General features: G+C 30.0%; 5 protein-coding genes and 1 long non-coding RNA gene across 7 annotated transcripts; 2 read left to right on the forward strand and 4 right to left on the reverse strand.

The window, feature by feature from the left end:
- Positions 1-1,022: 1,022 nt before the first annotated feature.
- On the reverse strand, positions 1,023-3,509 carry LOC137810071 (probable indole-3-acetic acid-amido synthetase GH3.1). The gene is made up of 3 exons (XM_068611194.1): positions 3,106-3,509; positions 2,870-2,971; positions 1,023-2,724 (listed from the first exon to the last, which is right to left on the reverse strand). The coding sequence occupies exons 1-3, from the start codon at positions 3,414-3,416 to the stop codon at positions 1,347-1,349; spliced, it is 1,791 nt and encodes a 596-aa protein (XP_068467295.1). The 5' UTR covers positions 3,417-3,509; the 3' UTR covers positions 1,023-1,346.
- Positions 3,510-19,833: 16,324 nt separating this feature from the next.
- Positions 19,834-21,284, reverse strand: LOC137810073 (uncharacterized). Its single transcript, XR_011080835.1, has 4 exons — positions 21,144-21,284; positions 20,940-21,058; positions 20,448-20,715; positions 19,834-20,207 (listed from the first exon to the last, which is right to left on the reverse strand). It is a non-coding gene; the product is annotated as an uncharacterized lncRNA (long non-coding RNA).
- A 1,425-nt stretch (positions 21,285-22,709) lies between these two features.
- Positions 22,710-32,992, reverse strand: LOC137810074 (WD40 repeat-containing protein HOS15-like). 2 transcript variants are annotated; one of them, XM_068611195.1, is made up of 15 exons: positions 32,830-32,992; positions 32,674-32,763; positions 31,045-31,190; positions 30,619-30,928; positions 29,676-29,770; positions 29,520-29,566; positions 28,065-28,215; positions 27,585-27,648; positions 26,977-27,135; positions 26,729-26,850; positions 25,953-26,027; positions 25,718-25,771; positions 25,542-25,615; positions 24,780-24,854; positions 22,710-23,164 (listed from the first exon to the last, which is right to left on the reverse strand). In XM_068611195.1, exons 2-15 carry the CDS (start codon positions 32,732-32,734, stop codon positions 22,945-22,947), a joined length of 1,653 nt encoding a protein of 550 aa, XP_068467296.1. In that variant the 5' UTR covers positions 32,735-32,763; positions 32,830-32,992; the 3' UTR covers positions 22,710-22,944. The 2 variants fall into 2 exon arrangements, with proteins under 2 accessions (XP_068467296.1, XP_068467297.1); XM_068611196.1 differs by lacking the exons at positions 32,674-32,763; positions 32,830-32,992 and having other exon boundaries at positions 30,619-30,958; positions 31,045-31,181.
- Positions 32,993-37,892: 4,900 nt separating this feature from the next.
- On the forward strand, positions 37,893-39,682 carry LOC137810075 (cytochrome P450 81E8-like). Its single transcript, XM_068611197.1, has 2 exons — positions 37,893-38,818; positions 38,911-39,682. Exons 1-2 carry the CDS (start codon positions 37,940-37,942, stop codon positions 39,514-39,516), a joined length of 1,485 nt encoding a protein of 494 aa, XP_068467298.1. The 5' UTR covers positions 37,893-37,939; the 3' UTR covers positions 39,517-39,682.
- A 2,221-nt stretch (positions 39,683-41,903) lies between these two features.
- LOC137810076 (cytochrome P450 81E8-like) lies at positions 41,904-48,779 on the forward strand. Its single transcript, XM_068611199.1, has 3 exons — positions 41,904-42,041; positions 47,014-47,938; positions 48,007-48,779. The coding sequence occupies exons 1-3, from the start codon at positions 41,944-41,946 to the stop codon at positions 48,610-48,612; spliced, it is 1,629 nt and encodes a 542-aa protein (XP_068467300.1). The 5' UTR covers positions 41,904-41,943; the 3' UTR covers positions 48,613-48,779.
- A 39-nt stretch (positions 48,780-48,818) lies between these two features.
- On the reverse strand, positions 48,819-52,562 carry LOC137810077 (uncharacterized). The gene is made up of 4 exons (XM_068611200.1): positions 52,129-52,562; positions 51,911-52,009; positions 51,605-51,769; positions 48,819-49,042 (listed from the first exon to the last, which is right to left on the reverse strand). The coding sequence occupies exons 1-4, from the start codon at positions 52,357-52,359 to the stop codon at positions 49,001-49,003; spliced, it is 537 nt and encodes a 178-aa protein (XP_068467301.1). The 5' UTR covers positions 52,360-52,562; the 3' UTR covers positions 48,819-49,000.
- Between the last annotated feature and the right edge of the window lie 3,319 nt (positions 52,563-55,881).

Here is a 55,881-nt window from a genome sequence, read left to right on the forward strand (position 1 = left end):
TAATGTTAACGTTACAGTATAAAGAATGCTGCAGTGTGATCTCATGCATCACATTTTCCACTATTTTGGTTCTAGTTTCTTCTGACTTGAATCGACGAGTCTTGTACCCCTCTCTACAGTCAGAATTATTTCTCAAATAATTTAATCTCCACTCAAAAGATTTCAATATTTAAATATAGTTATTCTTTTATGCCCTCTTCTTTAATGCGCATTCATTGAAGTACAACATTGAATCATATAACTGCCACTTTGGAAGCAATATTGACAGTAATACAAGTTGCTAACAAGTCAAATACGTTAAGGACGGTCAAATATGTTAACAACCATCGAAAGGCAAAAACAACTTTATGAGGAATTTTATATTCTTGTTTTCATTTTTTTAAAGCATAGATATTCCATTTGCAATTGGAGAAATTCAAATTCCACAGAGTGCAGAAAATGATCCTGCAGTGCGTTCCAGCTTCCTTTGTTTACCCTCTTTGAATGAGGTGAGATGGGGAAAAGATAGTCAAAGATGTTAGTTAGAAAAGGCTACTGAATTTAATCTAAAAGTAATTGAATATGAATTGAAAAATATAGAATATTTAAGGCTGTCGATTGTGACAGACAGTAATAAGGTCTCACGCAGCCACGCACTAAACCGCTCGAATCAGTGCATCAGTGCGGTATAAAGGGTCCAGTGATGCTTCCAAGAACATAATGCCTCAATTAGACATTTTTATTTGATTTATTTAATAAAAGCGTAAAGCCGAAACCACGGTTCGCACTCGACACATTTCACAATCTACCTGCGAATTATAAACCAACCTAGTGTCGCGGACAGAATATGTAGCACGTGCACAAAAGTACATCCGCATAGTGCCTATTGAAAGAGATAAGTTCAAGCTACTTGGATCACTCACTCATCACATCACAAGCTCAATTCTTACCAAATCAACCTACCCTAAACAAAAATGAACTGTTTCCATCACTGAGCTTTCCACGTCTTTTCAAATCGTCAAAATACAGGGTGAAACACATGGTTTCCACACTGGGATAAAACAAGCATTAATTTCTTTACAAAATTAATTACATGGCTCACCCATTTCAAATTTATCCTATATTTCACAGACAGGAAAAGTTAAAAAGCGCATCACTGTTTAACAAAGCCACGGCCAAAAAGAAAACAAGAGAAAAACAAGCACTTTGGAAATATCAAATCAACAAATACAGACAGTTTTGGGTTTGGCAGTGACAACAACAACGATAACAACCCTTTTCTGTCATCCATCTTGTTCTCTCTTTTTTTTCTTCTCCTTATTAAAGATCTTGTGCATGACGACTGCATGCTACGTTATACAATTGCATTAACTACGACGTTCTGGGGTCCAGTGCGGTGCAGCAGGGCTAAAATGAAAAGAGACCACCCTGGAATCGAGTAGTTCCATTATGGGCGCGAAGTTCACGCATCTTGGCACTTTGTACTGGTTAATCGACGCTCCACGCGAGATGGCGTAGTCCATCAACTCCTCAAACGTTCCATTCTCCACCACACGTATCTCCAACGGCCCAATGGAGTTATCCGCAACCCTCCCTTGTCTGTACACTGAATTCAGCGACTCTTCCATCACCAGGCAGCACTGGTTCAGCACATCGCTCGTGGGAGAGTGAGATGTGTCTTTCATCAACAGCTCCCAGTAAATCACGTAATGCCCCGGAATGGATTTGGTGTCAGCGAAGCTCGTGTACTCCACCACGCTGGTCTTGAACTCCTTCAACAGCTCCGAGGCATTCTCAATGGCCTTCTGCAGCTCCGCTTCGTCTGTTTTGTCGGAGTCAATGCTCAACAAAACGTTCTTACGCCTCACGAAGCGGAATTGTGGGTCCGAATTGTGGAAGCCGGTTACTTGAAGTATGTCACCCACTCTGTAACGGTAAAGACCTGAATAGGTGGTGATAATGAGTTCATAGAACTTACCAAGTTCCACGTCTGCTAGATCCACCAGGCGAGGAGGTGAGTCCCTGGAGAGAGTAACATGAGAGTCATCATCATGGGGTAAGAACTCGAAGTAACCCATGTTTGGCAGTATGGTGTAAGAGACATCAGAGGGTTCGGACATGGGTTTAAGGTTAAGGCCGAAAAAACACTCGGAGGAAGCGTACATGGTACAAGGTTTGGGTAGGCCTCCACTGTAGTAATCGAGAGTTGGAATGTACTGAGCCATGGCACCCGTGACTATAACCTCAAGATACTTTGTGTTGGGCCAAATCCTCACGATTATACGTTCCCAGTTTTCTCCGGAGCATTCATTTTTTATGAAAGTGGCGAGTTCAGGGTCGGGTTTTAAAATCTTGGACATGCATTCCCTGATGGAAGGGTCAGTGACCTTGGGGTTTAGGGTTCCGGTGTGGATATCCTGGGCCAATTGATCCCAATTGAGCTGCAGGAATCTTATGGCTCGGAGAAGGCCAGAGGCGAAAACAGCTCCTACACGGAGAACCTCATGGCGCATGATAAGGCCACACAGCATCTGAGTGTACATGCTCTGGAAGGAATCAGGGCAAAGGATGGCCTCGTTGGGGCTGGTAAGGACGTTGTAAGGGTCAAATGGTCTTTTCTTGAATTGCTGGCTGTTGTAGTAGCTGGTCAGCACTGGACGCGCCAGTAACCCGCCGGGTGTCTTGCTCTCCGCTTTCACGAACAGAAAGTGAAGCGCCTTGCCTTTGTCCAAATCGGAAACGAATCTTCAACAAAAAAACAAACCAAATTAATTATTCAATAAATTAAGAGTATCGGTAGCAGTAATTACCATAGCTGCAATGCAACGAATATGTCACATAGCAATTAATGAAGAAAATACGTTAGCATTAACGTTAACAGTTAACATACTGATTCATCACTGGCATCTGCATGCTGTACAGGAACTGACGACGATCCATGTCTTCATCAATGGTCGGCATCAACTTTCTCTCGCCAGCAGACGTTCCAGAACTGTATCATTCAACGCCATGTCAGTGTGTATTCATCAAAGCACGATCCGTAAAATCAAACCATGAATAACGTTCTTATACGATAAATATAAATGCATCCTTGAATTACGAAGAGAGAGAGAGATTGGCGTGTACCTTGTGAGAAACTCAGAGATGGGGTGAGCGCACAAGATGGGAGAGCGGTCACCGTTGGCAATGCGTTCGATATCAGGCCGCAGATCTTCGTAGGTGACGACAGGAACCTTGGACTTGAACGTGTGGCGGTCGGTGGCAGCGTTGAGTCCGAAGCGTTTGAGGTACTCTGAGTTGGCGTTTTGGGTAAGAATCTTGCAAAGGATTTCCTCCTGGTAAGCGTCAGTGTTCATGGTTAAGTCCTCGATGAGGTGAAGAGGGTCTTGGCCCTTCTGGTCACGAGGTAGGGAGAGGGAATCGGATTGAACGGTCATGGTGAGTTTTTGAGGACTCTAACAAAGACGGAGAGAGATAAAGAGAAAAGGTTTTTGATAAGGTGAAGGTGAGAGACGGTGGAGGGAAAGGAGAAGGGAGGGTATTTATAGGGGGCTTGAGTGCGTCATGATTCAGGTAAGGGGGGTGCCACGTAAGCAAGGAGGGCCAAATAGTAGTGTAGGAGGGACGGTTGAGGGGACAAACATGAAACCAACTTTTGTTGTACACCTGGCTGGTGGACATGTGGGCCAGGGAACACGTAGGAATGAGGGCATCATGGCCGACATGTATCGCCACGTCAGCATAAAAAGTTAGGCTAGCTTACGCGTCAGCCAAACCACGCGGGCATTTCCTTGCAGGGTTTGTTGGCCTCCGAAAGCGATGGGTGCCGGCTTCAACCCTCTCTTCTAGCCCATTTCTTTCACTAAGAGACACCCCCTTCTTATTTACCTTACACACCTCTTCAACCACAATTTCATCACACTAAATTACACTTTACAACTACTATTTTAAACCCACTCACCTTTCTTTCATCACAATAATATTATAATGGTTGATTATATTTTAACATATTAATATTTATAATAAAAAAATTTAAAAATAAAAAAAATACTTTAATTGAAATATTAGACAAAATATAAAATATTAAAATAATTTTTAAAATTAAAAAAATTAAAAATAATTAAAATATTAATATTTAGTAAGGTATAAAGTGGAGCAAATGATGTGAAACCATCATTTTCCTATTATATTTCTATCGGAATTCGGATAGTCATGAAACATTAACTTAGACTGCATAGTTTTAATAATGTTCCTTTGGAGGAATGTTTATTCATTTATACAACTATGAATTCTAATCACATACTCTACTAAACAGGATCAAATATTGCCCCATACTCTAATCGATTAGAATTAACCACCACGATATAGTTATTTAAAAGTCAAATAATTAGATATGATGGACGGGGAGATCCCCATCTATATGAAAATTTCAAAAATAATGATTTTTTTTTAGCAAAAGTATGTATCTACCCTTAACAATAGCAGGATACATTCTTAGCTTGTTGTAACGTTTATAATAGTCGAACTTTTAATGATATAATCAAGTAATGATGACTTTCATATAATACCAAACGGCTGATTAATAATCATAAAGGAATTAATCATCACAACGCTCTTTTAAACATTTCATAATAAATGATAAGTATATATATAATTTATTTTATTATCATACTTAACCATTCACATTTTTTTACTCACATATAATAAATATTTTAGCATACCTACATTGAAATTTTTAAAATAGTACAATTGTAGATTTGTTCATTGAATTTTTTACGAGTGGAAGACGTCTTTATAAGCAAATCATTATATAGAAACCAAATTTGTAGAGAACATAATAATTAGTTGCAATAATAACAAAATTAGAGATATTTTAGAAACTGAACAAAATGATGTTTCTAAATTAATTTTTATTATTATTAAATAGTTTCTAAATTAGTATCTAATTAGCAATCAATGTTTTAACTACCAATTATTTAAATTTTAAATTTGGTAGCAAAAACCTTGGTCACTAATTAGATATCAATTTATAAACCATCTAATAATAATAAAAATAAATTTAAAAACTAAAAATTTATTTAATCCTTAAAATGGTCTCTAATTTAGTTATTATTGTAACTAATTATTTTTTTTTCTAAAATTAGTTTCTATTTCATGATTTTACTTGTAAAATCACATTTATCAAACAATTATGATGAAACAATTTAGTAGAGCTCGGTCCACAAGAAATCATCTTTTTTTTCATCTCGACATTTTTTTCAATTCATTAAAGAACACATTAAGCAACCCATATCCTTCTTGTTTAAAAATATTAAACGTGTTATTATAAATATCAAAGGATTGAACAATTTCTTTATTTGTAATTTCAACGGTTTAAGTTTCGGACTCGATTAGGTTGGGTAGGAGTGAGCATGGTTGCACAAAAGCTTTAGGATTCTTTCGATAACGACGTAAACAATATTAGATTGCCTTCATTTTATATCCATACTCATTATAACATATAAGTCATATATAATACTATGATAATTATTAATTAATGATTCCTCAAAGATGGCGAAGAGAACAACGTCATCACGTGTCATGATATTGAAATGGTATTGAAAAAGGGAAATAATCCAAACTATTCACCTAACCTCTGTTTGAACATGCCATATCAATATATAAATCTTGTCTCATAATTGAGTTATAAATAATTAAATCTTTATCATTTTTAAAACAAATTGTTCACTGTTATTACAAACAAGTTGACAACACCGACTTCTCCAATTAATCTTTCGGTTTTGAATTTTCGTCTACTCTCCTTATTGAGCTTTAGATTACTCTCTTAATTGGGCTTTCGGTTTCTCTCCTCACAGATGGGTGTGTACCTATCTGCAAGGCGCTCCGATACCAAAATCAGAAATAGTTTTACTTTCATCAGATATAAATTTATGTTAGAAAATTATATAAAATAATAATAACAATATAATTTCAATAAAATATTAATAATAAAATTAACAACTTTTTTAACAAAGTGTACCACTAAGTTTTAAGTTTTTATATTTTTTATATTTTTTACATTTTGTTTATATGATTAGAGAACACTTAATACTTCAATATTATACAAAAATTTTTTTTATCAGTATTCATTTAGAACTCTTGAAAATAAAAATAAGACATGGTATATAAAAAAAAATTTATAACTTTTAATATTAGAGAATAACAGGTTGGGAATAAATTAGAGAATATTGTTCTCATAATCAATATTAGTCGTTGAGAACTATATATTTACTTCATTACTTATTAAAATTTTTAATTACGGATTGCACTAGTGTTGAATCCATATTTTTATTATGCAATTTAATGAGCCACGTGAGTAAGGTAATATTAATGTATTGTGCAAAAAAAATTGTTTTTAATTGGTGAGACACAAATTGAAAGTTCAGATTCTTTGTTTTTTCATCAACGTTGCCATTTTAAAATTGTGATTCCAATTTTAAAAATATTTTCAAATGCCTTTCTTTAAGATTTGAAGTTGAATACAAATTTCCAATCCCAATTATTTGCTACACCCAGTGCATATTATAACAAACAATTGTGGTAACGGAAAGATGAATTGACAATCAATTAATGGTTAAACGTTCCAAATATCCAAATAATCTCTAAACAATGAAGATTATTTTTTCAATTATTATTTTTGTACCTTTTTACTTATTTCACTCTTCATATTATTCTTTTTGTAATTTTTTTTTGTTTTCTTAATATATATATATATAAAACCATCTACATAAGTAACGACAAGTACTTTTTATCATATAATTTAATAATTAATAATATATTAGTTTTATAATTGTTTATATATATAAATTATTACAATTTTATCTTTTTATGCTTTGGTCACTATTTTTATAATTATAATTAAATCATTTTCTTAATTATATTTATTTATCACAAATGTGGACACAGACCTTTGTGTTTTGACAGTTTTTTTATCCTTGTGTTATTTGACTGGTCATGAATAATGTTTTCACCAATAATAAGTAATGTTGGTTAATGAAGTATTTAACTTAGTTATTTTTCTTTAATAAGTAATGTTGGTTAATGAAGTGTTTCACTTAGTTATTTTTCTTTATTTAAAAAAAAAACAGTTTTCTTTATATGCTATAAGATGCTGTGTGATTTAAATTTAGTTGGTAATATAATATATTTTGGAATTATCTTTGGGTAGATAATGAACAGGTTATGAACTTTTTTTTTAGATTAAGATACTCTTTCTCACTTAATATTTATTTATTATTGTTGATAAAAACTTAACGAATTTAATTTTGTTTATAAAAAGGAAAACAGATTAACAGTTAAATTTGACATTTTATTATGCTATGCGTTTACTTAAACGAACTGGTACCATAAATAATAAATAAAAATATGTTAAAATATTACAAATCAATCAAATTAGTTTATAATAATTTTTCATATCTTAAAAATTATTACGTACGGGGTTCTGATACCAAAAAGTCAAATAGTAATAATTATAAAGAATGGAAGTGTTATTTTAGACTAAAAATGTTACTTTCATAACTTTACTTTAAAGATATCTCTATATTGAAAATGCATGTATGTAATTATGATTTGATTAATATAATTAAAAAAAAAATTGATCTATAATTTATATAGTGTTTATGTGAATTATTATAATTTTTGTTCTTCTAATGCTTCTCATTTTCCCTCGCAAATTTTCCGTTTTACACATCACCACCACCGACACCAAACTTTGATTTTAGGGTTCTCTCTTTATTTTTCTCCGTACACACTTTGCTTTTTCATATAACTGTTAGATTCTCTGACTATATATAGCACTATCAAATAAACTTTAGACACCTCATTGCATAATACAATATCATATATAAATAATATTTTTTTACGAATAAATTGAAAATAGTAATTGGTTTAGTACTAAAAACATTTTTTTTAATCGACTAAATAAATAAATACTCAATTTTATTAAATTTCAACCTACTAAATGATGTTGTCTCACTTGAGTAGTTAGATTCAATTTCAAATTCTAACGTATTTATTTAATTCAGTAAACGGGTCGCATCATTTCTTTAATAAGTCAAGAATAAAAATAATTTTAAAAAATTATATATATTATTTTAATTAAACATGAATCAAACAAGTTTAATACAAAACTTAAATTCACCTTATTTTTAATAAATTAATTTTAATCTTAAGTTCGAAAAATCAAACTTAATAAAAATAATTATCAAATAAATTATGTAGCTACCTTTGAATTAGTTCAGTTTATTGTCAATCTTTTTTGTTTTTTTCTTTTTTCACATAGACCGACAAACTACTGAGCGTTGTAGTACTTTAATAAATCTTTATTTTTAATCTTTTGTCGACAAGGTACACGAAGAAATAACTTGACGAAAAAATAATTATTTTTTCTCACATTAATGATGGAATAATTATTGCCCTCTCTAATTAATTTGTATATTACAGCTAAAAAGGAAATCATTATTATACTAACTACTTTTTTATTTTTAGTCTTTTTTTGTCTTTAAATTTATTATGAATTACTGTACTTTTTACACACAATTCAGCCTTTTTTTTTTATCAGCCATTCTATTTGAAAAAGTAATGTATATTTTTTAGACTCTTACTATATGTGTTTTATTTTTGTACTTAATTAATGAAGAGATTAAAACATACCATTTTAATGAAATAAAGGACTAAAGACAAATAAAATTTTAGAGGGATTAATCAAAAGTTGAATTATTATAATTTGAAATACATTCTTAATCAACATTTAATTTATAAAATAAAATAAAATTTACATTTACATTTACATTTTTATCTTAAAATTTTATTTTAATATCTATTGATTTTTTAATAATTACATTAAAAATATTTTTAATTACTAAGAACATATTTTTTTTTGTAAATTAAAATAATTTATATAAAATATATATTCGACTAAGAAAATGTATCTTCATATCCTACTAAGACATTTAAGCTTAAAAAATATTAAGAAAAATATAAAATTGATATGTCCATAATAATTCTTTGAATCCATATTTTTATTTTACTTCCATTTTACAACTTCTTATAAGAATACAATATTATATTAAACTAATAAAAATAAATAGAAATAAACTTTTAAAATAAAATAATAATATTTTTGAATGTTAAGTAGAAGTATGAAAAAAATGATAGTGTTTATCATCATCCTAAAACATAAGGCAAAATTTTAAAACATTGAATATGCATGACATGTTTTATTTGGATAAATTTTTATATAAAAACTCGGGTTATATTTGACTAGTTTTTTTTTTCATAAAAAAAGTTCTCACTATTACACATTATCCTAACATCTTCTTGAGAATTTCTCTTTAGTAGTAGATGTATTTGTTGGAAAAATAATAATGTTTTAAGTAGATTAAAACAAAATACGTGTTTAAATGTAATAATTAATCTAAATCAATGAAAAGTAACATAAAATAAAATAAAAAAATAAAAATATATATAAGTAATTGTAAGCATACAAAGGTACTAAACCATAATAATTATCATATTCTAATTTACAGTGAATTTAAGGGATATATGCTCTAAAAATGGGGAAGGGGGCTTGGGGATAAATATCTCACTTTCGACTTTTAATTTTACTTAATTTGATTATTATACTTTTTATGAGTTATATTATAACTTTCTATTATACATAATTGATTATTGATTTTGTGTAGTTATCGAGACTTTTTCACATATTAACTAAAATATAATGTTGTTATTGCAAATAATGTTTAAAATATATAACTATATCAATATTATTTTTAAAAAAACTAATTATTTTTACTGGTGAAGAAATGATTGCTCTTTTGAAATGTTTGTAGCCAAATTTTACCACAGAAGAATCACTTTAAAAAAAAAATCATAACTTGAAGGAAATATTTATTTATTTTTGGGTATTTTGCCTTTTATGCAGAGATCGCAGGCCTTTTCAAACCATGTTATGTTCAAGATTATAGGGATAATCAGTGCGTTTATTCCAAACATGGCTAATTTCTGATGGTTTTAGGAGGGAAAAATGCCTACATTTTCTGATCAAAATAATCTCCTAGTGCATGTCATAATGATTAGGCATTAACAGGAAGAAAAGTTCTATGACAAAGGACCACACAACTACTTTGCATTCGTACATGTTTGAATGTTTGCACACAGAATTGCAAATACCAGTTAACTTGAATATCACATTACCTTCACTTACCTCTCCCCGAAGTCACCACAACTTTGATCCAATAATTTACTCAAATTCCATCTTCTTAACAAGTGAGTTTTAAACCTAACTCAACCTCATAAAACCGGTTTATGAGGTTAATGAAATGTCCTCGTCTCTAGTCGATGTAGGATTTCCAACACACCCCTCACGCTGAGACTACCAACTCGTGCATGGAGATATATGTTATGGGTGGTCCGATAACGGTCCGATAGCGGGTGACCTGATAAACCCAACAAATACTCGCTAGAATAGACTTGAAATAACTTTGCATATAATTTGATACTTATTATTTACTAATACATCTGTCGTAAACATAGCGGAACTATTTTCAAAGAATTACAATAATTAATCCTTCTTGACTACAGCACATTACATATATAGTATAATATTTAAGTGGTAGACACACTCTTGGAAGAAGGTTGAATTAGGCTTAGAAAAAGAATAAGTTATAGTAATGGTAAGATAAGATATAATTAACATGCCAAACTTTGAAATGCAGCAGCTGCTGCAATTTCTAATGTTTATTTGGAAAGTTTCTTAAAATATGACTTAACATAACGTGATCATTCTCATTAGCATAAACAACGTATTACGTGTAATGGTCCGCAGCCCTAACATGATAAATTTAGAGTTGCAGTGTACAGAAACAACTCATGTTACCAAAAATATCAGCAACAAACAACTAAGAAACAATAAATAATTAACTATTTAATTAATTAATCCCACCAAGTTTCCACCCAGGAAACCTAATGTCGAACAATGCTTCAACAGTAATCTGGCTTAGGTTTTTTTTGTAAAACAAAAGAAACACGATTCAATATAGGAACCCAATTGGCTCTATGATATTGTTGACTGCATTTTTTTCAAGCAACATTACGTAGTACTATAGAGTGTGGTGCCGTCAAGAAACCTAGTTTGAATATTCTTCGTAAAATACATTAATTGGACCAGTTCTTCCACAGGACCATTTCCGTAACCTCGTTGTGTCTCTCTTTGACATGTGCTGATAAGCCGTTAGGTTCCTTTAAACTTCATTCAAACACATTCAGTCTTGAAACTTTGAAAGCGAATCTGATGTGGCTAAGTGTTGTGAATAGGTGAATGATGATGATGAGTTTGAAGATGAGAAATGGTTGAGAGTTAGAAGTGTTAGAGAAGTCATAGTAAAAATTTAAGGGGCGTAGGTGTTAAATGTGATTAGTGGGGAGTGGTCCTGCGTTAAAGTGGAAAGGAAGAACACGTGTTGATGTCGGTGACAACTAATGTATGTTTTGCCAAAGTTGTCTAATGGATACAAGACTTAGATGTAGGTTGAAAGACTAGGGTTTGAATTAGTGAAGCAAAGGACTTGGTGAAAATAGAGTCAAGGACACATTTCACGCGTGATCATGGCAGACCCATTTTTCTTTGTAGTTAAGAATTCACACAAAAGATACACAGATACTTTTCCATTCGTATTTCTATGTTAACAAGTAGGTCACCTTCTGCGATTTACAAAAAATCTCAATTTTAAATTATAAAAAATTATAAATTTTTGGTATAATCACTACAACAAGAAAAACATGAAATAAAAACCAATTTTAGAGAAAAAAAATAATTAGTTGTTATAGTAACTAAATTAAAAACCATTTTAGAAATTAAAAAAAAATAGTTTCTAAATTAGTTTCGATTATTGTTAAATGGTTTCTAAATTGGTCCAAGGTTTTAACTACCAATTATTTACTTTCTAAATTTGGTAGACAAACTTGGTTGCTAATTAGATACTAATTTAGAAACCATTTAATAATAATAGAAACTAATTTTAAAAACAATTTTTTTTTAATTCTAAAATGGTATCTAGTTTAGTTACTATACACTACAAGAAAATCATGAAATAGAAACCAATTTTTAGAGACCAAAATAATTAGTTACAATAGAAACTAAAATAGAGACCATTTTAGAAACTAAAAAAAAAATGGTTTCTAAATTAGTTTCTATTATTTTCTATTATTGTTAAATAGTTTCTAAATTTGTATCTAATTAGCAACTAATGTTTTAACTACCAATTATTTAGTTTCTAAATTTGGTAGCAAAAACCTTGGTTGCTAATTAGATATCAATTTAGAAACTATTTAACAATAATAGAAACTAATTTAGAAACCAAATTTCTTTTTAGTTTTTAAAATGGTTTCTAATTTAGTTACTATTGCAACTAATTATTTTGGTTTCTACAAATTGGTTTCTATTTCATGATTTTCTTGTATTGATAACAACTAATTATTTTTTGTCACTAAAAATTAGTTTCTATTTCATGATTTTCTAGTAGTGCATGTTAAATCTGTTATTACAAAATACGAATATAAGTACTGTAATTATTAAAAATTTAAAATAGTTAGAAGAAATAAAAATTAAATGTAATAAAGATAACTAAAATTAATAAATATAAAATTGACAAAATTTAAAAAAAATGACAAATGCAATGAGACATAATAAATAATATTATTTTGGTGTAGTTGAGTTGTTTTCAATGTCAATAATAATCCCTTTTTCTTCCTAGTTAATAATTGACAGAAAAGATACATATTTTTTTCACCATATTCTTCTCCTCAATCAAAGAATGTAACATAAATAATTGTATTAAGTCCATATGTTGAAAATTCAATAGTTAATTGATTTATATTATAACTGTTAAGGGTAAAAGAAAAAATAATATTTTATTGAAATGTGCGTTTACGAGAGAAGATAAAGGAATTTTAAAAGATTATAAATGGGTGACTTTAAATATGTAATTGTTAAATTAATATTTTCGATTTGTTAATGGGTCGTGTAAGAAGATTTCCTCTGCTAACAAATATTATAATAATTATAACGAATTATAAATATTATATACTTATATTATAATAAATATAATGATTTATATATAGACTTATTATTTCCATGATATACATGTGTTTATTACTTTTATTCTGTCAATAAAAAAACAAAAACGCATGTGTATGATAACTGTATAAACGGAATATTTCAAAAAGGATAATATTGCCAGTTAAATTAGAGAATATGAAACGATCGAAGGATAAATAAGCCCTTATCGAAGGATATATAATTTTTATATTGTATAGAATGCTAAATGGAGAATAAATATTTATTTATTTGCTAAATTACCTCTCACAGAAGGTGAATTAGGGTCTTTGAAGAGAAAAAAAACTGTAGGGAGTACGTGTTTAATCAGAATGCTGACATTTATAAAATTTCATTAATTAGTTAATAATAGTCATTTTTTTTCGTTTGATGGATATCTATTATAGAAAAGTGATAAACATACACGTATTAATAATTTGTGTGTGTAGAAACATATAGTTATAAAGAATCTTACGGAGGCTATGTAGCACAAACACTGAAATAAATACTGATACGACACGGATACAGATATGGAGATACGTAAAATCTCTAAGATGTAGGACACGGGGACACGAATCTATATATTATATAATTATAAACTATATAAATTGACAATAAATATTTATGTGCACAAGGATATTTCAAATTATTTTTTGGAGTAGAAAGATATTTTTTATTACTGGTTCACAATGATTTATTTCTTATTTTTATAATCATAATAACAATTTATATAATAAAATTTGAATTTTGAGAAAATTAATGTATTTTTCCTTTTTAAAGTTGTGTTCAAACCGTATTAGAATTATCAGAAATCTAACAAATATTTTTTGAATTGGACACTTCACAGATACGTGTCTACAGGTGTCATACGAGTGTCGGTGTCTAATACGAGTATCGGACACCAACACGCTAACATCATTTAAAAAGAGTGTTTGAGTTTCATAAATTACAGGTATTTCTCTTTATTATATACGGTAAATGACAAATAATTATTACTCAATGTATTCCGTATTGCAGCAAGCAAGAGAAATGTTTAGGGTACATGAAATTAATGTTTTGAGCATGATTGGTGGTTAAATAAAAAAAGTGAACGTCAATGTCATTAGTTTTATTTAAAAGGAAGTGATTAAGGTGAGTTTGAATGAAAGAATTAAAGTTTAATGGCCTTGGTTTTATCAAATATCCATAAGAAATTCCGTGAAGAATCAAATCCATGTGGTTAGTTCGGGCCAGCAAAACATTTGGTAAAGCTAATTAAAAATTGGAACACGAGAATAAGCACTTTTGAAAGTAAAATGCGTGACACATGACCGTAGAATTTTTTCACTCCGAATCACTTTCACTATTTTAAAATCATAAGCCATGTTTGGATATTCCTTCTTATCAAATGCCTTTGCTTCTGTTTATTTTTTACTCCATCACAGGGCTAATTATTCTCACTGAAAAATATTTTATCTAAAACTTATCATTCGATTCAAATTAATTTAAATTCACGTTCAATAATTTAAAACTTAACGCCTCTGTCAAGTTTTAAAGAATTAGCACAGATGCGTCACATGCAGCACAACACAACACAACACACACTTAAATTAAAGGAAATGGACTCGTTATACCCGTGACGTCTGTGAGCTTTTACTTGCCTAATAGTCTAATTATGTATCTAAAAATGTTTAAATTTAATTTTTCTTTTTCATAATTAAATAGAAATATGAGGCAGAGAAGTGAAAAGTACCTTTCAATATTCCCTTATGTTCGTGGTTAGGGATGCATATTCTTATTATTTGAATACTTCATTTTGTAAAATATTTTTAAACCACAGTTTCTAAAAGTGATAGGTGACATAATTTATACCAACAACTATTTTTATTAGGCTATTATAGCAGACTGTTATCACTTCAAGAAAAATATGAAATAAAAATCAATTTTTAGAAACTAAAATAATTAGTTGTAATAGTAACTTTCAACTAATTATTTTGGTATCTAAAAATTGGTTTTTATTTCATGATTTTCTTGTAGTATATATATAGAATTATAACTTGTAGTATTATAATCCTAAAATATTTTCTTCAATATTTTTGTTTTTTATTTTTATTTTTATTGATAATTCAACAATTAATGTTATCTGTGAAGACAAAAAAAATAAAATTATGATGCATAAATATTTTAAAGAAAACAATTTCAAATTTTAGAGTGGTAAATTTATTTTTCAATAATACTTTTTTTTCATATGATGTAAATGATTGTTGTTACTTGAAGTATCACCATAGCTAAAATGTCAAGTTGTACAATAATACTTAATATGAAAATTTTTATTTAGAAAAAAAAAATCTCTTTTGATTTTCTTTCTAAAGATTTTAAATTTTGTCAAAAACAATATAAATGAAAGGAATATAAGGCATAATATAAAGAAACACAGAAGCTAGATAGGGATCTAAGTAATATAATTGTCTCTTTCATTTAAATTAAGTATGAGTTTATCGTTTATTTTTATAATGCAATAGATTTAAAGGGGTTTTGGAAATCTTAGGTGAATTGGATAGCAGAGCTTATCCGGAATCAGAATTTAATAGTAATTAGAAAAATCAATGATTAGAAGCCGCTAAAACTTAAAATATTTAGCATACATGCTATCCCAGTATTGTGGACTAGTGTAATAAAAAACAAAACATTAATGCTTTTTTTTATACATTAATGCTATTTTGATACCAAAGCATTTTCGTATATCTCATCATGTGTTTAGACATTAATAATAAACTAAGAGAAAAAGAAGGTATTGCTCTATAAAGAGTTCCTTCTAGGGGTCCAACAGGCAGTATTATGAAAGACCATTTTATTCTTCAACTAATTAAGAATTATAAATTAAAACATCTCACTGTCATATAACCAATCTCTAGTTTCTAAAATATCAGTTTTATGTGGTTTTTTATTAGAAGTTTTATTCGATTTAGTTTTAATATGGGGTTTTAAGTTTAATATCAATATTTTATACTTGTATAATCTTGTTTTCGCTAAAATGAGGTCGGTTGGAATCCGGATGAGCTACAAGTGATATCTCTTTCAACTCTAATGATTCAGCTTTCAAAGAAAGTGGAGACTCTACCTATAAAAAAATACTCTGATGCTCAAGTCAATAAGTAAGAGCATCGAATTTTGGATATATAGGGAATATAGTGCTAAGACTCGAGTTGAGAGTATTCCATTTGATTCTGGTTTCTCCAGGTTTTAATGTGGCATATTATAGTATCTTTTCATAAAATCTAAATATCATGTATATAAATCAGAGTGTTCTGTAATATAACCGGAGCATTTATGTAATATAATAAAGGATATCAAAGCATTTTTGTGATATAATGGTGGATATATGGATATTGCGCAAAACATTTATGTGATGTAATCAAAGATATTACGCAAAACATTATCACAAAGATATTACGCAAAACATTTATGTGATGTAATCGGGGATATTATACAAAACTTTTATGTGATATAATCGGGATATTACATAGCAAAACATTTATGTAATATAATCGGTATGTTACACAGTATAATATTTATGTGATATAATTGAAGATATTATACATAACATTTATGTAATGTAGTCGAGAATATTCTGCATTAAAATCACATCCTGAGATTTTATTCACTAGATTAGATGTCACCCTTTAGGTCCAAATTACTGCGTTACTCGTTCAGGATATACGATCCAAGACCGGCTTTTATGGTAGTACCATAACACAAGGATTGTTCTATTGTCTCTTCGAGTCGGCGAACTCGACCCATTGACCGAACAAGTCCCAAACGGTACAAATGTCTATGTGATGTTTGTTAAATTGAACTAATGTAATTGAGTTCATATTTTTCAATATACATACTATACTCCATATATTAGGTTGGATTCTAAGGAGGATGAATCAGAGGGCTCAAAGGTTTGATTTTGTTAGGTACGAAGGGATAGATAACCCGCAGGATTTTGAAAAAGAATTGGATAAAATTTGGATCGGAAACATGAAGATCTGTGTTGGCAGACTAAAATCAACAAACAATAAAACATATCTCAAGTGGTGAGGAGGGAACGAAGAAGACTAGCACTTATGGGAGAGTCCATGAATTAACCAACATCGAGACAATACATCAAATCTTCGTCCTTAATGAATTGTATTTCATTCGTCAGAGATATTTGGGAGATGATGTTATACTGCTTGTAGCTGAAGGAGAAGAGAATATGATAAAGATTATTTAGGAGAATAGCGACTAACTATCAACACTGTTTGATTCAATCACATAGTGGGCAAAATAAACCACAATAAAGAACATGAGGTTAGAGGTAGTATGCAGAGAGATCCCAATCCATCTATGGGGTACGAGTGCTTCACGAAAGTAGTGTCCACAATTGGAACTCTGATATCAATTAATAAAAATAATATCACAAGAATAAACTCTAAATCAATAACATTTATCAGATATCACACAAAGAACAAATAGCAATTATAGCTTTAATGAAATGTTCCTAAAGACCAACAAAGCTCTCATTAAAAATACTTTTAACATTTTCTTTTATTTTTCATTATCTTTTATAACATGAAAATATAGTTATTTGAAGTCAAATTATCTTTAGAATAAACACGAAATAAATATATTTCTTACTAAATGTTAATGGGTAAAAGGTACATATTGATTTTAAAAATAATATAAACGTGTATTTACTATTGAAAAGTGGGAAAATTACTTCTAGACGGTACACTAAAGAGGCACTTCAAAAGCAATAAAAAAATTGTAAGAGGAATGACTTTGGGAAATAGTGAGAATTTTAATTGATTGATGCCAACCAGTAAAAAAGTCCTATATCCTCCATCGTGTTTGATTCTCACTTTCGAAGGTTCGTGAATTGGGGAAAAATTATCGTTGAAAACATTTTCGAATCGAAGCATGTTTTAAGATTCGAAAAGAACAAAAATTCTATATTATTCCATAATTTGTTCAAACTTCAAACTTCAAATCAAATATTCAAACCCCGTCGGCCAGCCTAACAAGTCATGAGGATTAATAGGAAGCAAACATGTACAAGCAACAATGACCAGTCCTGAATCGGATAAAACTTGATATTTTATCCTCCCATTAAATTTGTAGTTTATTTTTATAATTTACATCTTGCATTACATATCATTAAGATAAAACCTTTTATAATATTATATATTAGTTTTTCCTTCTGAAACAATGATGAAGAATCTATGTATATATCGAGTAGAGTATGATTTTTTTAAAAACATAAAAAAATAGGCAAAATAAACATATTACTATTACGGTAGTTTAAATGAAGAATTTTAAGAATCATTATTTTTTAAGATAATTTGAAATGACTTAATGATAGAGTGTTAGGAAGTTTAAAAAGAAATTGATATTTTGGTAATTTTAGAAAATATTTTAATTATTTAAAGTTGTAAATTTTATATCTAAGAAGTAAATCTCTGAAACTCTATGTCAATTATTCTTCTTCGGTCTCTCTTTATCTCTCTATTCCCATTTTCTTCCTTTTATTTTTTCTTAATAGCATATCCTTCTCTAAATATGAAAATGGTAAGGATGACAATGTGAACCGAACCATACAGCATTGGTCTGCAAAATTTAATTTTGAAATCAAATTTCTTCTATCTCATCAATTTTAAAATTTAATTTTCATAATGTAAAAGTCAAAAAGAGAGAAAAAAATATTTCAAAATAACATTTCTTGACCGGTGTTTCTAGAACAACTATTTTGAAATTCAGGTTCTGAAATTAATGAGGTGTAAGAAGAAACACCTTTTTTTATTATTATGCGTACTGATTCGGCCCTCTGCAAGTTGAGGATTATGCGAGGTGTTATCAAACAAGTCAGAGGCCAAAGTAGTGAGTCTAACACTGGTAATCAAAGATATATGAAATGGTTGAACATATTACAGAATCCAATTAATTTCACTAGTATTCCAATTAATGCCACTCATGAGTAGTGATGACCCCAATGAACTTCAATAAAAGACAAGACCAAACTGACGAAATATCACCAAGCCTAACCAAAAACTAAAATTGCCCGTAACTATTTTTTATCCAAACGTCAATACTTCAATTTACTTATCCAATACTGATACTAGGTTATCCAAAGCCAATACTTTTATTTCACCAATAAACATCTAAGAAGATCTAAGAAGGTATCTAGACCATTGACAAAATTGTAAATTCCCTCCATATATAGAAGTAAAATCCTATATAGCTGCCATTATAAAAACACTCAGGCATATCTATAATATAAAAAATAGAAGCATTGTCCTCTGGTAAACCAAAAATGGAGATTACCCTCTTTATGAATGACTCCAACAAAGGAACGAAATTGATATAATTCTAGCTTTGACAACAATTATTTATAATTTTTAAAATTAATGTCCAAAAATTGTGTTCTTCTTTGAATACACATAACTGTAGTTATATACTTATTGTTTTATGAATTTCTATACATATGTAATCTTACAAGTCATAGCTAAAGTTAATTTGTATCATATCTAATACATGTATAGTATAGCTAACTATGTAATCGTTCAAGATAGCAACGAAAATAGCTTGAACTAGGTGCTAGGAAATTGTCAAACCTAAAGCAAAAATGACTTAAGCTAAATAATCGCTCGACGCACAAATTGAGATTCGTCCTACTATCATGTTGGAGTCATAGTATATAAATGGATACAAAATTCATCTTATAATCCAGTTTTATGAGATTGAGTTAGACTTTAAAGTCCACTTCCTAATATGAGAGCTATTTAAAGTCTCTCCTATCGAGTGTTTGTTGGACTTATCAAGCCACTTGCTATCAGACCACCTATACATATATAGGTCTCACACACATGTTGTCACTCTCAGCGTGAGGATGTGAGTTGAAAATTCCACATCAACTAAAGATCAAGTCATTTTTGAGAAGTCAATCATGTATGCAATGTGGGCATACAAGAAAATTGCTTGGACTACTTGATTGACACCAGTAGGTATCAAAGCAAAAAAAACAAAAAACGAGAGTGCTTCCTTCATCTAGGTAACATGTGAGTTCCAAGAGTTGACCTGTGAACATGCCAACCTGGTGAAAACAGAAATTTGACATGGTGAGAGTCAATCTGTTACCATCAATAAGAGAGGCAATTCTCTCTTCAGAATCATTCCTCATGGGAATGTTATACGTTGTTGCAAGCTCTAAGATCCTTACTGATCCAATATATATTTATGAGTGCCGATAATAATATTAAGCAGAAACACAGATTTAACCAACACTATAAAACTTTCTAATTTTATGTAAGCAGTGTAAAACTGTTGCAACTACCTTATCCAGTAATGGGAAGCCAATTCACATTTATAGAACACATAAGTTCATTCCAAAACAATGTTCATGCTGATCAATTTAACCTGAAAAGTTGCAATTAGAAGGATATGTTGTGTATTTTATTTATCATTCATACAAATGATTATGTTTCTCAATCGAACTACCCAAACCTCCAACAGGCTTCCTGCTTTACAGCATTAGCCACCATTTCGCGTCCAGCCAAACGTATAATCACAACTGATACATTCTCTAAAGTCTGTTCAAGTACCTGTTGGAAACAAAGACTCTATAAATACACAATTGAATTTTTTTTCTAAGGATTCCACATTACTTTTTCTCCTATTCATTACCGATCTATACTTTTAGTAAACTTTTTTCGGAAATCAACACGTAACCGTAGTGTAGAATATACAGAGAAAATAATAGTACATTGCAAGGAAAGAAACATGCCGCACTAATATAAGAAATAAAAATTTTGGAAGGAAAGAGTACCCTGGGACAATTCGCAGCAAGCGCGCGATCCGACGGAGATGTGAGAAGTGAGACGAGCAGCGGCGTCAGCGCTGTGCAGAGGCAACAGCGATTGCGTGCAGCCGAGAATTCCAATTGTCCTGCAGAAATAAAACTATAATTTAGAAGAAAAAGTATTGAATAATTATAAAAAAATAGGTCACAAGGAAAATGACCACAAGTTACCTTACCTGGGGAGTGTAAAGAGGGGGCGGCGAGGGTGGAGAAGGTGAGAGCGAAGGGAAGGGGAAGAAGAATGTTGAAGGCGAGAAGCAGAGGAACGAGTAGGTATGGTTCTTGCGGCGGAGAGTAACGACCTCGAGAGAGATCCACCGCGCCACGCCATTTCTTTGATTTTGCTCTGTCCGGAAATGGAACACGAGATTAGGGGTTTAGGCACCGTGTGAGGAAGAGCTAAACCCTAGTGTGGTTGTTGTCAGATCAACAAGCCCACATTGGACTGGACTGGCCCAGAAAGATTGAGCAATGGCCCTTTTGTTACGGCGTTTTCTTCCTTTAGACCGTTTCTTCCTGCACCCCTACATTTTTCTTCCTGCACCCCCACAATGTAATGCAAAGACAATAATATCCCTACTATTTTTTAAAAACCCTAAAATACACATAAAATTCACACTACTCTTTCTTCTTCCGGACAATGCAATTCGGTAATTTTACAAAATGGGAAATCCGCATTTATTTTTTAGCATTCTAGATTGGAAAATCCATAAATATTCCGGATTGATGAATCCGATAATCTCCCAGATCCATCAATCCGTAACAAAAATTAGACTTCTAGATTCAGCAATCCGAAAATCAACAAGTTGCTTTCGAAATAAGGTGAAGGTCAGTTTTGGGATTTACAAAATTGTGGGGGTGTAGGAAGAAAAACGTAGGGGTGCAGGAAGAAGCAGCCCTTCCTTTATCACCTTACTTTTTTTTTTTATGAAAAGTTTTATTTATCTTTAATTTTATATTCTAAATTATAAAGTTAAAAAGTTATTTAATAAAAAATTTAAAATTCCAAACTTCGAACTAAATTATCAAATATCTTGTATATTATATAATTTAAAATTTAAAATATATTTATATTTCAAACTTCACAATTTAAAATATAACTTTATATTTTAGATTATATAACTCAAAACATATTTGATAAAAAAAAATTAAATTATTTCATTTAAAATTATATTTTAAATTGTATAATTCAAAACATCTACAGATTATATAATCTATAAATAAAAATAATAAACTTAACATTATTTTGGTGCGTAATTTTGGAATTAAGAGAATACGGAGGTAAAAGAAAAAACAATAGGAAAATAACGCCTTGCATATTAAATTAGTTATTAAGTTGAATGATGAATTTTTTTTTAATATTTATTTTAATTTTATGTAAAATATTTAATATTTAAAGTAGGCGAGTAAATTAATCACATTGTTAAGAAGCTTTCACTTAAATTTTTACTAAATAAAATTCATGAAATTCTATTAATAAGTCTCATTCATCAGATAACACAACCTTAATTAGTCAGACTATAAGATCTATATGAATTTCAACCAATGTGATGTTGTAGTGTTTATTAGTGACTGTAATGCGTTTTGCCTGAAGAGCATTGACTTCATTACAAAATTAGATATGCGATAAATTGTTGAACACTAAATAAATATTTATTCAATAATAATTTTATCATAAAAGCCAATATTTTGTAAATTTATATTTGATAAATTTTACAATGAAACTTGTCTAAAAAATTGAGAAAATATGAAGTCAAACTCCTTTATCATGTTAAACGAATGCTTCACGATGTACTGTAGTATGGTTTTAACTTTGAATAGCACAGGGAGTGCAATGACAAAACACGATGTCTCCAACTCAATCTATACATTTTTTTTCATGGAGAGTACGCTCCAACAAGTTATGCCTACAACTATGGTTAAGACAGGAAAACTATCCACCCAATGGAGCGTAGTACACTTCCATAGATTCTTACATTCTGAAATCCAAAACGCAAACTGTATTATTGGCAAAACATGCAGCGATCTTGTTACCCTCCTTATTCCAGCACACCTCGAAAATGCCGCCATCACCACTGTAGGTTTTAACGATCTTGCCTTCCTTCAAGGACCATATGAGCATCGATTTGTCAGGAGACCCACTGGCTAAATACTCACCGTTGGGACTGAATGCAACAGAATATACACGATCTCTGTAGGAACAAATAAACAAAATTGGAATCAAGGGGATTGGTAATATTCAAAGAGAGTGAATTAACAGCCTCCTTTACTAAATTTGAAATGTTTTCTACCAAAAGAATCCAATTTGCAGGACCACGGGTATACATTTATCACCAGATAAACAAGAAGTTTGGATTCTAAGAAAATTCAATTAAGCTCGGTTGAAACTAAAATGGAACTTACAAGCTTCAAGCTGATGAGTCGCGTATAAAATTGATCACTTTCAAACAAAAGGGAAAGAGGCTGGGAGGAGAAACTTAATGGTATGTACTGTATAGGCCGAGATGTGCTTGGCATACAATGAACACATCGGCCCTTAAAATATTTCCATATCTACTAAGATTAGCTTAATTAGTCGGACCTAAAAGTCAAACTAATACAATAATGATATTGATATGACCCAACTTTACAAGAAGTTGAACACGAGCTCAAATGACTATTCAAGACTAGGTCAAACATCTGAGATGGAGACACAGGCTCCATCATCCATCAGAAGATCCTTAGGAGAAGAACAACCGGACATGGGACAGAGTATCAATTATTTTTCATTCTAGTATTTTTAAAACAATTTTAATTTGTAACCAATTGGGCTCACATTGACCCAATTAGAAAAAAAATAAGTTTATAGAAGATTACCCATGTGCTCACTTTGACCTAGATTCTAGAAGACTCACCCATGTACTCACATTTGACCTAGTTTCTATAAGCTTGTAACCATTTACGTCCCTAACCTTCCTCTCTTCCTCTCCAAGGCACTTATATCTATGAATAGTGTCTTCCCTCTTGTAAATTACATTGACTTTTGAGTAAAGAAACTTTATCAGGGTGATTTCCTGAGTGTTTTTCCAATTCTCTTTGAGTCTTATCTTGAGCAAAAGTTGCTTCTAAGTGGCGACTTCTCCCCCAAGTGGCGTGATTCACTACCATCTTCTCCATATCCATAAGCTTCCTCTCATCTTACTCTTTCCTTTATTTTCCTTTCATTTTCACCTATGTTCTTCCATTCTTTGGTTATGTCTCTTTTATATTCCGCCATTTATATTGGCTTCTCTTTAATTTCGTGCTCATCATCCATCATCTAGTATATTGCGTTTTTCCTTTGCTCTTTTGAAGAGAACACTCACACTTACTTAACCACTTCTTAGTTAAGTTCGTGTGCAGTGACAATCTTCACTGAGTTTCACCATATCATGTTAATCATAAATCATAATCCAAGTGAAAATCCTAAAAACATGTGCAATTCTAAAATCAACTCACATAAGGTATTCATGCTAATCGGACTCGACACCCCATGAGTCCATCTTGGCTCTATAAATAAGTTAACCACATCCATGTTCAGGTATGCTTTCTAATATCATTTATTTTTCCAACCACCGAATACTGAGTTCTAATTTGAGCATCGAAGAACCTTTTGCAGGTACCCTCTCCCATCCCGGACCGAGGACAAAGATCGAGAGCAACCACGAACAAACAACTAAGGACATATACAAAAATCTCATCAAGGAGCGTTCATACAACAAAGACGATACCTTCTCAGCCGAACAATTTATCTCATACATAAATAAAGCAAAGCTAAACAAACCATACCCGTGTCCATTCAAGTTGTAGACAAGTTTCCCAAGTTCCACATCCCAGAGCTTTACTGTTGAATCAAATGATGCACTGCACATAAAGATGACTAGGTCGCTTAAAATAAACAAAAAAACTTAGTCTAGTATTAAGAAAAATATATTAAAAAAACGCAAGGAAACATGATTGCATGTATATATGCACCCGCACATAGGTCATTGATCAACATAAAGCAAACTACAAGACAACAACATTACATTCGAGGGAAAAAAAGAGCTTTCAATTAGTGGATGATTATTTCAAGAATGTTCGACTCAAAGCACACACGGAGATTTGATAATAAACCAGAAGATTGTTTCAATTACTCCTCGGGCTTTAAATAGAATGGCATCGAAATAAGGAAACTAAGATACTAACTTAAAAAGGAAAATTAGGACACTCATTAGAAACAGAATCAAAACAGAAACTAATTATAGGGAAGTAGGAAATTAGTGGTCACATGCTGCATCACAGTTTTCTCTAGGAGTTTCTGAAACTGGCACAGCAAGATAAAATGCTATACATTGTCTGATCTAATACAATTTATTTTTAGATAATCACAAGTGTCCCATCATCAATTAAAAAGTTAACAACTACGAGCATTATGCACACATCAACTGGAATGGAATCAGTAACATGCCAAAGATGGCACAGGATTCTATAGTACCAAACAAGACGTTGCTAACAAATGCATTTTAAAAGCTCAAGAGAAATGAATCTAACTTCAAGCAACTAACATACCTAGCCAACACCAAATTTTTATTAGGGTTATTTGTACCAGGACCAGTTGGGCTCCATCTGATAGTATATATCTCCTACAAAATAATTATTCAGTTTTCTAACTATCTACATAATATATGAAAAATTCAAAAGGAAATATAAATACACTGACATCAAGAAATATTCATAAATGGTACCTTGGAATGCTCCCTAAAATCATGAAGATATTTATCGTGTTTCATACTCCATACCTACAAAACAATAAATGGCAAACATACAGCGCACAAACACAATAATTTTACAATTAGTTCAGCAAGAATACATATTTACCTGATAAAAAAATTCCATAAAAGGTCAGATTGCAAAATCCAGTACCAAAAAAAAAAGCTATTATATAATGATAAAGTAAACCATAACAGTGAGTGATGTTACCTTTGCCGTCATATCATCAGAACAAGAGGCCAATAATGAACCAGTGGGATCCCATTTGATACAATTAACTTCACTCTGAAATTGTGAAAGGCCATCATTAGACAGTAAAAGCTTATCCAAGCACTAGATTGCATTTTAATGAAAACTTAATGCAGGACCTATAAAGCTAGTTACACAGAATTCAGTAATCAAGCAGATCATTAACTACTGACTTTGCTGTCTGTAGATTTTTATAAGGCCACCTAGGAAATGACAACTTAGCAAATCAAGATTTGTTAGCACTACAATATATTAGAATAAGACTGGGGTCCTCCCAGTCCAGCATGTCCAGCCATATTTGATATGCCCAGGTTTACCCAAAAGACATTCTAGAAGATACAAGTTAGATAAGGCCTCAAACTACGCTGCTAGAAAAAAGGAGTGTGCAGGGAATGCTTGTATGGGGAAGTAATACGTGCACAAATAGATCCCTTGAATTGCAATTTCTTAGATATAAATAAGACAGTCCTTGTTTTTCTATCAGGATTCATCTTCAAAGCACCACCTCAAGGATGTACATAGATTCATTGCCAAACAAGGCTAGGCCTTTTAAACTTCTTATCAATAAAGTAGGGAATGGATTCATCGCCAAAGCACTATCCCAGGATCATCCATCAATCAGTACAATTACCCATACTTTCCATTTTTAACCTCTCCCTCCCATAGGTGTAATCTCAGTATCATATGTAACCGTGCATAGCATAATCTTTTAAAAAAATGAGGTGAGGTGTATGAACCTGATGGCCAACAAAAGTTTTAATTGGGAGGTTTTCGCCAATCTTGCATACATGTATTTTAGTGTCAGTTGAGCTTGTTGCAAATGACACATTGTTGCGCCAGTCAACATCAAGTGTCCAACCTAAACAGCATAGAAAACCCAAATTTCATAAGTTATCAATAAAAATGGTTTAAAATATTATCGGAAAGAGTTCTTTTCATACTATAAAATTCCACCTTGTAAAGAAGGGTGTATTTAAAATTTTACCTGAATGAAATTCAAATTGTTGTTTCCATTTCACAGCTTTCACATCCCATACAATTGCGGATTGGTCACAACTTCCAGTGAGAAGATAATCACCTTTCTTATTCCACTTCAAAGAGAATATGGGTCCCTTGTGTTTGCTTAAAATACTGCTCAGTTCACCTGGTAAAAAATAACACCGCTGCATGATCAAAATTCAAAATAATAATTGAGTGTTGAGTTTTGTGCTGCAATAGATCCTAGAGGAGAGGTTTGGCCCAACTCAAAATTAAATTCACATTTCTTCCAACATAACTTATGCAACAGCTTTCCAACAGGTAAAGCAAACAACAATAAAAATGATGATTTTATATACAGGAAAAAAAAACTAAGATCTGAACACATACGACAAACAACAAGGGTATTCACACAAAACAGATACACTGAAACATTCAACTGGTGCATGTTAGCATATAAAAGTTGTTAAAGTTTAAAATTCCTTATCATCTAAATCACTTAGTTTGATTTCGTTGTATAAACCCATTGGTGGTCCAAATTCTTGCTAAGTTTATAATCACATATATCTTACAAAAGGCTTTACTGAAAGTCTATGTTTATAAGAAATGACCTACCATTGGTGGTCCAAATTCTTGCTTGCCCATCATATGAGCCAGTTGCAAGAAGTGTCCCCTCCCCCTGCATTACGGCAACTAGAGGTCAAACTTTTCACAAAATAAAACATAATTATGACTTAATATATTAAATATTACAAACAATAACCATTAATATACAAATATTACAAATGCATAAATAAATACCTAAGCATACCAAGAGAGAGGAAAAGAATTAAAAATAAAATGCTAAATCTCCTATCTATTTTTCTTGGCTTTCACACAACAGACAGACCTACTGAAACCTCCCTTGAAAGTGAAACATATAAAACATGACCTATTGTACAATTTCCTTGTCACAAACTTACCCTGCTTCAGTGAGGCTGGTGAAGGTTTGAAAAACAGAGATGTACGGAGAAAAATTAGCAAAAGAATAGGAGAGGGTGAAGACACTATCAGTAATCATCTTGAGTTCAAATTAGAATATGCAATCAAACTCACATTCCAATCAAGTGTAGTGACATCATTACTCTTCTCATTTGTTTTACCCCTAACATGTTTCAATACAAACACATTTGGAGGGTCACTCAGCGAAGCAGATTTGCATCTCCCTTCTGGTATTGACCAAATACGAGCTGTTGAATCCCCAGACCTACAGTTGAAATTATGATAGAGAAGTTAAAAGATATTGTAAGAAGCAATTCATCAGGTCTCTATTTCTGAAACAGTTTACTCTCTTCAAAGTTGTCTGAGAACAATAAAAGCATTCTTTAAAACATATTTCAGAACAAAAATAAAGGACATGTAGAATCAGAATTTAACATACTTTTCCTCCTACTAACATCACATATCTTTCCAAATTTACTGTGAACAAAATTTAAGGCCCTTCGATCCTATTTTAAGTCTTTTTTTTTAAAAAAAAGTGAAAGTTACAGTAGTGAATTAAAAACACTTCAAAACAAATACGTACACAATTAAATTATTTTCAAAAGAGTTTTACAAAGTGAAGGATGGTTTCAGCTTAGCAAAAATAAATTATTGAGATATCATTATGAAAATCAGAAAGCAATCAATTCAAGAAAGGGGAAAAATGTGATTTCAAGCCTGCTTTTGTATCTAGCAAAACAACTTAAAGCAAAGGGTCAATTGGCAAAAAAAAGGAAAATTTGAGAAAAGATGGAGATCTTCCAAAAGAAACATCCTTCACTATTAATTTAAACACTATGGAAGCAAAAATTAATTTGAATGCCATTTAAGATGGGTGAAATGTATTGAATGCCATTTAAACCCAAATCATTCAAACATTCCTCTTCAAAGTTCCAGCAAATGAGGAAAATAACTTACCTGTGGATACTATCTACCTAACTGCTATTTATGACATAAATACCTTAATGACACCATGAATCCAGTTGCAAATGATTCAAAGTGTCTTATCCGCCAATGAGGAAGATAACTTACCTGTGGATATACTATCTATGCAACTGCTATTTATGATATAACTGACTCAATGACACCTTGAATGCAGTTGTTTATATAACACAAAATTCTAAAGAACATTTGAAATTGCTAGGATTTTCTGTTTTTATAGATAAAAAAAAACAATGTTAAAGTTGCATAAGCTGAATAAAAAAATCATTTTTAAACTCTACTTTTTTTAAGAACTACAACTGCTTTTGAAAACAGGAATCTAGTAGTCCTTAAATTCTCAAATATAACCACTGATTCAAGTATACAACTAATGCAGAATTCTGACAATATTTGCAACCATTCTTGCCAATATACTTGTGTTAAAGCTGAACAAGCACAAAATCCCAAATACATTTAGCATCTCTTCATCAAAAAGGAAGAATAACGAATGAAAATCCAAGTTGAGCAATATAGTGTACAGCTATAAAATACACACTCATAAATACATATTGATGAAAAAATTAAATCAACCACGAAGAAGATTCCTACCCTGATGCTAGAAGAGATCCTGTAGGACTCCATGCACAAGCACACACCTAAGTGTACAGTAAACAGGGCCGTTAATAGTGTTTTACAGTGAAAACAGCAGATGAAAGCAAATATAAAAAGTAAACAAACCAAAAACATATTGATGAAATACTTCACCTCAGAAGTATGACCTTCTAAAACCATCACATCTGACCTACGGATTTCACATGGTTGCGGTGTTAATACTGTAGAAATGTCCATCCGCTCTGGTCCTACAAAAAATGAATGAAAACTTTTAATTCATTTGTTGAAGAAAAAAATTAATTCGAACAGAAAACTAATTTGAATATTTGCAAATTCTAACAGAGAGCAGGCAGGTTCCAGTGTTGCAAAAAACATGCAACTAAATTAGAAATTGCATTGGGATATCCCCAAAAAAAAATTAATAATTTTCTGCTAGAAATAATCAGGATATAGAATTAGGACATACGGCTAGAAATACATGATATCAAAGAGAACATTTCTAATCCTAAATCCCACAAAATTGCTACTAATAAACTAATAGTTCAATGAAACTCATCACAACAGCAACCTAGATACGTAGTTTTTGTTAGATTTATAAAACAAGCCAGATAGCCAATATTTTAGAAGTATGACTGATACAGACTGAATAATAAAAAAAAGAAACACTGGATGACAATAAGCTGGGAGTTACTAGCTCTCTACAATATCAATAACTCATTAATATATCATCAGTCATTACTCCATTCACCAAATAATCACAACAAGGGCCACAGAGAATGAGGCATCTTCCAGGATTTAAACCTGTCACCTTCAGGTCACAGCAGTAACATTACCATTGAACCAAGGTCCACCACCATTCATCAGCTGATAGACTAATAACAACATGCAAGAAAATATACTACAATTCTACAAATTTTACAAGGATTAAACCTTAACACAAGCAAAAAATTGTATACATAAACAGAAAATAGTTAAAAATAAAAGTAAAACATTGGATTATAAAGAAAACTTACATTCAGGGGAAATTATTAATACAAATGATGTAATTACACCACGAGAAATGCCAAACATACAGCAAAGAACGACAGGTGATTACCTCCAAAAGCTTTATTCTGTTCTTGATCTGTGACCAGTTCTTTACTAGTCTGATTGCCACGCTTCTGTTCTAGCTCTTTAAGATTTTCTGCCTGATCTCTATCCTTTTCACATTCTTTTGCCCTTTCATGTCTTTCTTTTCCTTTTACCCATCCTCGCCCACCTTCATGCTCCTTTTCAGATTTCTTATTTCTATCCTTATGTAGTTTTTTCCTTCTTTCATTAACCATTTTCCCAAGTTCATGCACATCTTTTGTGATAAGTTCCAAAGGTTGTAAGAATGAAAAATCTTCATCCAGGTTTATATCACACTGGCAAGCTACAATTGATCAGTATGCACCCTAGGGTACAAAAAGCTTAAATACCATTCAAACACATGGATGTTATGACGGTAGTAAAAACTAGAGTTAAAATAAAGAATACTAACATTACTCAAGTTGGCTTCCATCTCCAAGTACTGTAGCCCCTTCTGAACAAGTCTAATAAGAGCACCTATTGGTACAAGCGTTCCATCAATGGAGATTTTGTTAATACCTGCCTCATTTCCAAATGCAAAAGCAGTGTGTATGAAACCTGCAGTTATAACAAGAGTAACCAAAATCCAATTCAGTTTCTTTGCACATTATGCCCTTCACATCAATACAGAAAGCTTTATTAAAATTTAAAGAAACAATTTTTTTTGGTTAAGAAAATTTAAAATCAATTTCAGAACTTCTCCCACCCTAATGAATGCCCTAGTCCATTTTATTCCACTGACACTATTGCAACAATGGAGTATTTGTCGTAGTTATCTTTCTAAAGTTATTTAAGAAATTTAATTCATGAATGACAAATTGGCAATAGCATTTATTTCGTGTGTGTGTGTGGTGGGGGGGATTCACTAACAAACTTTCATCTTGAGCGTATTTTAAGAAAACCGAAGTTATAACTTATTAGAATATACCTTATAAAAACTAAATGCAAGTACATTAACAAACCCCTACACACATACAAAGAACATTTCTTCCAGTGAGTTTTCTATATCATGTTTCAAGGTTACAAATCTGAGATGAAATAAATTTTAACTATTCAAAGCAGCTGATAGTTTCCTTTGTTGCTAGAGATTAAATTGCTCATACTTATTTAACTTTTGCGTTATGACATACTTAACTTGGTTTCAATATTAATTTTGAATAATGTATGCTATGAGTAAAGACTTTATAAGTGAAATTTCTTTGTCAATAAAATAAAGTCACGAATATTATGGGGATTAGTCCGATGCAAAAGTTGCCCTTTGTTACCTATTGGTCACAGGTTTGGACTGGAAAAATAATGAATAATGTTTTTTTTTTAGTTTAGTTCAATATTGTTTGATATATTATACTAACTAATATAATAACATTTGTTAATTATTACCAGTTCCTCCATTGGAACTTAGATCAGTAAACCTTGCTCTTGCATATCAAGGGACTAGAGTAATATTTTTTGCATGCATTTTATAGTAGATAACAATCGTGACTGAAAACCTAACAATGTCTAATTTCAGTGGAACTAGACTGCAATCTCGAGGTGAAATTAGGTTGCAAATGAGGGTCTGGTCACGTCTATTTAACCCAACTAAACTCCCAGCCCCAGAATTGGGTGAGCAATTGATAATACCAAAACATTCATGACTCTAGACGAAAAAATCAAACAGAATTTCACTTCAGAACTACAACATTGTAGTCTTGAAACCAGAGAACAATCTTTCAGCATCAGAACAATCAATGTCCACTCCTTCTACCTTAAACCAAAATAAAATTAAAAGCTCCATTTTGGAATCACCATTGTCGCCAACCCTAACCAATTAGCCACAACATTTTCAGCTCTTGGTCAAACCAACCAGCCAAGACCGTTAGAATTCCAAAACTCAAAATTAGCCCAAAATCAAAATCTGTCCCGCTCAAATTTCACTAACCACAAAGAAGCAAAATAAGAGCGAGCAAGCAAGCAAAACGAGAGGCAAATTGTATAATAAGAAAATTCACAACAGTGGAATGAAAAAAAAAATACGAAGGGTGGAGGAAATTAAAGAAACCTGATTCGTGAAGGTAGCGAAAGACGATATAGTTGAGTTCAACGGAAGTTATGGTGGACATGTTGCTTCCTGAGCAAACGGCTTGGTGACCTTCGAGAAGAAACGGTTACGCAAACAGCTGCGGAAACAAGAAAGGAGAAAGGGAAGAGAGAATACCGAAACGGCGAAGGAAGTAGTAGCTTAGGACTCAGGAACTACGAACGTTACTCGCTAGCTAGGTGACAGCTGCAACTACAGCAGAAAACACTGGAAAATTGCACTCTGCAAGACAATGCAGAACTTTGAGTTTCTGTGTAGTTGGTAGCCTTTGTTTTCGCAAATTGTCAATATATTTGTATTTATACTACTCTCCTCACTCTCATGCTTATTAAAAATTAAGACATGCATGTATTATGTCATGTGCGAATTTTATTATAATAATCTTTTAAAATTTCATATTTTTTTTATATTGGAGTATTGTTCTCATTTTTATATAGCAGGAGATGTATTTATGTTTGTTTGTGTCTCAATTAAATATTATTAAGGAATTTTTTTTTATAGAAAACTCACACAAAAAAACAAGATAACATTATTAAGAATTCAATTTTAAAAGAAAATATAAAAATTTTAAAATAAAATAGCAAATAATAATCACATAGATTGCGAATAGATATCAAGAAGAAGAAGAATTTTCACATGCTTAAAATTTCATAAAAAGTAGACACTTTATCAACCTAAAATTGATTAATATAATGTGTAGTTGATCCATGCAGATAGAAAGAAGTTATATAGAATTTATGTTTAGAAATATATAAATAAATTATATGATATAATGTAAGATGTAGATACATTTATTCTATATATGTTTAAGATATTTATTGAACTATAAATTTATCTGTAAGATGATATATTAATTTTATTGATATATTAGAATCATATGAAAGTTGTTAGGTTGTGGTGAGAATTGACGGAGATTTAAATAATTAAAAAAATTTATTTAAAAAATAGTTAGTATAGTAGGTTATATGATATGAGATAACTTAATTCATATGTAATATAGTTTTATTTAAAAAATAATAAAGTGAAAGTAGCTTCACATAAACATATATCTAATACGTCAAATTTACACGTATTTGTTCATAATAAATAATGTTACATTTGTCTCTTAGTTATTTTTCTCTCTTTATTTTGGTATATATATATTTAAAGTTTAGAATTTTTTATAAATATAGATTTTTGTTATAATACTATTTTATAATGATACATATTATATTATATTATATTATATTATATATATATATATATTATAATAATTAAGTAGTGCAATATGCGATATTACATGTATAGTAATTCAACTTAAACAGTATTACAATTTCAAACACTTCAATTGCATGAACTTATTAATATATCCTTGAAAAAATATGAGTGTTTGTTGTTTACTTATTTTTAATCTGTCATTTAATTATAGATTATGATAGAAGATTTCAACTCTAGTGTTAATTCTCTTAAACCTCATGGTTGAAATAATTGTTATAAAAGGTGTGAAAATATGAAATAACATAATATAATAATTATCTGTAATTTATTGTTTACTATATTAACATAATGTGATAATTTTATTTCATCACCTGTTATATTGTATCACTGCTGTGTCGATCAAAGTTTGAACAAGATATAATAAGTTATCTATTTTCTTCTCTATATATAATACTTTTCACATAAACTTAAATGATTATAATGACTAAAAATATAAAAATACTTTTATTCCAATATTAAAAAACATTTGAATCCTAATATTAATTTTATAAAACTTATTTCATGTAGTTACAATTTTAAGAAAAGTAACTAAATAAATAAGATATTTTTCTATAATTTTTAATAATATATATATGATAATATATATCATAACTTTTATTTAATATTTATATTTATAATTATAATAATTGCAACACATAAATTTAAATTATATTATTTGTTAAAATATTAAAATTACATAATAATTATTTGAATCTTGTTAATATATTAATTAAATTAATATCAAAATATAATTTTATACAATGTACTTAATTTTTTTTTAAAGTTTTATAATTTGTAAACAAATTAAATTAAAAGTTTATATTTTAAAAAATTGTATGTGATTTTAAGAAAATAATTTGTCAACATAATTTATATTATATTCTACTTTTGTTAATTTTTATTTTGAACGTATTAAATACTATAAAAGATTATACTTTATTATGTTTTTATTCAATTATATTATATGTATTTACTCTATTAAATCGTGTTTATCAAACCAGTTTTAAATATTTTATTGAATTAAAAAGAAAAACATATATTAATCCTAAATATAATAAAATATCATTATGTTTTTTTAAATTCTTCGCAAATTAATACGAGGGGTCTCGTACAAGCCAGTAATAATTTTAACCAATGTATCTAGAAGTTTGTAACACGTAGAATTTTAATATAATTATTTATTGAAGTAGCTTATATGTAAAATAAAAAGAAAACAGATGCTTAAATGGTATTTTATGACATATTTATTATTTAAAAAGTCATATTTGGAATCCAGTGTAATTAATATAAATATATTTACCTTAACATGATATATTTGGAATCATAAAAAAATGTATTTTATTGCTTATGTTCCGTAACTAGAGAGGAGTCTATTATCTGCATCAGATATGTCATTATTATAAAAAAATATGACCACGGAAAAGTTAAAAGTATAAAAGTTATTTTTATTTTCATTTTATAATTCTTCCAAAATTGCATAGTTACTAAAAAAATATAAATGGTAATAAATGTCTTCAATATAACAATTTCCAAAATTGTATAATTATTTATAAATCTTTGGAAAATGTGTAATATATTTTTAATTTTTATTTTATAAACTTCTAAAATTATACAATTTTATTATAAATAATTCAATGAAAAGAAACTAATTAAACTTACTATATAAAATGTGAGCAACAAAATATTCATTGTGTTTCACGGATATTCTTTGGATTTCTACAGGACTCCAAAACTTAATTATCATTATACTATGAACTCAAAGGTCTTTTCAAAGCTTATAAGAATTAAATAAATATAAATTTAAGCATATATATATTATATATATAAAAATATAAATATTTATAAAAAAATTATTCTTTTAAAATATATCACTATAAGACAATTATGAAATAAAAACCAATTTTTTGAAACCAAAATAATTAGTTACAATAAAAAAACTAAAATAGAGACCATTTTAAAAACTAAAAAAAAAATAGTTTCTAAATTAGTTTATATTATTTTCTATTATTATTAAATAGTTTTTAAATTGATATCTAATTAGCAACTAAGGTTTTAACTACTAATTATTTAGTTTATAAATTTGGTAGCAAAACCTTCGTTGCTAATTAGATACCAATTCAGAAACTATTTAACAATAATAGAAACTAATTTAGAAACCAAATTTCTTTTTAGTTTCTAAAATGGTCTCTAATTTAGTTACTATTGCAACTAATTATTTTAGTTTCTACAAATTGGTTTCTATTCCATAATTTTATATATATATATATATATATATATATATATATATATATATATATATAATAGAGTCATTCATTTAGTTGACAATAAAACAAACACATATAAGCTTTTAAATATAAGTTATTGAAACAATTTTCTAACATAAAAATATATGTAAAAATAAATAATTAAATTAATCATTTTTAAATAATTCAAATTTTTCATTCCAATATCAATATATAACAACCATATACAACTATATAGACCACTCATGTATCCATAAGGACATTCAAAAGACAAAAATCAATTGATGTTTTTTAGGATACTCGTATTATGTAGGTTATATAAAACATTAACATCTAATCCAATACCAAATACATAGATTTACAAATAAACCTAGGAGAAAATATTAGCATAAGTTTAAAACATCCAATATCTTATCCATAAGGTGGATCTCAATGTGTAATGAACTCTTTCATCATTTTTTATCTACCTAATGTCTTAATTTATGTGACATACACTATTAGTGAAAAGTTAAAAAATATATGTTAATAATAAATTGATAACTAATAAGATATTAATTTAAAAATTAATATATAAATTTTATCAATAATAAAAATTATTTTAAATACTAATAATTTTTTAATATTTAAAATAATATATAATTTAATTAATATAATAATTAATTATTTTTTTATTTATATTTAATAATTTTCTTATAATATATAATTTGTTTACAATTTATTTTAAATAAATACTATTAATCAAATAACAAGTATTATATATATACGTAATAAATTTTGTCTGAAACGGACATTTAATTAATATATGAAATAGTTGCTAATGAAATATATATAAATTATAGAAACAAAATTTCAATAAATACTTTTTTTTAATTTCCGCCTTAGTATATATAAGTTAGAGAAAATATCAGCTATTAGCCAATAAACAGTTGGCCCGAAAAAGGTATTTAACTCAATAAGAACAATCAGTTTAACATCAATATCATTTTGAAGAGAGGGTTGTTAATTAAAAAAATGTAAATGTTCCCTAATAAATTTTAGTTAATATGCGTTTAAAATATCTTTATTATTTTACTTTGCATACATAAAAAAATATTTAAAAGACGTGATAAATTAAAATGATTAGAAGAAGCAAATGATATATGTTCAAAGTTTTGAAAGTAGGTTCCAGACAAAAAGTTTGAAAAGCCTAATTTTCAAAGTCAAAGTCAAAGAAAAGTAGTATTTATTTTACCTTTCTAAGTTAGTGTATTATTGGAAAGCTTTTATATATATATAAAGATGTGATTATTTAAATTTGAAATATATGTATTAATTTATTAATACTATTTATTCTCAGTTTTAAATTAGTAAAAGCAGAAAAAATGATGAAAAGACTAACAAATCAGCATGAAATATTTGATATATTCATGGTGGATTGTATTATTTATAACATTTACTTTTACCTTATAAATAAATAAACATAACATATTTTAACATTTTAATTTACATTATAAATTCTTTCTTATATAAAAAAATTAATAATAACTTGTTTTAATAATTTTTTTATTAGATATGATTTGACTTTTAGCATCCATATATCATTTTAAAGTGTCTTAATTGTTGAGTTATACAGCTAAATGAAGAAAGCCGTCAATGTGGAAAAGTGAGGGATTGCAAAATTTGAAAAGTACACAGAGAAGAATATATAAAGACTAGGAATGGCGAAAAGATTTGCATCAAATTCAGTGATTCTTTGAACTTTGCTAACCATGGAAGACAACCTTATCAACATCTTTTACCTCTTCATTTTTCTCATCACTTTGAAACTGTTGTTCTTTAGAAGGTTCAAGAACCCACCGCCGGGTCCACCGTCTCTTCCAATAATCGGCAACCTCTATCAGCTGAAGAAACAGCCACTCCACCGCGCCTTGCACGGCCTCTCACAGAAATACGGCCCTATCTTCTCTCTCCGGTTCGGGTCTCAGCCCATCCTTGTCGTTTCATCAGCATCTGCTGCGGAAGAATGTTTCACAAAAAACGACATCGTTTTCGCGGACCGTTTTCATTCTACCACGTCCAAGTATCTCGGCTTCAACCACACCATTATCACGGCATCGTCGTACGGCGACCACTGGCGCAACTTGCGTCGTATCAGCTCCCTAGAAATCCTCTCCAACCACCGTCTGAACTCTTTTCTGGGAGTACGAAAGGACGAGACCATGAAGTTGCTTAAAAAGATGGTTAAGATCAACGGTAAAGAAGATTTAGCGAAAGTGCAGCTGAGACCCATGTTTGCAGAACTCACGTTCAACATAGTCATGAGAATGGTGTGTGGAAAACGCTACTACGGTGAGGAATACGACGGCACCACCGCTGAAGAGGCCAAGAAGTTCAGAGAGCTGATGAACGAGATATCGCAATTTGGGTTGGGGTCGAACCTTGGAGATTTTGTGCCGCTTTTAAGATTTTTTAAGAGTCACAAAAAGTTAGAAAATGTTGGAGAGAAGCTCGATGCGTTCTTCCAAGGACTCATCGATGAGCATCGGAACAAGAAGGAGAGTTCAAATACCATGATAGACCATTTGCTTTCCTCACAGAAATCACAACCTGACTATTACACAGACCAGATTATCAAGGGACTTGTTATGGTACGACGTTAATTTACTTTGTACCACGTTGTTTCATTTTGCTGGAATTTAACCTTGGCATGATTATAGTAATATTGTTTTTAATTTGTTAGGCATTATATGTGGCCGGAACTGAGACTTCGGCTGTAGCATTAGAATGGGCGATGTCTAATTTGTTGAACCAGCCAGAGATATTGGAGAAATTAAGGATTGAAATTGACAGGGAAATTGGAGAAGAGCGTTTGATAGAGGAAGCAGACGTTACCAAATTACCGTACCTTAACAATGTTATCTCCGAGACTCTAAGGTTGCATCCACCACTGCCCATGTTATTGCCCCATTTATCCTCTAAAGACTGCAGCGTCGGAGGTTATGACGTGCCACGTAACACCATGTTAATGGTGAATGCATGGGCCATACACAGGGACCCCGAGTTGTGGGCTCACCCTACAAGCTTTAAGCCCGAGAGGTTTCAAAATCACCCAGTGGATGCACACAAATTAATCCCGTTTGGGATGGGAAGGAGGGCTTGTCCTGGTACAGGCATGGCCCAAAGAACTATGGGCTTGACTTTGGGCCTGTTGATTCAATGCTTTGAGTGGAAAAGAGTTGGTGAGGAAGAAATTGACCTCACTGAAGGACGAGGAACTATTGTGGCCAAGGCAATTCCATTGGAGGCCCAATGCAAAGCACGTCCAATTGTTACCAAGATCTTCTAATTTCACCCATCCTTATTTTCCTTTTCAGTTATTTCTAATCATCACCCATCGTTATATATGATTTCAGGTGGTGCTGCTTTGTTTTTTTTTTTTTCTCATGTTCTATCTATGCGTTCTTTTTCAGCGTCAAAATCTCTTATACTATTGAATGTTCAAAGTTTCAAAAGTTTGGAAAGCTTAATTTTCAAAGAAGAAGTAGTATTTATTTTACCTTTATTAGGTTAGTGCATTATATGGCAGACTCTTATATATATAAATAATTAACTCTTATTATTTGGAAGTCTAGAAAAATAAACTAAATTGATGGAACACGAGGATAAGATTTGGCTGGGTATGACTGCATTTACAAACCACTTTTACAGTAATGATAGTATAATCACATATAAATAAATAATATTCTTTAAAGATTAAAAATAATATATGCGTTAGTAAAACATTTTATTCTAAACAGTTAAATTAATTTCAACTTATAAAAATATTTTTAGTTTCAGCTTTTGAAAAATACATATAATTCAATTATATTCATATATTTTGTTGACTTCTAATGCGAGTGAATAATCTCCCATAAAGAGAATATTCTCCTATTAAGTATAATTGGAGAGTCTTCAAATAAAAAAAAATATAGACTTTTTTATTCACTATGATTAAATTTGTATATTAAGTATTTTGATCATATATTACAAATGTTATCTGTAAAATAATTAAAAGTCTAAATAAACAGTGAGTACTTTATAAAAAAATTTATCAAAATTTATTTTTTAAATAGTCATATCATATTTAAATAGTTTTAAAAAATGTTGTTCTAATAGTAAAATCTTATAAAACTTACATTTTTATAATTTTTTCATTTTAATTTTTACACCTTAAAAAATAGTTTAATTATTATAATGAAATATTACTTTGATGTTGGTGCTTTAGATATATATTATTAAAATTGATAAAATATTTTATTCTTATAGAATACTCGAGTTTTAAATTTAATACATTCACCCTATCGCGTAAATTCTTAAACTGAAATGTGATTGATATTTTGAGTTTTTGAATAATTTTAATTTAGTCATTTTAATTTTTTTTATCAGCATTTTAATTCCTGACCTTTAAAGAGAAGAGGTGAATAATTGTAATTCCCATATATTTTGGTATTTTAATAAATTGCGAATAGAGATTTCGACTGTCATTTTAATGCTTTTTTTAATATTATTAATTATTAATCTTGGTGTTTTAAATTATTGTTTTAAGAGCATCAATCTCTTTTATTTAATACTCACCTGAAAAGAATCACGATTTTGAACATGAATAACAAAGGTAAGAAAGTAAAAAATTAGAATCTATTCCAAACTCTGTCGGACAAAAAAAGTAAAATAACTCGCTTTGGTCAATCAACAATACATTCAAAGGGAATGGATATAGAGACCTTCAATCTTAACAAACCTGTCTTTGCTACAATGAAACAACTTCATAAATTCATCCTTCCTAAACACTATAAACAAAGACACTCTAATACTCTGTTTGCTTTTATGGATACTTTGTTTGCTTTTATGGATGTACTGTTCAAAAGAAAAGAAGTGAGAAGATATCAATTATTTAAATTCAGGGTTTTGCAGAGAAGAGAATGAGAGGATATACCACTGAACAGTAAATATTTTCTCCCCTTAAAATAAGAGATGTAAAGGGAAAACCACATCAGCATGTGTTATTTCAAAAATTACCCTCTGCAAAGATTTTTAATATTAAAAAATAGTATTTTTTATGTGATATATTTTCTAATATTATAGTATATATTTAATATTTTAAGAAATTATTTCAAGTTTTTTTTTATTTAATTTGTTGTTGCGTTTATTTTAATATTTTTTTTTATAATTATTATGTTTATGAGACTCATGTATGTATTAAGGTTAGATGCACCTTGTTAAAAATGAAGAAATCATGTTCTATTTTTAATTTATTTCAATTTTAAATTATTTTTTAAATTATAATTGAAATTTATAATTATTTTAATTATCAAAATTATATACAAAATTAATAATTATTTTATTATTACTTTTTACATGAACAAAACAAAATATACTTTATTATTATATATAACATGTTATATTATTATTTTAAATAACTTAAATATCTTTTAAATTAATTAATATTTTATTTTCTTATTTATATATATATACAAACATAAACTTTTTATCTTACAATTTATACCATCCAAAATATATTAAAATACTTTTACAACTATCACATCATTCATTTTTTTCACACTTTCACTTTCCAACCTTTTCAATTTTTCACTCCCACAGTTTCTAATACAAACAAAACATACGTGTACGAGGACATCATCCCGCTTCTTCGTAAAGGACTTCGTTGATTTTCGCGCCTCATCATTAACCACACCATCCTTGTGCCTTAAATGTTGATGTGACGTTTCTGTTTTACATGCGTCGCTTTCGAAATGGTGGGATTCAAATGCATCTTCTCTTTATTTTCCACTTTCTTCATCACTTCTCTGCCATTCTTCACCATCATTCACCCAGGTACCTACTGCTTCTTCCCGCTATTTACTCCATTCTTTTGCGCCTTTGCTTTGCTTTATCTGCTCCCGCATTTTACTCCCATCGTTATATATGATTTCTGGTGATTTTTTTATCAACAAGAATTCTCAAAAACCAGAAAACAAACTGGTGTGGTGCTGCTTTGTTTTTTTTTTCTTCTCCTTAAGATTCTTCATGTTCTATCTATGCGTTTTTTCTCAGCGTCAAAATCTCTTATACTATTGAATGTTCAAAGTTTTGAAAGGAGGTGGCAGACCAAAAGTTTGGAAAGTTTAATTTTCAAAGAAAAAGTCAAAGAAGAAGTAGTATTTATTTTACCTTTCTTAGGTTAGTGCATTATATGGCAGATTCTTATATATATATAAATAACTAACTCTTATTATTTAGAAGTCTAGAAAAATAAACTAAATTGATGGAACACAAGGATAAGATTTGGCTGGGTATGACAGCACCGACAAACCACTTTTACAGTAATAATAATAATATAATCACATATAAATAAATAATCTTCTTTAAAGATTAAAAATAATATATGCGTTAGTAAAACATTTTATTCTAAACAAATAATATGAAACAGTTAAACTAATTTCAACTTATACAAATATTTTTAGTTTTAGCTTTTGAAAAATACTTATAATTCAATTATATTCATATATTTTGTTGACTTCTAATGTGAGTGAATAATCTCCCGTAGAGAGAATATATTCTTATTAAGAATAATTGGAGAGTCTTCAAATAAATAAAAAATATAGACCTTTTTATTCACTATGATTAAATTTGTATATTAAGTATTTTGATCATATATTACAAATGGTTATCTGTAAAATGATTAAAAGTCTAAATAAACAGTGAGTACTTTATAATTTTTTTTTATCAATTTTTTTTAAATAGTCATATCATATTTAAATAGTTTTTAATTTTTTTTGTTCTAATAGCAAAACCTTATAAAACTTACATTTTTATAACTTTTTCATTTTAATTTTTACACCTTAAATAATAGTTTAATTATTATAATGAAATATTACTTTGATGTTGATGCTCTAGATATAATATTATTAAAATTGATAAAATATTTTATTCTTATAGAATACTCAAGTTTTAAATTTAATACATCACCCTATCACGTAAATATTAAACTCAAATGTTATAAAACTTCTTTTATTTTTGTTACTTGTATTATGGATAGTGGTGGATCGTAAAAAAATATTTTGGAGATGTCAAATATTTTTTTTATAAGTGTACAAAAATTTCAAAGTGTCAGATATATAAAATATATTAAAGTTAAAAAATATTTTATTTGCATACAAGTTTTTTTATTTATTTATCAGCAAGTCCTTCAGACAACACTAAATTCCACCACAGATTATAAAAACAATCTTTTATTTATTTGTTTATTCATTATGTATAAAATGAACAATAATTTTGAGTATTTGTTACCTTTCAGTTGTAATAAGTATTTTAAAGAGAAATAACTCACATTATATTCAATATGCAATATGTGATTCTTATCATTGGTAAACTTAAATTAAAGCATGGTCTAAACAATGAAATAAGTTTTAAATGTTTCAAATCCCTCTTTCATCACTAAAAAAAATAACTTTATCAAAATTATTCAACATTTAACAGAAATTAGTATAACCTGAATTAAAATTAATTGAAGTTTTTTTAACTTTAGTTAAGTTTAAGAGATTTATTTTGGAACATAGTAAAATTCTAAAGGTTTCATTTCCATACTCTAATAAATAAATATAATTAAATAATTATTAAATATTTTATATAAACAAATAATTAAAAATATATAATTTTAGTATTTTTTCCTTCTATTTTTTTTTTCAATTCTCTCTTTCTTTCCATAATTTCTCTTCTAACACCCACGGCAATTGGACCTCACTCCACCGCATCTGGAGCTAGAAAGAATAAATATTGTAAGCACTAATGGTCTAACAGATATTTTCAGTTTTTAAAGATAATCTATATCAATTTTTTTCTTATGTTTAATTTATCTTTTAATTTGTTTGCTATGATTTCTGCCTGTTTTTGTTTTTATTTTTATTTTTATTTGAATTTATGTGAAATAGAATTAGCTATTAAGGTTTTAACTACTAATTATTTAGATTTTAAATTTGATAGTAAAAACATTTGTAGCTAATTAGATACCAATTTAAAAATTATTAAACAATAATAAAAACTAATTTAGAAAATAATTTTTTTAGTCTTTTAAATGGTCTCTAATTTAGTAATTATAACAACTAACTATTTATTTGTTATATTTATTTTAAAAGAACTTTATGGAGATTTTAAAATTCATTTTAAGGAAGTTTTAGAAACCCTAATACTTTATGGAAGTTGTAAAACATATGATATTTTATGAAAGTTATGAAACCTGATAGTTAACCGAAGTTTTGAAACCTTGGTTAAATACAGAAGGAAACAAAACATTTTGTTAACATAAGTTTTTCCTGAGATTTTCTGATTTCAATAAATGGTTTGTCCAAGAAAATTTTAATTGAAGGTTTTAATCCTAGATAATATAAAAATAATTTTTTATTTAAATATATTTTTTTAGTGCATCGTCACTGCAACATGGTTTAAATTCTATAATGGCTAATGATAAAAACTTACTTATAATTATTGCGTATAAATAAAATAATTTTAAACAACTTATACGTATGATATTTTAGAAAATATAACAATACAAGAAATGTGTTGAATTGTATTTTAATAATTTTTTAATTTTTTTCGTCAATATTGTATTATAATGATTCCTGACATTGTAGTCTTGTTGATGATCTTTTTAACCTATATGGTATTGGATGAAATGCAACAAACAAATGCAACTTTTTAACTTAACATATTTACTTTATTTCAAAATGCAACTTTTTAACTTAACATATTTACTTTATTTAAAGCATTCTAGAAGTTGATTCTTACAATGACTCTCATTTTCAAAGTGCAAATAAAATAGTATGCACCCTAAAGGAGATAAGGAGAAAGATATACACAATAATTTTATACTAGTTTATTTATCAAAATAGAATATATCTAGTTATAAATTTAGTTTCACTAAGCATAATAAGTTACAAACAAGTATTGTTTTAGATAATAGTTATTCTTAGTTAACATTTTAAGTATTCTTTGGGCCTTTACACTATTGGTTAACCCATTGAATATTCTTTAGACTCATAGCCAATATTGAATAGCCTTTTGAGTATTCTTGAAAATGTAAGAGTCTTTGTTAAAATCAAGTATTGTTTAGAACACAATCATTCATAACTAAAATGAGTATTATTTGACACACAATGTTTATTAAAATCTAGTATTCTTTCGAATCATAATCACTCCTAGTTAACCTCTTTAAGAATGTTATTTAAAGTGTCACTCCTAACTAATAATAGAATATTGTTTATCAAACAATCACTCTTGACTAAAATAAATAATTTATAAGAATAACGATAAAAAATCAAAGGATTATTTACTCTAGAATAATTACTTTTTTCAATATATAGAGTTTTTTTGAACTCTTCTAATTTACCAATTACACACTACTAATTACGCACGAGTAATATAAAAGTGTTTATAATTTCATTTCAATTTTATTCACTAAATCAATAAATTACAATTTTAAATGTTTATCTTAAATTTGGATAATAATAAAATATCAAATAATATAAATTTTAATATATATTTAAAAATATAATATATATTTAAAAATATAATATATATTTAAAAATATAATATATATTTAAAAATATAATATATTATATATATATATATATTATATATATATATAACTTTTGGAAATTGACTTAAATATGGAGATTTAATATTTTCTTTTAAAAACAATATGTTTTTATTATACATAGCAAGTACTCGTGTGACGTGTTTGGGAAATATAAGATTGGCCCTCTACAAAAATTAACAGTAAAAGAATTATCTAAATATACTAAAAAAATAGTCATACAAATTTATTCATCCTAAAAAAACGAAAATTGATCACATATATTCAAAACATTATTTAATTGACATTCAAGTTTAGGAGACTTATATACGATCTATTTCTAAGCTTATTTTTAAAAAAATTATCTAATTATATAGAACTTAACTGCTTATTTAGTTAAAACTTAAGTCTATTTACAGAAGTCTATAAACATACTTCTAATAAAATAAATCTTATTTCTTTTTAATTATTTTGACGTAATTATTTAAGTGTATTTTGATATTACACTCATTGTTGATGAGAATTATGGGGTTATTGGATAAAAAAGATAATATTTTAACTTCTAGTAACAAAATTTTATTCAAACCTTGCTTGATGTGAATTGTTTTAGAATGAACTCTAATAATAGTGTTTGAATTTAAATAGAGGTATATTGGCAGAAAACTTTTCGATAATTAAATTAGTAAAAACCCTAAATATTAGTAATATGGAAATAGAGAAAAAAGATAATATTTTCTTTCAATAAAGCATATATTTATAAGTCTTTTGGGCATCTCTAAATAGGATTATATAACCAAAAAAAATATTATTGTTTCTTAACTAAACAAATGATTGAATTGCTGCTTATTAAATTTGGTTTTTTTCCGTTATTAAGATAATTGGATATTTTTTTCGAGAAATTCCCAATATATGTAAAAGTCATTTTATGATTGTAAAAAGAACTTATACAAAATTGTAAATGATTTTATAATTTTATAAAATGACTGTAACCATTATTTGTAACGATTATAAATTTATACTTATAATATATTGCAACAAGCTCATAAATTCTGAAAGGTCAACCTCTAGCATAGGCCAATAAGACTTAAAAACTCTTGAATATTCATACACTAACAGGCTTGGCCATAACCATAGTAAATTTATAATTAAATAGTATAAAATAATAATATTAAGAGTTATAATATTAAAAGAATATTATATTTTCAATATAACCTTATATTGTTTCTCTCTATGTAGACACATTCTGCTACAGACTCTGCTAAAGAAGACGCTCATGGAACACAGCCTTATCAAGATTATTTCCCTCGTGCTTATCGTCATAATTATAAAATTAGTATTCCTCAGAAAAAGACAAAAAAACCCACCACCAAGTCCACCTTCTCTTCTGGTAATAGGCAACCTTCACCAGCTGAAACAGCCGGTACACCGCACCTTCCACGACCTCTCACAAAAATACGGTCCTATTTTTTCTTTCCGGTTCGGCTCACAACCGGTGCTCGTCGTTTCATCTGCTTCCGCCGCCGAAGAATGTTTCACCGTAAAGGATATCATATTCGCGAATCGTTTCCGTTCTATCAAGACCAAATACCTCGGCTACGACAACACCATTCTCTTAGCAGCATCCTACGGCGACCACTGGCGAAACTTGCGACGTATCAGCTCCCTCGAGATCCTCTCCTCTCACAGTCTTAACTACTTTTCAGGAATTCGAACCGACGAGACTCTCAAGCTGCTCCAAAACCTGGTTCGAGCCTCCAACAAAGAAGAGTTATCGAGAGTGGAGTTGAAGTCCATGTTCGCAGATCTCACATTCAACACTATCATGAGAATGGTGTGTGGAAAACGCTACTACGGCGCGGAATACGACGGGACCAACGCTGAGGAGGCTAAGAAGTTTAGAGATCTCATGAATGAGATGGCTCAGTTCGGGTTGGGATCGCACCTCGGAGATTTTGTGCCAGTGTTCAGATGGTTCGATTTTAGCCGTAGCCACAAGAAGTTACGAAAAGTTGGGGAGAAGATGGACGCGCTGTTTCAAGAACTCATTGACGAACATCGGAATGAAGAGCAAAATTCAAACACCATGATAGGGCGCATGCTACATTTACAAGAGTCACAGCCCGAGTATTACACTGATCAAACTATCAAAGGGCTTATTATGGTAGTTACCAACTCTTATTAGATCGTTACATTTGCAGGATTCGTAGTTTACGAACTCTTTTGTTGCAGGTGTTGATTGTGGCTGGAACAGAGACTTCGGCTATAGCATTGGAGTGGGCCATGTCAAATTTGTTGAACAATCCGGAAGTGTTGGAGAAAGCAAGGATTGAATTGGACACCATGATTGGAGAAGAGTGTTTGATGAAGGAAGAGGATGTAACCAAATTACAGTACCTTCAGAATATAATCTCCGAGACTCTGCGGTTGCATCCTCCAGCGCCAATGCTATTGCCCCATTTCTCCTATGAAGATTGCACGGTGGGTGGTTATGATGTACCAGGTAACACCATGTTAATGGTGAATGCATGGGCCATACATAGGGATCCAGAGCTGTGGGTTGACCCAACAAGCTTCAAGCCGGAGAGGTTTGAGAATGGTCCCATAGACACGTACAAGCTAATGCCTTTTGGGTTGGGGAGGAGAGCGTGTCCCGGTGCAGCCATGGCACAAAAAACTTTGAACTTGACTTTGGGTTCGTTGATTCAATGCTTTGAATGGGAAAGGATTGGAGAGGAGGAAGTTGACATGACAGAAGGAAGGGGAACTCTGGTGCCCAAGGCCATTCCATTGGAGGCCAAATGCAAAACGCGTCCAATCATTAGCAAGATTTTCTGATTTCCCCCTTAATTGTTAATGTACAATCAAATTATCACGTTGAATTATGTAATGGTTTGTCTTTATTCATTTCGAAATATCCAGAATGCGAGTATAATTAGTATGTTTGAATTTTCAATAAAAGGGACTTGAATAGACTTTAAATGTGTATTCAAGTATTCATGGAAGTAGATTTAATGTGTATTTGAACTAACAAATAGACTTAATGTGCACTTGAAAACAAATTCAATTATTTTCATAAGCTGTGATCATTCGAGTGATACTAACTCTTATCTCATACAACAATAGTTGTACACCACCACACCCAATCTCTTGTAAACACGAAATAGAGATGCATAATAAGAAAAGGCCGATAGAAGATACAGCTTTTTCATATAGCAGTAGCAGATCAGGTACACTCGCTTCTATTTGGTTTTGAGGAGACGAAAACCTGTTAAAATTTACAATGTAAAAAGAACATCAGGTTATTTATTCAATTCAACATTATTAGTTTTATATATTTCATACCGAGAAAGAAAAAAAAAATTCAAGAAAGAACTATCTTTTATTAATCATATAATCGTTACGCATCTACTCAAAATATAGCACATACAAAAAAAACAAAATATAGCACATACAAAAAAAACAAAATGTAGTTATTATTATGCAGTTACTACTCAAAACATTTACAATTACAATTGATAAGTTAAAATATAATATGACATCAGATTTACCATCTAATATATCACCCCACAAGCAGAACATGTGTATCTTCATGTTCAACTTGGATAAATTGTCACAAAATAATCAAGGAGGCAGATGTTTAGTCAATATACCACCACTTGATTTAGAAGAAAAAATATGAATTAAATGAATGACACTTTCTTGAATTCTAGTCCAAACGAAATGACAATTGATTTCAATGTGTTTTTATCCTCTCTCGTGAAACGTGATATTTTTGGCTATGCATATAACAAATTTACTGTCATAATAGAAAACAAAAATATTAGTATGCAAATTATAGAAACAAATATTGTAACCACTGAAGTTCACAAACATGTGAAACTAGTGCTCTATATTTTGCCTCCGAGGAAGACTTGAACACTTTAGAATACTTTTTAGACTTCCATGATATTAAAGAGTTTCTCATAAACACACAATAACCTGTGATAGACCTTCTAGAATCAATGAAAGTTTTCCAATCAAAATCAGAAAAAACTTTGATAACAATTTGATTATCACTAGGAAAGAATAGACCAATATCAGGACATCCTTTCAAATATCATAATACACGAAAAATTGTTGTCATATGAGGTTCTCGTGGATTTGAAACAAACTTGCTAATCTTATGAACCGCAAAGTTGATATCAGGCCTAGTATGAGTAAGGTATAACAAACACCCAATCAATCTTCTATATTCACTTGGATCCAAAAGCAACGAACCTTCACTTTTAGAGAGAGAACATGATGATTTCATGGCAGGAATGGGAGGTTTGCAAGCCGATAAACCACTATAAAAAGAATATCTATACAATATTTTCGTTTATTGAGAACAATATCAGAAGGTGAACGACTTATTTCAAATCCCAAAAAAAGTGAAGTGTAGCAAGGTCTTTAATACTAAATGAGTTATGAAGATGAGTTTTAACACGTTGGATTTATTCAAGATTATTGCTAACCAATATATTGTCATCAACATATATCAACAAAGTTGTGAAATAAAGATTGTGTGTGCGAATAAATAAAGAATGACCAGCTACACTTTGAACATAACCAAGTTGTATTACAGTTTGAGTTAATTTTGAGTTCCATTGTCGACTTACATTCTTTAGTCCATATAATTTTTTTTTCTAAGTCCACAAACTTGCGCTAGATAAGAAATATTAAGGCCCAGAGAAGAAGCAAAAGGAATGGCCCAGAGCACCTAATAGAGCGGTTACAGGTGATACTGATAGAACGGTTTTAACTGGTAGAACGGTTTTAACTGGTAGAACGGTTTTAACTGGTAGAACGGTTTTAACTGGTAGAACGGTTTTAACTGGTAGAACGGTTTTAACTGGTAGAACAGTTTTAACTGATAGAACAGTTAAAACTGATAGAATAGTTAAAACTGATGTTAAAACCCTAAACCCTAAACTGATGTTAAAAAAACTGGTAGAACAGTTAAAAAACTGGTAGAACAGTTAAAAAACTGGTAGAACAGTTAAAAAACTGGTAGAACAGTTAAAAAACTAGAACGGTTTTAACTGGTAGAACGGTTTTAACTGGTAAAACAGTTTTAACTGATAGAACAGTTAAAACTGATAGAACAATTAAAACTGATAGAACAATTAAAACTGATAGAACAGTTAAAACTGATGTTAAAACCCTAAACCCTAAACTGAAGTTAAAACTGGTAGAACAGTTAAAAAACTGGTAGAACAGTTAAAAAACTGGTAGAACAGTTAAAACTGGTAGAACAGTTAAAATTGATGTTAAAACTGATAGAACAGTTAAAACTGATGTTAAAACTGATAGAACAAAACTTGATTAATACTGATAGAATAGTTAAAACTTAACTTAAGTGATACTGATATATCGGTTAAAACTTGATTGATACCGATAGAGCAATTAAGACTTGATCGATACTGATAGAGCAGTTAAGACATACTGATAGGACTGATACATTTAAAACTTAAGCCATAAAACAGTCCAAACTTAAATGATATTCATAGAACAATGAAAAAACATAACTTGTATTCAGATAGTAGTCAAAACATAACATAACTTGTATTCAGATAGTAGTCAAAACATAACTAATTATACTAATAATAGAGTAGTTAAAACTTAAAACTTAATGGAGATTGATAGAGAAGGCTAATAGAACATTTAAAAGAGTTGATAATAGAATAGTTACAAGTGATAAATTAGTCAAAACTCAAAAACTAAAATATTCCTATCAAATTAGATTTATAGTATAATAAACATCCTACATACGCGTACTAAAACACTAAGACAATCTCTTTCTTTGTACCTGATAACCATCAAAGCTAGGAACCCAGTCGTTGGTGGCAGGGTTGCTTCTACATCCTCTGGGTTGGATTTCTGTTTCAACTGCATTAACATGGCCATCAGGCAACTCAATCTTATACCCACCTTCCCCTCCTTCTGTAACAGCCTTTATGAATCCACTCCCCGTCTGTTCGATAACCAAAAAAGGAAAAGGAAAAGTCCAAAATGCTGAATCGCATGGTAAGTTTTTTAAGAAACCACAAAATTACACTAAGATGCTTTAATTTCATTTAATTAATTGTGGATCCAGAAATGGTTGATGACGAACCGTGTGATGCTGTTTGTCAATGGACGCCAATTCTTTATAGTACTGCGTCTCCACAAACTCATCCTGTGCATTCACCACCCCCGCTGGTGAAATTATATCCTGTCAATTTTAACAGTTATCAGAAAAACACACACCAAAAGCTCTTCTTATTCTCAAATAACTGGTTGAGAGAGAGAGAGAGAGAGAGAGAGAGAGAGAGAGAGAGAGAGGTCAGAGACATGAGAGCAAGATTGAAGAGATTGAAATTTATGAAGCTCGGGAATATCGTTGTGAGAGAGAGAGTTGTTAACGGTGTGTTGCGGTTCTGGTTCGCTTCTGTTGGGTTTGATGGGTCGGTCGGGTTGCAAGGCATCGAAATGGGCTCTGATCTCATCGGCGATCCTCGATTGCTCCTCCGCCTCCAAAATCTCGTCGCTCCGGCTGGGCTTCGTTCTCGTCGATTGCGCCATCGTCGTCGTCTACGTCGTTTTGCAATTTTTGTCTGCCAAACCTTACGCCAAATTTGGGTGGTGATTGCTATATACGTGCGGAGACAGAGTGTAGGGGTAGAAAGGACACTGAAAATGATGAATGAAGACAGATAGTGACACAACAATATGATATGATAAGGACACCACGAAAACGAAACCATGGGCCTTCAAATGGGCTTCAGAAATTTTATGACACATCAGTGTTGTCATAAAATTAATCAGAAATGGTGTTTTCATCATAACTCCACTTTCACAATTCAATGTAACATAGTCATTAAAAAAAACAATTTTTTATATTTAAAAGAAAAATTAATATGTAATCTTTTTTATCAGATTAACATAAACATATGTAATGGAATACTAGTACGATTTTCATATTTACTGAAAATTAATACACTATTATTGGTTGTTATTTTTCAAGATTGAGCCAAATTTTTATCGTAAGGCTGTTATATGAATTGCAAACTCTCTCTGATTATTAAAGCAGTTATGGTTGTATATATATATATATATATATATATATATAACATATTTCAAAATGATTAATTAAACTGAAAACAATTTCATGCGCTTAATCACGTACTGCATTACGTACTCAGTTTTAGTTTCTGCATGATGCTGCCATAGGTTAAAAAATGTATAAGTTGTTATTTCATGTGCAAAGCAAGAACATATAGAACTTCATATTTTTGTTCTGAGAGAATATATATGAACATCTAAATATGATATTGACAAAGTTTACACAATTTTCATATTTATATGTACAAGGGTAAAGAAATGAATTGACGCCAGCGATCATTGACTGAAACATGGCGTTAATGACCTGAACCTCTTCTGCTTGGCCCTGAAGACATGGTGTTGACTTGTTGAGTCTCAATCAAAAGACGGGTTCTTATATTATCCTCAGTGTTGGCTTTCTCTTTGGTTACTGAAGGTGTAAAGTGTGGGTGATCCTTGATGGGTTTATGATGAGTGAGGTTTTGTTGTGGTGCAAGGACTCTACAATTTACAAGGGTTGGCATTGTGAGAAGCAACACTGTGAGAACTGCGATGAGTGCAGTGGAGCGTCTCATTATTGTTCTTGTGTTGGCTTCAAAACTCTTGGTAAGTGGCACAAGTGTTTATACCCAGGTAAAGGGACGTGGGGGGACACAAAATATTACTTTTGGCATCTTGAACGACCAAGCCAAACCAATGGGCTTTTGCTTTTGAACTTAATGAACGGTGGAGGGCTTTGTTGGGGTGGGACCCCTTAAGGGATGTTTGGGTGGATGGAGAGTTTCTGAATAGAAAATGAGAAGTGATTCAAGGACATTCGAGGGGTGTAAACATTCCTGAAAGAGATGGGAAAAGAAGAAAAATTAAATAAAGGTTCTCAAGTGAACATTTCACTGTTTCAAATATCAGCAACCACTCATAACAAATAAGAAAGATTTAAAGCCATTTTTTTTTCTGTTAAACCTTTTTAATCAATACAATTACTTTGAATAAATTCATGAGGTTAAAGTGTTGTGAAAGTCAATATATAGACTTAAAACCATAAATAAAGTAGCAAGTATGTATAATACTAAAAGATGTTACAAAAATTTAAGTTATGTTTCAATCGGGGAGATGATTGATAGCTGTTGTTTTGCGGTCAAATTAATATGATTCTAGTGTAGACTTGTCTAACACTAGAGAGATGATAGTATAATTGTGAAAAAATGTCCCCAAGTCGTCTCCCAACGAATCCAATAGTAAAATCAGTTGATCAGGTTTAAAATCTTTCTGCAATAAAGATGAAAAGGGGTTTGAGATAGTTGTGCAAAAAATATAAAAGAGATTAAAATAGCAAATAAAAAGCGGTTGATCCCAACTTCTTCCACCATTGAATTCTTCACAGGTTGTCTAAAGATTAATATTTTCTCAATCCTCCAACAGAGCTAAACCAGATTGAACATGCGCCAATCTAATTCAAATGAAACTCACCAGTAAAACATGCGTCTACTAGTTTAGTCAATACCCACTTTGTTACAAAAATTTAAGTTATGTTTCAATCGGGGAGATGATATATCAAGATTTGAGGGAGTGAGTAAGAGGAAAGTGAAGTTGTTTGGATTATGGGTTAGAATGAATTTGTGATGAAAATTTATTGAAATATGTGAATAATGTAATGTTGAGAGGGAATTTTTAATTTTTGAAAATGTGTAAAATGTAAGTTTACGAATTTATCTTTTGTTTTTAATAACATTTGAATAATAAAATAAGAGGTATTTTATAAAATGAGTAAAAATTAAGTTTTCATTTAGTAATTTATTGGAAAGTTTAATTTGATTAATGAATAAATATAAGGTGGCCTTAGTTGAACCTTTGACAGTCTAAAATTTGAGTAGAGAATATTTCTACTTGGAAGGGAAACAAAGAGGATCTATGGTTCCAAGATTTGAGTGCAAATGTTTTAATGTTTAGGGTGGAAAGTGAGTGGCGGATGCAAAAGTAATGGTGGAATCAATGTGGTAGGGTCATTGGCGACTAGTAAACTGAGTATTTGTACTTGGGTTCACATTCCCCCAGCAATCAAGAAAAATCGCAAGATTCTCAATTATTTTTCTCACGTGAATGCCAAGTTTTAGATCAAATTTCACTGGTTCTCCTCCTGCCATTTAAATTTAATGTTTATCAACCACACCAGATTTTTTAGTGTTTTACTTTTCATTTTCTTTACACCTATGTTTTCTAACACAATTTTGTTCTCATACACTCTTCACTCTTCTTCCCACAATTTTGTTTATTGCATTTTTTTATAAACCGTAGGTGTAATGAAACAGACTAACCCGATTTGTAATGGACAGTTAAAAATCAATTGAGATGGCTGATCCACTTGGAATAAATGAGTTGGTCGTTAAATATACTATTTTGTTTTCTGACTTAGAAAGAATTAAATTCATATAATAAAGTACGTGAGAGATGTTTCAATTTGTACAAAATAATTGTTTACTTATAGGAAGGTGTATAAATTGTTTATATGTTCTAATTTCACAAAATTAGGATAAATAGTTAATTTAGTTTATTAATAATATTTTCTATCAGAAATGAATTAGGAGAGTGCAACTTGGTGAAGACTGCGTATTTATAAGAAAACGAGCTTTCAGTTGGTCTACAATGAGAGATGGAGGTCTATATGCAAAAAAAAATTCAATGCTTAAGTCAGTGGGAGCACAAAGATGATGATGATAAATTCTTAACAAAGAGCTAATAGTAAGAGTATAGAATAAAGTTTAGTGTATCCTCTTACTGAGAGAGTTATCCACCTATTTATAAATCATGTTGGACTTAGACCATTAAGAAAAACATTAAATGGTTATCATGAGATATAAATGGATTTTATAACAGTAACATATAATCGTTAGTAACTTATAACTAACTTATGGTATAATTTATGTGTCTTAAATATGATATCAAACGAGTAATTATTGTTTATTTTATGTGCCTTAAATATTCTACTAAATGAACGGTAATTGG

Source organism: Phaseolus vulgaris, chromosome 2 (genome assembly GCF_000499845.2).
Source record: "Phaseolus vulgaris cultivar G19833 chromosome 2, P. vulgaris v2.0, whole genome shotgun sequence".
Classification (NCBI taxonomy): Eukaryota; Viridiplantae; Streptophyta; class Magnoliopsida; order Fabales; family Fabaceae; genus Phaseolus; species Phaseolus vulgaris.

Bases quoted from the DNA above. Each gene is read 5' to 3' on its own strand.
- LOC137810071 (XM_068611194.1), bottom strand. From the start codon at position 3,416: ATGACCGTTCAATCCGATTCCCTCTCCCTACCTCGTGACCAGAAGGGC. The intron at 2,972-3,105 runs GTACACGCCAAT...TGAATGATACAG, and splicing joins ATCTCTGAGTTTCTCACAAG to TTCTGGAACGTCTGCTGGCG. The intron at 2,725-2,869 runs GTATGTTAACTG...TTTTTGTTGAAG, and splicing joins CAGATGCCAGTGATGAATCA to ATTCGTTTCCGATTTGGACA.
- LOC137810074 (XM_068611195.1), bottom strand. From the start codon at position 32,734: ATGTCCACCATAACTTCCGTTGAACTCAACTATATCGTCTTTCGCTAC. The intron at 28,216-29,519 runs GTAGGAATCTTC...TTTCAACTGTAG, and splicing joins GGATCTCTTCTAGCATCAGG to GTCTGGGGATTCAACAGCTC. The intron at 27,649-28,064 runs GTGAGTTTGATT...GCCGTAATGCAG, and splicing joins TCACTACACTTGATTGGAAT to GGGGAGGGGACACTTCTTGC.
- LOC137810075 (XM_068611197.1), top strand. From the start codon at position 37,940: ATGGAAGACAACCTTATCAACATCTTTTACCTCTTCATTTTTCTCATC. The intron at 38,819-38,910 runs GTACGACGTTAA...TTAATTTGTTAG, and splicing joins TTATCAAGGGACTTGTTATG to GCATTATATGTGGCCGGAAC.
- LOC137810076 (XM_068611199.1), top strand. From the start codon at position 41,944: ATGCGTCGCTTTCGAAATGGTGGGATTCAAATGCATCTTCTCTTTATT. The intron at 42,042-47,013 runs GTACCTACTGCT...CTCTCTATGTAG, and splicing joins CTTCACCATCATTCACCCAG to ACACATTCTGCTACAGACTC. The intron at 47,939-48,006 runs GTAGTTACCAAC...CTTTTGTTGCAG, and splicing joins CTATCAAAGGGCTTATTATG to GTGTTGATTGTGGCTGGAAC.
- LOC137810077 (XM_068611200.1), bottom strand. From the start codon at position 52,359: ATGGCGCAATCGACGAGAACGAAGCCCAGCCGGAGCGACGAGATTTTG. The intron at 51,770-51,910 runs GTTCGTCATCAA...GTTATCGAACAG, and splicing joins TTGACAAACAGCATCACACG to ACGGGGAGTGGATTCATAAA. The intron at 49,043-51,604 runs GTACAAAGAAAG...AAATTTTAACAG, and splicing joins CTAGCTTTGATGGTTATCAG to GTTTTCGTCTCCTCAAAACC.